Source organism: Corylus avellana, chromosome 1 (genome assembly GCF_965113065.1).
Source record: "Corylus avellana chromosome 1, dhCorAvel1.hap1.2, whole genome shotgun sequence".
Classification (NCBI taxonomy): domain Eukaryota; kingdom Viridiplantae; phylum Streptophyta; class Magnoliopsida; order Fagales; family Betulaceae; genus Corylus; species Corylus avellana.
In genome coordinates this window covers 16,983,419-17,055,507 of record NC_142490.1, presented here as the reverse complement: position 1 = coordinate 17,055,507, position 72,089 = coordinate 16,983,419, and the positions used below count along the sequence as shown (strand labels likewise).

Sequence of the window (72,089 nt, the reverse complement as noted above, 5' to 3'; positions counted from 1 at the left end):
GAGCCAGCTTTTGAGGTTAAGAGAGGCTCAAGACTACCAACATTGGTATCAGAGCCCAGGTTCAACCAGGGAGAGATTTTTGGGATTATCCCACATCAGTTGTGGAAGGGGCTAGTGGTCAATTTATAAGTATAAGGTAAAGCCTCACCTCTTGAACTAGCTTTTGAGGTTAAGGCCCAAGACCACCAACAAATACTCTCAATGTTCCAGATTATTTCAACAAGGCTTTGGGTAGATATACATAAGTTTATTTTGATAGGAACCAAGTCTAATTTATAGGCTAAAACTAATATTTTGCTAGTATGATATGATCAACCCTCAATTATTTGTAATGCTAACTGGTTTTTCGTGATGAATGCATGCATGTGTAACTTTCCAATTTGCAGTTTTAGAAAAACGAAAATAGTAATGTATTTATGTGGCATGGCCATCATTGTTAATTAATGTGACTTTACCTGTTGCTTTTCCACTTTTGTTCCTTATTTTCGGAATCATGAGTACACTTCTTGATTTTGGATACTAGGGTTGGGTCTCAATGTTACTTCCAGAAAGTTTTGGCAGTAGATAAACAGTTAAGAGCGTTGCGTAAGAGCGGATAAGTATAATTAGAAATTCAACATCTCCACCTTTGGGAGATAACTTGAAAGTTAAGCTAATTGATGGGCTAATGTCTTCATCAAATCTTTTCTACCAATCCCTTTGAATCTATTCAGAAATTAGACATGGTTTGGTAATAAAGAAATATTAAATTTATATAATTATTTTACCAATATTCTTAATAATAAATGGCATTGAAACTTTTATAGGATTCGCTTACTGAATTGAAGACTTTAGTTCATATTGTTGATGCCCTTTTTTTCCTCCAATAGTCTTTGATTGGTGTAATCTTCATGTTCTTCGGGGTGTCTTTTGCTGTCGATCTTCAGGCTCCTACAACATAAAAAAAAGCTTCAAAGGGATCTCTAGGCCGGATGCCGAGACTCTTCGATGCCTAAGTTAGTAGTGGAGTCTGAAGGCAGCATGAGCTACCAATACTGAGAATAAAAATTGATCCTTTACACCGAATGTGTTGAACTCCCTTTTATAGGCTTTTAGGGAGCAGCTGCCTTGGTGGCATCATGGGGAGAGGATACGTATGTTGATGATGTGGTGAACTGGTGATGACTGTTGATTGAGTCTTGGTGAAACTGTTGACTTGGTTTTTAATGGGCTTATGCCTTGGACCGGGTTAGGGCTCTGTTGGGCTTGACCATGGCTGATCCATAACCCAACAATAATATTTAACAGTAAATTAGACTTCGTGATTCTTTTTCAAATTCCCGTATTAATTATTTTAATCCGAGCACAATCCTATCTATCGTTGGATGCTAATATAAACGAAAGTTGTAATAAAATGCAATCAACCAAATTAAGGCACAACATCTTGTACTTTTATCTTTTATTTTTCTTTTCCAAATCATATACTACAGAATAAACAATTTGCTTGGCAACTTTACAGCCACAATAATTTTAACAATAAATGTAATAAAAGTATAAAAAATAAAATAAAATAACAACTGCATTGTCCATAGCTCATTTGATTATGTGTATCATGTATGATCATCAACAGCAAAATCAATAAATTTGGGAGATAACTTGAAAGTTCAGGGAAATAAAGTAGAAGGAAGAAAAGAAGTTAATTGAGGGAAAGTCTGGCTTGTAGAAAATAACAATCTTTCTGTTTATATATAAAAGATTTTTTAAGTGAAGTTTTACTTAGTTTATTTCGAGTTGCTCACCTTAGGCCATACACGAGAGGGCATCTAGCCTATGGCCATTGCATTTAATAATGTATTCTATAAAGTAAAGATTATAATGGTGAAGAGGCTGATTGCCTAATTTTAATGGTGAAAAGGTTGATTATGTTGATTTCCTTGGTGTTGAAGATATTTTAAATTCTCCTAATGAAGATTATGATGAGTTTTATGTGGATGAGGAAAATTATATGTTCACAAAGGAAACAATGGCTGACACATTCTAGAGTATTTTCATGTCATGTGGAAGAGAGAAGGAACAAGAGAAGTACGGCAAATTCGAGATATTGCCAAGTAGTGTGGGGGGCTCTCACAACAACCATCAAGGAATTTCAATGATGAGAAGTGTCACGCTTATTGTGGGGTGGTATTTTGTCTTGATCTTGAGGAATGGCGAGTAGAATGAGTTAACTAGGCATCCGAAGAACCGTGGAAAGAACTGGCCGAATTTGAGGACGAATTCTCTCCAACCAGGGGAGAATAATGCAGATTGGATAACAGTCGTAGCGTCTGGTACTGCGATTGAGAGCACGCTGTGACTGCAATCGAGCGCTAGGTCTGCGATCGATCGCCCTTGTGCCTACAATCGAGCACACACGGGACATTATGTTATCTTTTTTGTTTTTAATTACTTAAACCGACTTTATTTCATTGTTTTAGTAGGATTAAGATTTTGGGAGTCTTTATTTCATTAATTTATTAGGTTTAGAGTTTTGGGTGTATTTATGTCATATTTTATTAGATTTAGGGTTTTGGATTATAAATATATGCTTATAGCCTCTACATAAAGTAGTTGTTTATTCTTGATTTTGATGAATAAGAATACTCAGAGTTAAGTTTCTTTTGTGTTTTTTCCTTAAACGTTAGATAGTATCTATTGTTTTAAGAAGATTTCTTTGATTACTTGATAGCCTTAAGATCTAGAAATATATATCTGCTGCTTATTGATGTTCTTTGCTGCAGCCTACTAAGTCACACCGCATCAGTTTCTCTTATTAAACAAAAACTCGAATGTGTAATTATGGTAGAATTTCGGGAAGACAACATTCAGACGCCAATCGTCAATGTTTTTTCAACATTATTTATATGTTTCACTTGTTGAATTGAAGACTTTAGTTCATTGGGTGAGTTCTCATTATATTTAACAGTTAAGACTATGTGATTATTTTTCGAATTTTCTTATTAATTATTTTAATATTAGAACAATTAATGTAGGACGATATTTACCTATATTTTTTGTGTATATATATATATATATATATATATATATATATATGATAAATAATATTGGAGAAGAGCCATTTGATCAAAATTTTACTCGTTCTCAAACAATAAAAATCTAACATGAGACAATCTGTAAGCGAGACTCACTCGGCCATGACTGAAACTTGTGTTAAAAGAGACTTTCAATTTACTAAGGTAAATACAATGCCAAATACATATATCACATAAACCAAAGGAAAAGTCCTAATGGAAATAACCAAATGAAAAATTCAAAGTCCTGATTTGCTTTATTCTTTCCCTGGGCTTCCTCACTCAAATCCCTTGATCACCTCTGACAATATTTTCTATTCATCAATTTCCCAATTAGCATCTTCCACTAGAAAATTTTACGTTTGTGTGACCGGAAAAGAAATCTAGACCAGTATGTTGAGTGAATTGTATCAACATAAAGTCGAAAATGTGCTAAAACAAAAAGAATTATTGGGATAGAAGCCAAAGAAGTAATAAGAATCGGAGCCCATTTTGCTTCACTGTAATATACCAAAAAGAAGGTTGCACTGAAGGCTATTACCATGCCTGCTATAGCGATGAAGAGTGCAGCAAGTCCAAACAGTAACCTTAGAGGTATTGACTTGAAAAAATCCTTCTCTCCGTAACGTGACGTGAGAATTGACAAGAATATTAAGATCGAAGTTGAAGAGAAGACCAATGCTATGCCATTTGATATGAAGAATACCTTAAACGAAATACTATTCAAAAGAAGAGGTTTCCCTGTTATTTGATGGTTGCCACCGGGTACAGTGAAGGCTGCAGTGAAAACCACAGTAGCAATCAATGTTGCCACAACCATGCAGTAGTTTGCTGTTTGCTTCATCCACTTTTCACCTTTTTCATATAACACTTTATGTTCCCTTATAAATATATCGTTAGGTGTTTCATGCTCGGAATTCTTCATGTAAACATATGAAGGCGGCACAATCTTTGCTATTTTCTACAATAACAAGGTGTAAATGAACAACCAAAAATACAAAATATATATATTGAATAATTTATATTAACACTTACCTTAAACCACAACAACTCCTGTTGCATTTGAAGAGCTGATGTTGATATGGTATTTAATCGATCTGAATTAGCACCCAATTTTCCAGCAAAGTGCAGCATGTTATCACCTTTAAAGGTGATATAGGTTGTAAAATTTTCCTTCATGCTACCTATATTATCTATTAAATTGAATACACTCTCTTGTCGATATAAAGTAGCAACATGAAATAAACTCCCGTATTCTTCATCTACTTGCCATAAGAGATCGGGATAAGAGCGTACGATTATCATTATAAATTCAACATTTCCTACTTTTGCAGCTTCAACAAGTAAAGTCATATAATCATGAACCAGTTTTGATGAAAAACGTTCCCTTGGCACTTCATTAACCATGTTCCAAAGCCGTTCAACTAACTGATGGGCTAGTGTCCCCATCAAATCATTGGTATACATCCCTTTGTGCCCTAAGATTAGGAAAATAATGTATTTCAAAGATCGTTTGGTAAAAATAAATATTGAATCTATACATTATTTTAACAAGATTGATCCATAACAAGAGATGCTATTGAAAGTTTTATAAAAAATTTTTTTTAAAAAAAAAAAAGAAAAAAAAAAAAAAGCACAAAGAACGTAACGCATTAAATGCAGCGTAAGGTGTATTTTTTTTTTCCTGAGCCAGTAAGTTGTATATAGTGAAAATCATCATACTTTCATTAAATTGAGACTTTAATCTCTTTTGAAATATGTACTATGTTAGGAAAGAAAAGACAATTAATCACTAGTGTTTCAAGATGAAGTAAGATTTTGGTTCTATAGGGAGATATCAATAGATATATTGACTTGATTATTATATTGGCTAAACATGCAGTTCTATAGCTCAATAGTGATCAGTTTTGTCACTTACCTCAGCCTCTTCATTTTTGAAAATACCATATTGATTAATTCGAATCTGAGTAACAAATATATTGAAAGTTTATGTAACACTCAACACAAAATTTTTCGAGTTCTTCTAATGGATAATTATGTGGGCTCAAGATATCAATTTTTCTATCAATATGTTTCTTCTCATGGGTATCCTCCTATATAGGGCTGTTAAATCAATAGAGCTACTCATTAACATGTTTGGACTCGACTTGAGTTCGACTTAATTATTAAAAAGGTCATTCGTGAACATGAAACTAGTCTTAATTATTAACAATAAATACTAGTATAAACTCAGCTCGACTTAGTTAACATTCATTGTAACGCCCAAGAAAAATTAGATGGAAAAACTGTCCGTTCTAAATTTGGCTAAGTCTGAAAAATGACTTTTTCAATTATTGGTATTTTCATGATAATTTTTACCTTTATTGCTCCTCATACACTAGATAATCAATTGTGATTTTATGGGATTTTATGAAAGGGTTTACATTGGTGAAAATCGATGGACCTTTTGTCATGAGCTGCCGAAAATCATATTTTGCACTAAAACTGGATTTTTAAATTTTGATCTAGTGGGAGTTCGATTTTGTACATACTTAAATGTTTATAGTGGAAATAAGGGCTGTGGAATAGTCACTGAAACAAAGTTGCGGAGTGGTGTTCGGACATGGAGTTAATGTGTCAGGACAGCTTTGCAGACACGCAAGGCAAGGAATTTTTGCTGTCAGGACATCCCACTAACGTGTCCAGTCACGGCTCGGGTATAAATGGCTGAATCGTGATTTCAGCTCATTTTCTTCCCCTTTCTTCCTCTTCCACACGAATTTCTCTGTTCTCTCTCCTAGGTTTTGTACCCAAAGCTTAGGTATTGATTATTTGAGGTCTCCAAAGACAAATCCAACCCCGGGAACGTGTTTCATGAGGTTAGATCGTTGTTTTCACCGATTGATTTGAGGTGAATCCATAAACCCTTAGCTTTCTTGGTTTGAATTGGATTTTTTGGGGTTTTGCTCAATCTCTCGAATTTCTTTGGGGTTCTTGTGTTTAGAAGACTTCTAAACATTCTTTGAGCGTTGGGTTGGAGTTTTGTGGCTTGGAACTTTGAAATTCATCAAAGATCAAGGTAAGACCCAAAACCCTAGTTTTGTCCAAGTGCTTATTTAAGTATTTTTGAAGTGGCTAACCCTCTAGATTCTCTATGGGTTAGTATTATAAACGAAAATGTGGTCAAATGGAAACCCTAGAATTCTATGGGTTCCCTTGTTGTGAGAGATGCTTGTGGGATTCAAGTATCTTGGTGAAGTTGAGTTATTAGAGCCTATAATAGAGTTTAACTATGTGTTTATCATGTAAATACATAGATATTTGCAAGTGGGTCAAGGTTGTTAAGAAAACCCAAGTGGATCAAGGTAAGTATTTTATTTACTGGGCAAAAAGATAATATTTTTAAAAGTAAAAAAGATGTTTTGGATGAATGATTGATGTAAGGTGTTTTGTGAATACTATGACTATTTAATGATGTTTCATGAGATGTTTTGGATGAGTGATTAATGTAAGGTATTTTGTAAATACTATGACTATTTAATGATGTTTCATGAGATGTTTTGGATGAATGATTGATGTAAGGCTTTTTGTGACACTATTTATAACTCTATTGTTGTTTGTTGTTGCAAACAAATATATATATATATATATATAGGGGAGATTGACCAAAAAAATAGCATTTCTCTTAATAAAAATCAGATAAAAAATGCATGATCGTATCTTTTCCGAATTTCTCATAGACTAGGGAGTAGATATCATGCAATGTTATATTTAAAGAAGAATGGGTTGGAGACAAACTAACAGGAATTTAAGAGCCTTTTCCATAATGATAGCTGACTTTGGCGGCCAATGACAAAAGGTTTTCTGGCCAACTCTGCCAAAGCTCTTCGCCTAAATTCAGTGCCAGCATCGGCATTTGCTAAGTTCGGATCCTTTATCAGAATTTGCAATGCAATACCTGTGCATCAAAAAAAAAAAAATTCTCTGATCATTGTAAAAATGTTGGTTCGAAAATCCATAAAAATATTGCAATAGAAGTGGTAACTTGTCTAACTGTATAAAAATCCATCCGAAAGATAATAGCATGCTAATAAATTGATTGTCTCAAACACACAATTAGTAAAACATAGGACATACCGTAAAAACCAGCGGTAATAGTATAATGAAGGAGATTAATGCGGTCAACGGTAGTCAAGTCCTCAAAAGAAGTCACAGAGAATGAGAATAGATAATTGACCATGTGTTTGTGTCCTAGATGAGCTGCAACGTGAAGCGGTTTCATTCCTTGGCTATTATTCATCAATGGAAGTTGTTTGTTTTTTTCCACCATCTTCTTAGCGATTCTTACATCTCCCGTTTGAGCAGCAACGTGAAGGGCTGTAGCTCCATTTATGTTTCTTAATTGCAAATCATCTGGATTCATCTGTTTCAACAGTTCTTCTACAAAAGAGGTGCCTTTTACAGCTACTGCACTGTGCAGTGCTGTATCACGCTGTTTCGTTATTGGAACTCGAACACAGCCTGGGTATTGTCTAAGAAAAGCGTTAGCAGCCGACCAATCACCCTTTAAGGCAGCTTGAAGTAGGGGACCACACTGGGCACGGTATTCATCTAATGTTCTTTCTCCTGGAAAACAAAAAACAAACTTATTAATTATAACTTGTAGTGAAAAATCATGTTTATCTCATGAGTAGCTTGCGTGTCTACTATTAAATCACCATTTCCTAAAAGCTTTAAGTATCTGCTGTTTATCTCATGACCTTACGTATCTGCTGTTAAATCACAATTTCCTAAAAGCTTAAGCTTTTTAGGACTTTTAGCTCTGATATCATACTCTAATACCATTGACCCATAAGGGTTCGATCTCAGGACCTTTAGCTCTGATACCATGTTAAATCACCATTGACCCGTAAGCTTAAGCTGATAGGAATATGATACAACCCGACTTGGTCGGTTACAGCAAAGAACAACAATAAAGCAGCGGATATGTAATTCCAAATCTTAAGTCTATTAATGATATAAAAATTCTTCTTGAAAAACTAGATACTCTCTAGATTTTGAAGGAAAAGAAGAATAAACTCAACTTTGAGTATTCTCATTAATCAAAACTGATTTATAAAATAACAACTCCGCCTCTTACATATTAGGTAAGAGGCGGAGTTGGAGCAAAAGTAAACCTAAACCTATTATGGAAAAGTTCTAGAATAATAAAGGGAAAATTACAATTAAATAAAATCCTAATTTAAATAACGTAAATAATAAAATATATACGATTGTTGGATTGCTCGCATAAAATCTTCATTAAAATCCCAAATAGAGCTACCAAGTCTTTCCTTATTGGATTCTTGCCTTTATTTTCGTCCAGCTTTTTAATCGTCTCTTTTTAGCCCGTTTTGACCTAGAAAAGATCGGAATTAGCCAAATCCTGTGAGACAGGATTTTGTAGATCTTTGAATTATCTTTCCAACTCTATCAAGATCGCTCCAATCTGATGTACAAAACACGAGTTATGATTTTTCTAATAAAGCTGGTCACAGCCCTCTCCGAACGGGATTTCCAGAAACTCCAAGATCACAGCCCATGTCTGGGCACGTGGAAATCCTGTCTGGACACCAATTCCAGAAACCTCATTTAGGTCCTGGATCTACATCATTCTCTCTAGGTTGGAGAGAATTCGTCCTCAAATTCGGCCAGTTCTTCCCATGCTCCTCTGGATGTCTAGTCTCCTCATTCCATTCTCCTCTTCTCAAAATCACAACAAGGCCACACCCCATAAGAAACGTGATGACTCTAATCATCAGCAGACTGCGATAATGATGTTGAAGGCCCTGCACCTCACCTTGCCGTGTAGACTTGCCATGCTTTTCTCGTGCCTTGTCTTTCCCATATGCCATGAAAATCTTCAAATAACTAGCAATGACCCCATCACTTTTTGATAGAACATTCCCCTTCGCCATATAGATCTCATCACAAATTTGGTTAGAAGAATTTGACAAAATAGCATCTACTTCGATGAAATCAACATAATTAATTGGCGCAGCATTCAAATCAAAGGACAAACCTTTTAGATAGTTTTTTATGACAATTTTTATCTAAAAGATTTACCTCTTCCAAGGGTTCCTCTTCTTTATGGAAAAGGTAAATCTTTTAGATAGTTTCTTATGACAATTTTTATCTAAAAGATTTACCTCTTCCAAGGGTTCCTCTTCTTCATGAAAAATTGCATGCACTCTGGAAGTTTTATCTCTTCCACTTGTTGTCTCAATCTGTCATGCTCTTTAGAACTCTTGTTGTAGTGCGGATGATTAGGAAGGTCAGAACCCGACACCAAATCAAGTTGAGATTGAATGCCTCGCAATGGGGGCATCTCTTTTGATAATTTTGTTGAGAACACGTCGACAACTTCATCCAACACCTCCTTTACCCGTTTCGGTACCACCCCCTTAATGATACTTCTAGTACCCATCAACTTTGGCTTTGCTACAAAGGATTGATCGTCCCCTTGTAAAGTTTTGGGCTCCTCCTCTTGGTTACGTAGCAACGTCAATCTGATTTTACTGACCATGAAGCTGTACGTGTGCTTAGTTTCATCATGGATAGCACCTTTATCATCTTGCCACGGCTTGCCCAATAACAGGTGTCATGTAGCCATGTCGACCACGCTACACCACACATGATCCACATATTTAGCTCCAATAGAAAAAGATACTTGGCAATGTTTAGATACCCTTACTCGTTTCCTTTCGTAAGCCACTCCAATTGATAACGAGTAGGATGCTTCTTGGTCTCGAGCCCTAGCTTCCGAACCGCTTGCTCCTAGACTACATTCATACCACTCCTTGGAATGATGACAAGCTTGGTCCCCTTCCCTCCCATGGTGCATGTAGTTTGAAATTGTTGGCAAGTACCACAAATGTATTGGGACACTGATTTATGCTTGACCTCTGCCGCCTCCTTAGACGCCTCCATTTTGTAGGACTTTTCTATTTTCTTTGTCATAGCTATAGGCTCTTGTCTCTAATTCTGTGATTTTCAACCCATTGTATAATTATGGGGCAAGAAAGCGACTCGCATATATTTCAATAGTTTCTCCGAACTATTGATCTTCAATTTGCCTTACCGCACCTTAGTTTGCTTCAGTTGTTGCCACCGCGCAACAACTCTTCCTCGGAATGTTCGTGCCACCAAAGAGACTCATCGTTCATTGAGCACCTCGTTGAATTCAATAACGTTTTTAACAGCCAACATCCAATCTAGAAATTCTTCGGGTTGTAGATCTCGTAGAATTCCGGAATATTGAGTTTGAACCCATTCACCCACCTAATAGCATGAGCTTGTGCATGGTGTTGATGTCCGTGCATTCGGCGCTCAGTTAAAGGGTTCTCGGATCCATTCCCATGTTGACCACACCAATCAGATATTTGGGTAGTAAGGTCTTCAATTTGATCTCTCGTAGCCCTAAGTCGATCCTCCGTGTGTTGCTAACGTTCAACGATAGATTTGCCTTCCGCCTCTGCAAATCACGGTCTTGGTTGGCGACACCAACTGTTCGGCCCACCACTAATGTGCCACAAGCGAATTGCCGGTTGCTCCCTATGTGTTGTCTCCGTGTGCATGTGCACCTCTTTCATGTTTGCACAACGGTCACTTCTCCCCATTCATGGAAAGTAATTGAGCTCTGATACCAACTCATGCAGCCCGACTTAGTGGGTTGCAGCAAAGAATAACAATAAAGTAACGGATATGTAATTTCAGATCTTGAGTCTATCAATGACCTAAGAATTCTTATTCAAAAACTAGATACTCTTTAGATTTTGAAGGAAAAGAGGAATAAACTCAACTTTGAGTATTCTGATTAATCAAAATTGATTGATAAAATAACGACTCTGCCTCTTACGTATTAGGTATGCTGTATTAATAACAATAAGCAAACTTGGAGCAAAAGTAAACCTAAACCTATTATGGAAAAGTTAGAGAATAATAAAGGGAAAATTACAATTAAATAAAATCCTAATTTAAATAACATAAACAATAAAATATATATGATTGCTGGATTGCTGGCATAAAACCTTCATTAAAATCCCCAATAGACCTATCAAGTCTTATTGGATTCTTGCCTTTATTTTCGTCCAACTTTTTAATCGCCCATAAGCAGCCCGTTTTGACCTAGTAAACATTGAAAGTAGCCAAATTTTGTGAGACATGATTTTGTAGATCTTTGAATTGTCTTTCCAACGCCATCAAGATCGCTCCAATCCGATGTCCAAAACTGGAGTTATGATTTTTCTAATAAAGCTGGTCGCAGCTCTCTCCGGACGGGATTTCCCGAAACTCCAAGATCACAGCCCATGTCTGGACACGTGAAAATCCTATCCGGACACCAATTTCAGAAACCACATTTTAGATCCTAGATCTACATCATTCTCCCTAGGTTGGAGAGAATTCGTCCTCAAATTTGGCCGATTCTTCCTATGGTCCTCCAGATGTCTAGTCAGCTCATTCCATTCTCCTCTTCTCAAAATCACAACAAGGCCACACCCCATAAGAAATGTGATTGCTCTAATCATCAACAGACTGCGACGATGATGTTGAAGGCCCTGCACCTCACCTTGCCATGTAGACTTGCCATGCTTTTCTCGTGCCTTGTCTTTCCCATATGCCATGAAAATCTTCAAATAACTAGGAACGACCCCGTCACTTTTTGATAGAACATTCCCCTTCACCATATAGATCTCATCACAAATTTGGTTAGAAGAATTTGACAAAATAGCGTCTACTTCGATGAAATCAACATAATTAATGGGTGCTACATTCAAAATAAAGGCTTTATCCCCGGTGCTCTTATCTAGCACATGGTATGTAGAATTGTCATAAAAAATTGCAAAACTATCTGAAAGATTTACCTCTTCCAAGGGTTCCTATTCTTCATGAAAATTTGCAATGCACTCTGAAAGATGTATCTCTTCCACTTGTTGTCTCAATCCATCATGCACTTTAGAACTCTTGTTGTGATGCGGATGATTAGGAAGGTCAGACCCCGACACCAAATCAAGTTGAGATTGAATGCCTCGCAATGGGGGCATCTCTTTTGATAATTTTCTTGAGAACACGTCGACAACTTCATCCAACACCTCCTTTTCCCGTTCCGGTACCACCCCCTTAATGATGCTTTCAGTACCCGTCAACTTTGGCTTTTCTACAAAGGATTGACCGTCCCCTTGTGAAGGTTTTGGCTCCGCCTCTTGGTTAGGTAGCAACGTCAATCTGATTTTACCAACCATGAAGTTGTACGTGTTCTTTGCTTCATCATGGATAGCAGCTTTATCATCTTGCCACGGATTGGCCAATAACATGTGTCATGTAGCCATGTCGACAACCTTACACCACACATGATCCACATATTTAGCTCCAATAGAAAAAGACACTTGGCAATGTTTAGATACCCTTACCTCGTTTCCTTTCGTGAGCCACTCCAATTGATAGGAAGTAGGATGCTTCTTGGTCTCGAGCCCTAGCTTTCGAACTGCTTGCTCCGAGACTACATTCATACCACTCCTTGGATCGATGACATGCTTGGCCCCCTTGCCTCCCATGGTGCATGTAGTTTGAAATTGTCAGCAAGTACCTCAAATGTATCAGGACACTAATTGATGCTTGACCTCCGCCACCTCCCTAGATGCCTCCTTTTTGTAGGACTTTTCTATTTTCTTTGTCACAGCTATAGGCCCTTGACTCAAATTCTATGATTTTCGGCCCATGGTATAGCTATGGGGCAAGAAAGCGATTCGCATATATTTCAATAGTTTCTCCCAACTATTGATCTTTAATTTGCCTTGCCGCACCCTAGTTTGCTTTAGTTGTTGCGACCACGCAACAACTCTTCCCCAGAATGTGCGTGCCACCAAAGAAACTTGTCGTTCATCGGGCGTCCCGTTGAATTCAAGAACCTCTTCAACAGCCAACACCCAATCCAGAAATTCTTTGGGTTGTAGATCCCCGTAAAATTCTGGAATATTGAGTTCGAACCCGTTCACCCACCTATTGGCATGTGCTTGCGCATGGTGGTGACGTTTGTGCGTTCGGCGCTTAGCTAAAGGGTTCTCAGATCCATTCCCATGTTGACCACACCAGTCGGATAGTTGGGTAGTGAGGTCTTTAATTTGATCCCTTATAGCCCTAAGTCGATCCTCCGTGTGTTGCCAACGTTCAGCGATAGATTTGCCTTCCGCCTCCGTAAATCACGGTCTTGGTTGGCGATGACAACCATTCGGCTCACCACTCATGTGTCGCAAGCGAATTGTCGGTTCGTCCCTACGTGTTGTCTCTGTGCACACGTGCACCTTGTTCATGTCTACACAACGATCACTCCTCCCCATTTATGGAAAGTAATTGAGCTCTGATACCAACTGATGCTGGCCGACTTGGTGGGTTGCAACAAAGAACAACAATAAAGTAGCGGATATGTAATTCTAGATCTTGAGTCTATCAATGATCTAAGAATTCTTCTTGAAAAACTAGATACTCTTTAGATTTTGAAGGCAAAAATGAATAAACTCAACTCTGAGTATTTTCATTAATCAAAACTGATTTATAAAATAACAACTCCGCCTCTTACATATTAGGTCTGTTGTATTTATAACAATAAACAAACTTGGAGCAAAAGTAAACCTAAACCTATTATGGAAAAGTTATAGAATAATAAAGGAAAAATTACAATTAAATAAAATCCTAATTTAAATTACGTAAATAACAAAATATATATGATTGCTGGATTGCTGGCATAAAATCTTCATTAAAATCCCCAATAGAGCTATCAAGTCTTATTGGATTCTTGCATTTATTTTCGTCTAGCTTTTTATTCGTCCATTTGCAGCCCGTTTTGATCTAGAAAACATCGGAATTAGCCAAATCTTGTAAGACATGATTTTGTAAATCTTTAAATTATCTTTCCAACGCCATTAATATCGCTCCAATCCGATGTCCGAAACTGGAGTTATTATTTTTCTAATAAAGCTGGTCCAAGCCCTCTCCGGACGGGATTTCCCGAAACTCCAAGATCGCAGCCCATGTCCGGACACGTGAAAATCCTGTCCGGACACCAATTCCATAAACCTCATTTTAGGTCCTGGTTCTATATTAGAATATGTAAATTTAATCATTTAATCAAATACTTTAACACTACCTCTTATGTGTGGGCTCAAACTCCCTTTTAATAGTGGATGCCTAACACGTGGAATATTTAATTGAAATGATGGGTGAATTGACGGAGTTAAGATTCGAACTCAAAATCTTTAGCTCTCATACAATATTAAATCACCACTTGTCCTAAAAGCTTAAACTAATAGAAATAAATTAATTTAACATCATATTACTTTAACATATGCGGCAAGTGTTCTTTTTCCTCTGTGTGTGCATGAGTGTTTGTAATTGTTATTTTGTTTTAATAGTGTTATTATTATTTTGGATTCTTTCCTCGCCTATAGAAGGAGTTTAACAGACCATTTTGGTCCATTTCAAAAGTAGTTTTTGCAACGTTAGAAAAAAATGGTCCATTTTGGTCCATTTCTAATTCCTTATTAATTAGAAAAAATAAAAATAAAAAGAGTTTTCGCAAGGTGGCCTTAATTATTTTTACTAGTGATATTCGAAAACTCTCTCAGTAGAGAGAAAGAGAGATTGATCACTTACTTGAGCTTGGTTCTTCTGACACTATCTGCTCCAGTTCTCCTTGTGGTGTCCTTGCTGCGCTCCAGTAATTAGCCCAATCTGGTAGAAGGGAGCTTAAAAAAGACCAAATTTTAACGAAAACAAGCCATAAAGGCTGAAGGCTAGCATCTCCTACATTAGCTACTTGTCTGGGATTTGTTAAACTATCAGATTCCAAGTTTGATACATGTGGTTGCTGTTGAGTAGAAGATGCTCCCTGATCCAAGTGTGTAGGACTTGACGGAAAGGAAGAGGATCTTTGTTGATTGATAGCACCTTCTTCCATTTTTCTTTTCTTGTTTCTTTAGAAATAAAATGAGATAGAAAATAAATAAATTAATGCATAATCAATCTCATAATATCAATATATATATAGAGTTCCTAATTAGGTGAGTAGAGTGACAACTTAAAAAGTAGGTATATCTATGTGAACATCAACAAATTCCCTATTGATAGAATAGGTGAGTGAATACGAGCATGGTAATCAAATTATAGAAATTTGATTACAAATCAACTTTTAAATTTATGGGTAGTTTGTAGGTGTTAGACACCTACATCCACTAATTAAGCTTGGTTTGTGATCATAAACCTTTCTTCTAAAAGATTTGCAAAGTAGTAAATTTCCATCAATTACAGAAATTCTAAACTATAAATGAATTATAATTTGCAGAAAAGGAAAAAAGGGAATTAAGGGGGGCGAGGGTATGACGTATATATGTTTATTTTTTAACTAAAAAGAATAATGATAATGAGAAAGATAAGAACGCCAATGGCTTGACGATAACAAGTGTTTTGTGCCGAAGATTAGATGTGCTTAACAAATAACAATACTTACTATTAGACTCCTAGCCCTTGTTGAGCTTCAGAGCCTGTTGGGCATTGGGCAATCAGGGGAAAGGAAATCCGGAGTTTTGATTGTCAACCTTGCAGGGAACTTTGGCTACAAAGTACACCATATTTATACAACAATTTTCACCATAGTAATCAATGTTAAATCACACCCAAAAGTAGATAGAAAGAGTTGAACCTCTGGAGCTCAAAACATGATTTAGAGGGCTGTTAGGCATCCCAACACTTTTTCTCAAATTTTCATTCTTAAATGATCTGGACCCCACATTCATTTAAGAAAAAAAAAACAATATAAATTTATTTGTTTATTGAATGGACCAGATCATTTGGGAAAAAGAATTTAGGACAAAGTATTGGGATGTCTAGTATTATTCAAATATTTAATTAAAATGAGAAGTGAATAGAAGAGACAGATTCGAACTTAGGACCTCTACTCTCATATCATAGCAAATTACCACCCATGATAAATCACCATTTATCCTAAAACCCTAAGCTGATAGGAAATAATAAATTCAATACGTGAATTGAAATATTTAATTGAAATAGGAGATGGATGACGGAATCAAGGTTCGAACTCTAGACCTTTAGTTCTGATATTATGTTAAATCACTACTTGTATCAAAAAATTAAACTGATAAGAATCGATGAATTTAATGATTTAATATATTTTCTAACAATAAACACAAACACATAAAACAAGGTTCAAACGCTCTGGGAAAAAAAAAAAATCATATCTATCTTTAAGCCTAAGGACTACATAATTGACCTCAAAACTTTACAAGTCAGTCAAGTAAATATATATTTTTGAACATTGTTTCCTTCTCCAAAGAAATGTTTTTAAATTAATTAAAAATAGTTTCATCTAATAATAATTAGCAAGTGATGCATGCTTCCGTGGAAGCATGAGTTCAGTACTTATCACGTGGCATTTGAAATTTTTGTTCGCTAATATTTTTATTGTGTGAATGCATGTGCTCATGCACTAATATTCAATATCAAATTGCAAATTGATTTGGTGCCGAGGTCCAACCTTCTCAACCGTCACACTACTGCATGAGCCCTAAAAAGCTTGAAGTGTTGAGGCGACAAATGGAGGAGTTGTTGGCTAATTGTATACATGATTTCAAATTATTTAAAATTTTCAAATGTCATGTAAACATTGATTTTTTATACACTATATATTTGAGCATTCATGGTAACCTCGCCGGCTATTTTGTTGAGCCAAACCATGAAAAACTCAAAAATACCTTCTCCAATAGGCAATTTACTCACCAAAAAGAATAAAAAAGCAATAAAACTTCTCTCCTCCCTTTTTTATTTCTCTTCACGTACGAATACTTGATATTTCGTTCATTTCTCTCACGTTGGTTGAGGTGAATGAAGATCAGAGAGGAAATAGTCCTACTTATATTGAAAGCATATTATTATTATTATTTTGAAAATTAAGACCTTTAGGAAAATATATTTTAAAAAATATGACCGTTTGGGTAAGACAAATAATCAAAATAATTTTTAAAAACATGACCCTTAGAATAAGAAAAATGTGAAAAAAAAAAAAAAATTAGGGGTGACTTTACTAACCCCTGAAATGTCACGTCTTTTGCGAACATCTCGCCAAATTTTAAAAAATCTTACTTTGGTGAATCGATCTTTTGATTTTTTCCAATTACCCCCTTTGTAATTTGGTGAGAATACTATGAATTCTCTTAGATATACTAACTTTAAAACCCGGCCATAAAAAATGTCTTTTAAAAATTGTAAATAATATAAGATTATATTTCTTGTTAAGATTTAAATTATAGTTATGAAACAAATAGTATATATTTTCATATGAAATAGACGGGACATTTGTGCGTGTCAAGACTTCAAAAGATTCATGAAGGTATCTACCAAACGGAGCGTCGAAATTTTGATGCAACATTGTAGTAGAACACAGTTCTCTAACTATCATTCAACGTCGGAGCCAATAAAATTATGACATGTATCTTATTTTAGTCAATGTCACTAACAGAATATGTTATATAACTGATCTGTCGATGAAATTTGACCGTAAGGAGTAAAATGTTTTTTTGGCATACCTTAAGAACCTTTGAGTTCATTCTGGTCGATACCACTGAAAACTAATTGCAAATTAAGTAAACCACAATTTTGTATCTTTCCCTAAAAACAAATGGACAAAACAATATTGTTTGGTACGTAGTTGACTACCTATAGAACGTGTTTGGTTGTTGTTTTTGAAAGTTGGTTTTCTTTCTCAAAAAAAAAAACACGTTTCTATAATAATTAAATAAATCTACAAAGAAATTTCTTCCGACAATATCAATGAGCAAGCTATGCGTTCGTAGGAGCTGAAAGTGACCATGAATATCTTCTCTTTTTAATCAGTGGCAAATTTCATAATTTTAAAAGAGTGGTCATTTCCTAATTTCTTTATTGCCAGACTTTTTCTATTTAAAATAGACGACAGTTGGATGAGGTTGAAATTTTCCTCTAAAACCAATTTTAGGAATTACACCTTACGTTGTATCAGAACTAATTTGAATATAAAACGACTGGCAAAGTCGTCGAAATTTGTCTCTTGTACTAATTTCTCTCTTTAAAAGGTCAAGTTGGTTAATTAGGTGAAACACACTTGTCTCACTTTTCTCACTTTCTTCTTTAATATTAATAACTTTAAATGTCAGTCAACTAAATAAATATATCTTTTGAACTTTCCTTCTGAAAAGTATGTTTTAAAAATAATTAGGAATTACGAGTAGCAGATCGCAGCTGGCATTTTTGTTTTACTAATATTTTGTATTGTAGTGCGCACTAATATTATAAGATTAACTTAACCTTAAAATTAAAATAATGCCGGGAAATTACGGTTTTTTAAGAATCCACATGCACCAAAGTTGATATCTTGCATATATATATATATAACCTAGGAAAAAGTCTATGTACCTCTCAAACTACCATTCAATTGAAAATGTCTCTTCAAACTTTTAATTGTGACAATGTCTCTCTAATCTACCAAAAACTGTCAATCTTTTCCAGTGATGAAACTACTCTTAATAAAATAAAAACAAAAAATACTAAAACTTCTAAAAAAAATTAACAATTTTCATTTAAGAAAATAAAAATTTTCGTTTTCTAAAACAAATATTTTTTTTAAAAAAATGTTTCGTTTAAATAGAAATTTCCATTTAAAAAAAAAAAATCGTTTTTAAAAAAAAAATTAAAAATTTTCGTTTAATTTTTTTTTTTTTTTTTTTTAAAAAAAATCTTTCTTTTTCAATTAAATTTTTTTGTTTTGTTTTTTAAAATCATTTTTTATTTATGTTTTGAATTTATAAGGGTATTTTTGTCTTATTAAGAAATACATATGGTCATTTTTATCTTTTTGTTAGACTTAGGAGGACATTGACAATGTTTTGATAGTTTAAGAGGGACATTATCACAATTGAAAGTTTGAAAAAACATTATCAATTGGGTAATAGTTTGAAGGAGCATGTAGACTTTACCCAATAAACTAAGTGATTAATGAAACCTCGTGATTCTTAGCAATGTGGCATCGATATATGGTCTACCGGCTACTAGTGTACGTTGTGCTTGAAGTTATAGGATATGTTTGGCAAACAGATATATCCAGTATCCTTGTTTTGTCTTGTTTTAACTGAAAAAGAAAAAAGAAAATAAAAAGTTGTTGTGAATTTTTTATTAATACTTTGATAATTACAATCGATGTTTTCTTTTTACTATTTTTTTTCAGCACACTTCTTTTAATTTTAAACTACGTACACACAAATTTATTTGATTGTTGTGCTGTAAAATGATCAAAAACTCTTTTCAAACAGCAAAGAGATAATTATACCTTGAATGGATTTATTTGATCAGTTAAATGTTGAATTAAAGATTTCGAAAGCAAAAAAAAAAACAAATTTATTTGATTGTTGTGTAGAAAATGAACAGAAAGGCATAATTAAGGACTATATAATGGATTTGTTTTTTTCAAACGCTCTGGGAAAAAAAAATATTCATATCTATCTTTAAGCCTAATTAAGGACTATAAAATTGACCTTAAAACTTTACAAGTCAGTCAAGTAAATATATATTTTGAACATTGTTTCCTTCTCCAAATAAATGTTTTTAAATTAATTAAAAATAGTTTCATCTGATAATAATTAGCAAGTGATGCATGCTTCCGTGGAAGCATGAGTTCAGTACTTATCACGTTGCATTTGAAATTTTTTGTTCACTAATATTTTCGTAGGTTTGCATGCCTGTGTTTTCAAAAATTGATTCATAACTTAGCTTAAGAAAATCATCAGTGTTTTGTCTTGTTTTGACAGAGAAAATCAGAAAGAAAGAATCAAATTTAATTAAATAAAAAATTGAGCTTTTAAAGTCAATGCATGATCTCTAGAATCTGTTTGTTTATGGAGCTTTATCTATACATGTGAAGAAGATTATAATAATATTTCAACAACCCAGATGTATATGATATATATAAAGATCGATATGATGTGAAGGGCAGTAATATATATATATATATATATATATATATATATATATATATATATATATATATAAATTTCAGGTATATTGGTAATTAAGTAATATATGTTATAAATTACTTAATATTTATGTGTGTGTATTAGTTAACAAACTAACTAGGTAATTCATAACTAACATATTATCTGGTTAACTAATATATACTAAGTAAATAAGCAATTTAGTGAATATAATTAACTATAGGTTACTCAATATTTCTATATATGTTATTTATATTATTATATATGGAAATGTTAAGTGTTTTTCTAATGTTCTCCTACTATCATCCCAACTGTGATATGACTTTTAAAATCACCGTTCAATTTGAGATTATCATTGTTGACTTTTAATCTATTGGTGATTTTAAAAGCCACATCACAATTGGGAGAATATCAAAAGAACACCTAGCATTTCCCTATTATATATGCGTGTGTTATATATTAGTATTAACATACTAACTAGTAGAGCATCCCAACAGAATAGCCAAACTAGATTCTTTTTTCTTCTTCAAGTATAACTATATCCTATATTTATAACTAGCTTCCTCACATTATAAATATACTATAGTTTCTATTATATAGTTATATATAATAATATTGTTAATTTGCTACATATAGACTATAGTTATATGCTATATTGTATAATATGTCTTATATAGTTACGCATTATATATTTATACTATAGATAAAAGTGTAAAGGTTGTTTTAAAATTCGGACTTGAACTTTGATTGAATCATACATTAAATAATTTGATAGCTTAGTTCGAGCTTGAGTTAAGCCGGACTCGGTTCAAATAGCATTCTCAACGAATTCAAGCTCGAGTTCGAGTTCACTCGAGATTTAAACGAGTTGAGCTTGAACACACATTTCATAACTCGGCTCGAATAAGCATCTTCGTAAACGAGTCAGTCTTAAAATCTTAAAGCTTGACTCAATTCGACTTGATTATAGCCCTAGATATATGTGAGCTTCTGACTTTCAATATATATTGATCACAATGCAAAAGTCCGCATGTGCATTTTAGTTTAAAACTTCATTCTATTTAAAAAGCATGAAGTTTATTACATTTTGTTGGGTTTTGAATTGCCAAATTCAGTGACAAAATACATTTATCTGCAATCCCGTCAGCAGTGCATACATACGAGGTGTTGTGCCAAGAGAAGACCTAGAAGATGTGGTTAAGCTTAACCAATCATAATAGAAGACCTATATGATATGGTTAAGTTTAATCAAATCGGAATTCTTTAATTAGAGTTAAAATAGGATTTGATTAAATTTCGTATCTTGCACATGTATCAGTATTCAGATCATAACTTTCGGCTCAAGAATCGGATTGAGGTGAAACCAGCGGCATTAGAAAGCTAACACAAAATTCTACAAATCTTTGTGAAATAAGATTTTCAAAATTCGAAAGTTAGCTATGCCAAAATCGTCTCGCAAGATAAGGAAGAAAATTTGGATGAATCCTATTCCAACTAGAACTAGTTTTTCTTCCCATTTCAACTAGTACTAGGTTTTCTTGTAGTCTATATATAGAGAGCTGTTATGCACGAAATTGTAAGGAATTCCACATAAGAATTCCATGTGCTAAGAGAGCGTTTAAGATATTGAGCGTTAGGGTTAGTCTCTCTTAGAGTTAAAGGTTGTGTCTTCACCACAGATCATATACAACCGAAGTCTACCGGAGTTCCGGTAAAGGAGATCAAGTAGAAGGATTGTGCCAGATGTTCTGGAAAGGGCTACTGCGGTAGAAGTCAAGTGGGTCGCTTGTCTTATATAGGAAGTGTCAATTGCAAAGGTTTTGTAAGTGTGAACTTCTTGTAATCCTTATTCTTTTATAGTTGATTGATTTCCTGGGTTTGGCTGCCCCGGAGAGGTTTTACATTTTAGAGAGTTCTCTAAATGGTTTCCTCTTCGTAACCAAATTTCTGTGTTTTTGGTTGTATATTTCATATCAGTATTTGGTTGATCTTTTAACTGCTAAGTTAGATCTACTTTCTGGATATTTTCTGTAAAAATCCTAAACGTGTGAGTAGGTGTTAATTGGAGTCGTAATTTAGAATTTTCAATTGGTATCAGAGCAGGTTCACTTTGTTTGGATTAAATTCCTGAGTGAGATCCTTGACTCCTTTGCTATGAATACTCCTCAATCCCTTAGCATGGATTCTGATGAGGAGATTGACCTTCAGATGGCATATAACAAGCTCTTTAAGAAATTTGTTAAATTAACTCATCATCATCAAATTTCCCTTAAAAAGCTTAATGATGTTGAGCATGAGAAAGAGTCTTTGGTTATTAAATTGTCTAAATCACATGCCTTAGTTGACTCTTTGAAATCTGAAAATACTATGCTTATTGATAAATTGGGTGCCTCTACTTCACATGCTTCTAATTCTGAAAGAAAAACTTTGTTTGTTAAGCATGTGAAAGTTGAAGAAGTCAAAGCCAATATAGCTTGCTTGGATAAGGGCAAAACTTCTTGTATGAATACTTGTGTAAAGCCCGAATTCAAGGCTCTTTCAAGGAAACAAACTCATGCAAAGTTTGTTCCTACATGCCACCATTGTGGGATTATTGGTCATATTAGACCAAATTGTTCTAAGTTGAAATCCCAAAGACCTTGGAATAAAAAGGCTGCTCCTAAGAAAGAAAAAGGTGGTGTAGAGTCATGTTTGTCTAGATCTAAGTATATGTATATCCCTCCTCATATGAGACAAGCTTCTCCGAAATTTGTCCATACCTGCCATCATTGTGGCAAAGTTGGTCATATTCGACCTAACTGTTTTAAGTTGAGACCTCGTGAGCATAAGAGTGAGAATTTATATTCTAGGAAAGGTTTTGAGGGGCTATGCATAATGATGAAGGGAGTGTTATCTAGGTTAGATGAGTTTGACAAGAGTCATAAATCTGTACCTAGGGTTAAGAAGGTTTGGGTTAGGAAGGTCGATACCATTCACCCTTTGAGGGGGAGTGGTGGTGAACTCACCTAAAGTAAGGTGGTCCATAACATGCTTAGGATTGGTTGTCTTGCATATTTCTTCGTATCCTAGAGCATGTAGCATTCATTGCATTGCATTTATTTATTTATTTTTGTTTGTTTGTTTTTTTTTTTTTTTTTTTTTAATTTCAGTTTTGCATATATATGCATTGCATTAATTTTGTGCATTTTATTTAAAAAAAAAAAAAATCAAAAAGACAAAAATATAGTTTTTAGGTTGTCTCCTTATTTTTGTCATATGCACCATGATAGTCCATAAATTTCTCATGTATACTTCATGGATCCAATTCCTTATATCTCAAAATGTGCTTACTATACATGGGATGAATATTTATTAATGGACTGATTTTTTTTGCCTAAGCTTATGCTTCTATGGTACATTTTACCTATGCTTGAACTCTTGTGCACATTTAAGCTTAAATTGAGTATGAATTTGGCCTTAAGGGTGAGTTATGTTAGGCAACCATATGAAGAAGATTGACTAGTTATGTCTATCAAATTGACCAAATGCTAGTTGAACCTAGGACCTAAAAATTCCAGCATTCCTTTAATTTGGTTTAAGCACTAAATGATTAAAGACACATTCTCAAAGAAAAAAAATAGTGAAACAAGAAAACATATGAACATATTCCAAAAGGAATCTATGTCACTATGTCTTATTTGTGCTCAACTTGTCCCTATAGAAATAGTCGTGACCATATTCATTGTGGAAAGAGACGGTCACTACCGGACAATGTTTGAGTATGTGCTATTACTACATGGGAAGTGTATTGGATGAGGGTGACACGGCCCTAGCAAGGTTTGACTTTTGTTTAGATATACATGTCAATCTTCCCATGAGGTAATTTAAGTTTTTGCTTGCTAGCCTATCCCATTACCGTATAAGTTCTTAAACTTACTTGATGGTTAGCTTTCACACACAACACACAAGCATGGGTCGAGTGGAACATGTTGCTTTGCTTGTGTTGAAAAAACTTTTGTTTCATATTTTTTTATTCTCATGTATATTTTGGACATTTTGAGATATTACCAGATAATCATTGCTTAATACATGAGTCTTTTATGTTTTATCATGTGAGTGTATTTGACATAACAAGTCTTATATTGAGGGGGAGAAAAAAAAAAAAAAAAAATTCTGACTTTTTTCTTCATTTTTTTTATGTCATTCACTGAGGGGGAGAATTTTTTTTTATCATGCTCTTGCATTTCACTCATTATGCATTCATAGTTTTGATTTTGTTTATGTTTCTCTGACTTTCCTTGGGCTTATTGGTGTTTTACTGCCCTTTGTCCATTCATGACAAAAAGGGGGAGAGAAAATTTTAGAGAGTGCAGACTGGGAATAGCAGACTGGGAATAGATAGAACACCATAGATGATTTTGATTTTGATATACTTGTTGCATCTATGAAAGATATTTGTTTTGTGTTTTAACAGATTTGGTGAGCTATTCATGATTATATTCTATTCAAATCTGTTATATTATTGGTACATTGGGTATTTTTATTCTACATACGTTTAATATGTTTTGTGAGTGTTTCAGGAAACAGGAGTTATCTATTCAGATGTATCTTGTAATTTTTGTCACAGAATTGTCAAAGGGGGAGTTTGTTGGGTTTTGAATTGCCAAATTCAGTGACAAAATACATTTATCTGCAATCCCGTCAGCAGTGCATACATACGAGGTGTTGTGTCAAGAGAAGACCTAGAAGATGTGGTTAAGCTTAACCAATCATAATAGAAGACCTATATGATATGGTTAAGTTTAATCAAATCGGAATTCTTTAATTAGAGTTAAAATAGGATTTGATTAAATTTCGTATCTTGCACATGTATCAGTATTCAGATCATAACTTTCGGCTCAAGAATCGGATTGAGGTGAAACCAGCGGCATTAGAAAGCTAACACAAAATTCTACAAATCTTTGTGAAATAAGATTTTCAAAATTCGAAAGTTAGCTATGCCAAAATCGTCTCGCAAGATAAGGAAGAAAATTTGGATGAATCCTATTCCAACTAGAACTAGTTTTTCTTCCCATTTCAACTAGTACTAGGTTTTCTTGTAGTCTATATATAGAGAGCTGTTATGCACGAAATTGTAAGGAATTCCACATAAGAATTCCATGTGCTAAGAGAGCGTTTAAGATATTGAGCGTTAGGGTTAGTCTCTCTTAGAGTTAAAGGTTGTGTCTTCACCACAGATCATATACAACCGAAGTCTACCGGAGTTCCGGTAAAGGAGATCAAGTAGAAGGATTGTGCCAGATGTTCTGGAAAGGGCTACTGCGGTAGAAGTCAAGTGGGTCGCTTGTCTTATATAGGAAGTGTCAATTGCAAAGGTTTTGTAAGTGTGAACTTCTTGTAATCCTTATTCTTTTATAGTTGATTGATTTCCTGGGTTTGGCTGCCCCGGAGAGGTTTTACATTTTAGAGAGTTCTCTAAATGGTTTCCTCTTCGTAACCAAATTTCTGTGTTTTTGGTTGTATATTTCATATCAGTATTTGGTTGATCTTTTAACTGCTAAGTTAGATCTACTTTCTGGATATTTTCTGTAAAAATCCTAAACGTGTGAGTAGGTGTTAATTGGAGTCGTAATTTAGAATTTTCACATTTGTTTATGCTATTTAAAATCAACGATTTTTTATATTGCTAAAGAATCCACATGCAATTAATGGGGGTAAAGTCCAAAAGTTCACATCTTGGAAATTAGGAAATGAACATCTTGATATATGTTTTATGAATTGAGATATTTCCATGTTGAAGATTTAGACAGAGAAAGAAATGATTCCGATTGTAGTTTATTAGGATGTGATTGTTTATCATGATTTGAGAGCCATGTTTAGCAGGAGTATAACACTCTACTGACTAAGCTTGGTTTTTAATGAACTTTTCTTCTAGCAGATTTGCAAAGTAGTATATTTCTATCAATTACCACCGTTACAGAAATTCCAAACCATGAATTATTATAGATTGCAGAAAGAAAATGGGGATCAGAAAAGAATAATGACAATGAGAAAGAGAGAGAAAAATGGTAAGGGCATGAAGAAAATAAGTATTATTATGCCAAAGATTAGAGGTGCTTGACAGTACTTACTATTAGAACTCCAGCCTCTATTTATGAGCTTTAGAGCCTGTTGAGGAATCAGATGAAAGGAAGTTTTGATACTCAACCTTGTAGGGCTTGGCTTCCAACATATTTGTTAGTTTTATTTTTGATTGGCTGGATTCGTGTGAACAAAATACTTGTGGCGAACATTTTCAGCTTAAGTGTGCAATGTGCAATCTAGTAAATAATTGAATCTGAAGAATCACAGAGAGCTTCGTTTGAAGCCTCAGCTGCATTGCGTCCAGACGAGAAGATTGAAGCTGAATTCCAGAGAGCTACGTCTGCAACTTCGTCTGCAGCTGTCTACAACTTCACGGCAGCCGTCTGGACGAGAAGACTGAAGTGACTTCTCGAGAGCTTTGTCTGTAACTTTGTCTGCAGCCGTCTGGACAAGACTCGTCACACTATTCCAGAGAGCTTTGTCTGAAGTCTCGTCTGCAAGCCGTCCAGACGCGCCGTACTAAAGAACTAACTAGGGTTTAGTGTTTTTAACCGAGTTCCGTCCGGAAGAGCCTGTACCTCATCTGGACGCCCCATGTAACTTTAGTCTATTTTGAATAGAGTTTGTGTCGCATTAGGCTAGGGGTATTTAGCCTTTTTATATAGAACTATACAAATATGTATAGATACGAATTCTAGATCTGGAGTTCGGAAATTTGTGCTAAGGGAGTCTTTGTTATAGAGTGTTTAATTCTCTCTCTTAGAGGAAGGGATGATTGATCATCCAAGGTGCTAGAAACAATTGAAGTCAACCAGAGTTACGGCGAAGGGAGATCACATAGAAGGAACAATTCAGAGGTTCTAAGAAAACTACTGCAATAGCGGATGAGTGGGTTGCTTGTCTAGTACACAGGAGTGTCAAGTATAAAGGTTTTGAAAGTCTTCGGCATTGTGTAATTTCTCATTATTCTACTGTGAAGTGATTTTCTTGGTTCGGCTGTCCCGGATAGGTTTTACATTTTAGGGAGTTATCTAAATGGTTTTCTCTTCATAAACAAATCTTTGTGTTCATGATTAATTGTTTTTACATTCCGCATATATTTGTTGAAGACTTTGTTAATTCCCAATTGGGCGTGTTTTGGAGTCTTATTAGCTTTTCAATATCTTTATAACAATGCTCACTATTAACTGATTATAATATATGTATCTTTTTAACATTAATGGGGGTCTTTGTTAAACAACACAACACTCTCACACACTATTCACTTCATTTTTTTTTTCAAAAAAATTAAATCAAAATATTTTTACTTTTATATTATATTATTCACTTTTTATATTATATCATTTATTTTTTACTACTATTCAAATAAAAAAAATCACTACAAAACAATTTTTTTTTTTACTTTTGATCAATATCACTTTTCACTTTTCTATACCAATTATTATTTTCTTTTTAAATTTTTTTAATTGTGAATAGCGCAGTGTAATATCATGTTTGCCAAACGGCACCAATGTTTCCTTCTCAAAGAGATGTTTCTAAAAATAATTAAAAAATATTACGTGTAGCACGTGGCATTTGACATTTTTGTTTACTAATATTGTGTGAATGCATGTAGTACGTACGTCCACTAGTATTATAATATTCTTAACAATAAAATTAAAATAATGTCCGTACGTGTATGGTTTCTAGCTAGTATGAAAGTGATTATAAAGTTTTCGCATGCATATGGTTTAAATATATGCAATGAGAACAATATTTCAACCACCCAAAAGTATATGATATATAATTTTGTCCTTGTATCGTTTCTATTATTAACTGATTATAGAGGTGTCACATCTGGATTACTCATAAGCAATGATAACGATTATTTTTCAAAGCATTAGGACATACCCTCTTTTCTTGACCGTGTATTTATCACAGAGAAAAAGATCTATATATTGAGGATGATTGAGAGAGAGAGATTATCGTTGAAAAAACGAGTGGGCACAAATAATTGTGGAAAAAAATAAAAAATAAAAAAATAAGAAGTGAGCAGCTGCGTGCAAAGCCAATGGAAATAATTGCTTTTGGCAATATGAACCGTGACGGGAGAAGAAAAATGCCATAAAGAGGGGACCCGTTTTCATCTCACCATGTCGGTGAAAGACAATATTCGGATGCTAAGCTCACGTCCCCTAACGAATATATATAATACAATTAATTCAAAAAGTCTTTTTTTATGTTTTTTTTTTTTTTGTCATTTTAAGAATAATTTGACTTTTAAAATTTTCATTTCATCAAAATTTAATAATAATTAATTACAAAGCCATGATAATTTTAAAATGTATATCATTCTTGAAGTGACACAAGAAAGACACAAAAGATTGATGAATATTTTTATGTTTTTAACATTGTGTCGATTCACTATTTTTATGTCTTTAATAATAATATTGAGAAAACTTAATAACCTAATGATAAATGGAAAATCAATTACAAACATACATTAAAAAAAAAAAAAAAAAAAAAAAATCTAACTTGAAACAGTCCATGGGGAAGACTCACCCTTGAGTGAAACGTATGTTAACAAAGAGGTATGATATATATGGTGCATGATTGAATCACACTTGACAAGTGAAAGCACATACTGAATTAAAGCTTGACTAAAATCAACCAGGCACTGGATTTACGAAGGAAAATACAATGCCAATATATGTATTATGTATACATATATCACATGAACCAAAGGAAAAGTCTTTTATGGAAATAATCAAATCATGAGCATCAATTATTCAGAGTCTTGATTTATACATTTAGGGAGTAAAAATTCCAAGTCCTTGGGTGTCATCAATTTCAACACTTCTTTCACAAAATTGGTTCTTTTTGCAGCTGCTGCATTGTGAAGAATTGTCGTTTGCTCTATCGTTATAGGATGATTAACGTAGTCAGGGTATTTCCCAAGAAAAGCCGGCCTTAGCATCCCGCCAATTACCTTTCTTGGCAACTTGAAGGAGAGGAGCGCAGAAGGAACGACATTCGTCTAACCTTCTCCATCCTGGATTTTTTTTTTTTTTTTTTATTTAAAAAAAAACTTATTAATTACAACATTTGCTGATAAATCATGCCATTGATGCTAATTATCTTTTAAAAATCTAATATGCTCAAACCTACACCTAGAAAGTGGTTGAATAGGTGTTCAGCAACAATATGTGGAAGTTAAAGATACTAAGCATGCAACAATTTACCAAATATATATAAAAGTTGTAAATCAAAGAGACATAAATATTTGGTTACGAAGAGGAAACTTTTTAGAGAACTCTTTAAAAGTAAAACCTCTCTGGGCAGCTAAACCCAGGAAATCACTCACAATAGAATTACGAGAAATTACACAATGTCAACACTTACAAAACATTTGCAACTGACAACCCGTATACTAGACAAGCGACCCACTTGTTCGCTACCTCAGTAGTTCTCCCAGAACCTTTGGAATGTTTCTTCTATGTGATCTCCTTTACCAGGACTTCGAAAGACTTCGGTTGTTTTGGATTTGTGGATGAAGACATGAACTCTAACTCTAAGGAAAAGACTTAAAGCTATGAATCTCAAAAGCTCTCTTAGCAAAGTCGTATTCACTCTTGGAATATGTAAAAACAAATGTGCATAACAGTCCCAACACATAGGCTACAATTAAAATAAATCAGCTATGTCCGGACACAGTTAAGTGCATGTCCGGACAGGGCTAGGATTACGTCTTTGTAAACCCTACAAGTCCGGACATGACATCAAGATGTCTGGACATCTACTGAAAAATGAGCTCTCTGAAATTCATGCTCGGACACGGCTTCAGTCTGTCCGGACATGGGTCGCAAAATATATGCCTCTGAAATTCGTGTCTGGACATGGCTTCTAGTTGTCCGGACACGGCTGAATTCTTTATGCTACAAACTCATTTTCAACTGATTACAATGGAAATTAAGGCTGAAAAGGCGGGCAGTTATTTAACCGTCCGCTAACCACTATAACCGCTAACCGCTTTTATTATATATAATAAAATTATTTTATATTTATACGTATCACATGATCAATTGCTCATTAAATCACAAATTGTTTTTTAGAGAATTAAATCACAATTTAAGTACTAATGTATTATTACTGTAATTTATATGAATATATCACTTGATCAATTGATCATTAAATATATGACTATATAATAACAAATTATACATACATAATATGCCATAAGTGTTCAAACTCATTTTTCAAAGGCTAGTACTAGAGAACCCCAAGGATTCAAACAATTCCATATATATATATATATATATATATATATATATATATATATATATATATATGATTCAAACAATTCCATATATATATTGAAAGGAATAAGCTCAGCCTCATTGATTGATAAACTAGCATAAAGCTCAAATAACACAAAGCAAAACTTGTGAAGTAACCATAGCCGAAGTTACGAGGTTACAAGCGTCAAAGATGACGTATTACATTCCAGACTCAAACAAAATCCGCTAACCTATGACTAATTTTCAAATTAAACAGCATATCTGCGACAAACAAACTCAAACCAATGCATAGGTAGCTCTTATTCATTGGTACTGAGGGTAGAGAACCACAAGCCAAAACTCATCATTCTCAACCCGAAAGCCAGGATAACGTTTACATCCACAACTCAAAGATCTGGACCAAAGCCACAAACTTGAAAGGCATCAAGTCGGCAGATCGAGAGAGAGGATCGAGCATTATTACAAGCAAAAACAAAAACGATTATAGGGAAACAAAACAATACAAAACAAAAAAAAAAAAAAAAAAGGGAAAGCCAAACAAAATTACAGGGAAATAAAAAACATAAAATGCACACCAAGAAGATGACAGTAGTAGGAAAGAAGAGCTGATCGCGCGCTTGCCGGAAACCGAAACAGAAGGGGCATTGGAAGCTCATCGCAGTGGGGGCGCGAGAAAAGGCCTAGCAGAGGACGGTTGGGGGCGGAACACGCGGAGGAGATCAGCGGCGCACTCAAATGGAGGGGGAAGTTTGAGTGAAACCCCAAGAGTATCACCCACAAAGTGTATCTAAACAAGCAGAAAAAACAACGAAAGCAAATACAGAAAGAAACAAAAACAATTAGGGACCAAATGAGGGGGAAGAGGCGGAGAGGAAGGGAAACGAAAAAAATCGCCCAAAGAACTAGGAGTATCAGGTAAATAGGCTAGCTCACTAAGCGAAAGGGGGGGAGGGGAAGGGGGGAGGCAGAAGAGGGAGAGGGGAGGAGGGCTGAAGGGGGAGAACCTTTGTTCTCCCCCTCCGATGGCTGCTAGAGATGAAACCATAGCAGAGAGGGGAGGGGGGTTAGAGAGAGAGAACTCTTGATGTGAGACATTTTTCTCACATGCAACAACTCCATATATATAAAGCATAAACTAAGTAACATATTACAATAGTCAATATATAAGTAACAATAATTAATTGATTATATTATATACATATTGAATAATATAAATGTATAAGATCAATACTTAATCATATGATCTAATGACAATTCAAATACTTAATCATATTATTCATGTACAATGACAATATGATTCATATAATATCAAATTAAGTAATTGGCATTGGATTCAACAATGTGTTACTTATAATCACAATTGAAGTATTAATGTATTATCATTAGAATTTACATGATTGTATCACATGATCAATTGATCATTAAATCATATGATTATATAATAACAAATTATACATATATAATATGACAAAAGTATACAAATTAATACTAATACAATAATTAAGTACCTAGTGACTTACTTCCAATATATGTTATAAGTCCACGTTATAAACTATAATTATACATATATGCTTATTGAATAATACAAATGTATAAGATCAATACTTAATCATATGATTCAATGATAATTCAAATATTTAATCATAGTATTTGTTTCAATGTTTGATATAAGTCCATATATGTTATAAATTATAGGGACTTAGTTACACATGCACCAATTTTGCATTTATCCCTAAATTATAAGTATACATATATAATAAGTTTTTTATTCCATTTTTTAAACAATGGTTTTAAACTTAATATAATTATTACTACTATTATTATTATTAATCATATTTTCTCTGCCATGGCCGAATGGGTAGTAGATGAAGGAGAAGAAAAGTTTTGGTCTTTCCCTAAATTAAAATTTTTGTATGTTATATATATATATATATATATATATATATATATATTGCCTACGCTTGTGCTTTATATTTCTTTTTGTCACTACAAAAAACATACCAATTAGTAATGTGTCAATTTGTGACACGTTACTAAATATTTTAGTAACGTGTGAAATGCAACAGGTTACCAATTGGCAACGTGTCAGTTAAACACGTTATCAATTGGTAACGTGTCACACTAACACGTTAAAAAATATATTTTTTAATCATTTTAGTATTCTCTGTTAAGATTTAATAAAAAATCTTAACAGACTAGTAATAGAATACAGTAGGTAAAGGGAAATTTTTCAACCGTGGGCAAGTCAGTAAATAAAAAACACAGTTCACAATTTAGAGTTCACAGGCGGAAAAGGGCTCGCCTAAACAAAAACCGCAAAGTAAAATGAAATGCCAAAACCCTTCAAATTTCAAATGGGAACCCAAAAACCCTTCAATAAAAAACACAGTTCACGGTGGAACTTCCGGTGGTTTACGTAATTAAAAGATAGCATAGAAAGTTTTTAAAATATATAAAAAGACAAAGTAGCTCATAAAATAGTCAGCTTTGCATGAGGTGTAGAATGTGGTGCGCATTGTGATTCTAGCCATGAGGTTGTGACCGTGAGGTAGGCCTTATCGCTTTAGTATGATAATTGACTTGATAATTTAACAAATGTAGTTAAATTGATTGGTTACCAATAATTTTGCTTAGGTTATTAACATTATATTAATTTGTGTAATTTTATTAAAAACAAAATAAAACACACTAATGGGTCAAATCTAATTTAAGAGAATGAATAATGGGTCAAATCTAATTTTAATAACATGCATGTGATCCATTAAATTTTTTTATTCTCATCCACCGACCAATGGTGGAAGAGAGTAGTGTATTTTCCTTGAATGGTATAAAAGTTACTTGAATGGTTGAGGCTAGTGTATTTTCATTCCACATCTATTCTTTTTTTTTTTTATTATTATTACTACTTTTGTTTAGGGTCCCCATAACAAATGTAGCTAAATTAATTAGTGGGCAATAATTTCGCTGTGGTTATTCCAAAACTAACCTCGACTTACTTAATGTACGTAGTAACGCTATGGACAAGAGTTGGATGACAAAGTCTAGGGGTACGAAGGAATACAGAGACGGGTGTAGATCATTTGTAGACTTCGCAGTTAGGAATTGTAGAACTCCAGAAGGACTTATTGTGTGCCCCTGTAAGACGTGTCGAAACAACAGGAAACACTTGCCAGGGTTGGTATACGAGCACTTGATAGGGGGGAAAGGAATGTGGCCACAATACCAATAATGGATTTATCACGGCGAGAGGCCTGTAAGAGTTCTAGTTGAAGGCGCTCATTTGAACCGTTCGACAGCAGATGCGGGTGACAGTGGAGAACAGGGTGGAAATATGCACAGCCTGTTGTGTGATTTATTTGGCATGCACGAAGTGAGGGAAGACAATTGTGAGCGTCAAGTCGAGATGCAGGGTGAGGAAGAACACATGGTGCATGATGAAGCTGATGAATGTGACATACGAAAGTACGAGTACTTACTTAAAAAGGCAGACAAACCGCTTCATGAGAAGACTAAATATAGCAAACTGAGTGCTACTATACATTTTTATAACTTGAAGTGTGTGGGTGGAGTTAGTAATATGATATTCTCGGCATTCCTAGATTTCATCAATCAGTTGCTTCCTGTAGATGATAGGGCTTTGCCATGTAATACATATGAGGGGAAAAGGTTTCTATGGGACATGGGACTCAGGTATGAGAAGATACTGGCTTGTCATAATAACTGTATGTTGTTCTGGAAGGGCAATAAGGATTTAGATTTATGTGTTAAGTGTGGAGAATCTAAATGGAAGGATGAAATTCATTTAAACGAGGATGGCCAGCCCATAACGTCGAGTAAGCAACGCGCAGTGAAGGTGTTGTGGTGGATTCCAATCATACCACAGCTACTGAGGCTGTTTATGTCACAGCATACCGCGCCCCATATGAGATGGCATGCAGACGGTCGCACAAAAGATGGTGTATTGAGGCATTCGGCCGACAGTGAAGCATGAAAGTCGTTTGATAATTTATATTCAAATTTTTCAGCAGACATCAGGAATGTAAGGCTTGGCCTCACCTCAAATGGGTTTAATCCTTTTGGGAACATGAGCACATCCACAGTACTTGGCTTGTAATGCTAGTACCATACAACCTGCCTCCTTGGATGTGCATGAAACAAACTTCTTTTATATTATCCTTGATTATTTCAGGTCCAAGTTCACCTGGAATGGATATAGATGTTTACCTGGAACCTTTAATTGAAGAATTACATGAACTATGGAATGTAGGGGTACGAACATTTGATGTCTCCCTGAAAAAGAATTTTATGCTCAGAGCGTAGTTGATGTGGACAATTAATGACTTCCCCGCATACGGATACTTGTCCGGGTGGCCTACTGGGGGTGGAAAGGTATGCCCTTGCTGTATGTATGCAACAAAGTCTAGACGGTTAAAACACGAAAATAAATTTTGCTTTATGGGCATAGGTGATAATACTTGCCCATGGGTCATCTGTGGAGGTGGAACAAAAGAATTTTTGATAGTAACCAAGAACTAGAATGTGCGCCCGATGTGCCAAGTGGAGATGAAATCCTGAAACAAGTAGAAGAGATGGTATTTGGTGATGAGAGCGCCGGTAAGTCAAAGCCCACTAATAAATCAAAGAGGAAGAGGACTCCTAATGATAATGTAGTGTGGAAGAAGAAACGTATTTTCTTTAAGTTGTCGTACTGGAAAGATAATTTATTACGATACAATCTTGATGTTATGCACATAGAGAAAAATGTGACGGACAACATAACAGGCACACTACTGGGCATCAAAGGAAAAACGAAGGACAACCTCGAAGCACGTAAAGGCTTGCAAGAAATGAGTTTGAGACCTACACTTCATCCGTTTACGAAAGATGGGATAATCTATATGCCCCCAGCTTGCCACACAATGTCCAATGAAGATAAAACTAGTTTCCTGAAAGTTCTTCGAAATGTAAAGGTGCCCGACGGATATGCCTTGAACATTTCTAGGTATGTACAAGTTAAAGACCGATCAATTTCGGGATTGAAGAGCTATGACAGTCACATACTAATGCAACAGCTTCTCCCTATTGCATTGCGTGCCACATCACTGTCATATAAAGTGGTTAGACCTCTTGTTGAAATGTTTGCAATCTTCAGAGGCATTTTTTCGACCGCATTGACTGCAGAGGATATGAACCGTATTGAAGATGACGTCTGTATCACTTTGTGCAAGATGGAGCAGGTATTACCACCCGGGTTTTTCACGAGCATGGTTCATCTTTTCGTGCATCTTGTCCGTGAATGCCGCCACGGTGAACCTATACAGTATAGATGGATGTATCCGGGAGAGAGGTAAAGTTAATTCGACGCAAACTTCTACACTTTTTCGCCATTCATTTATTTAAAAACAAAAACTAAATGCAATGATTGACTGATTTGATATGTAGGAGCTTTAAGGGTTTCAAATCTAATGTACGAAATAAAGCAACTCCTGAGGGTTGCATTGCGGAGGGCTATATTGCAAGTGAGTTGGTGCGTTTTGCTCTCATTATTTAGATAACGTACCGACATTTCACAATAAGCCGCAAAGAAACCCGGATGGGTCTAAAGGGGCGGGGACACGAGTTGATCTCGACAAATGCACATTGCTTAGATCTACCACTATATTATGTTTAACTCAGACGAGTTTCTCCAATTACGGATGTGAGTCAGTTTAATAGCATGGAATGTTCATTTATCTTACACCTTTAGCTGTGTATTATAATTTCCTTATTTAATTTGAAATTGTAGGATGCACATGGATAACCTTTTGTAACGTGCCAAAATTGGCACATTACGAAATAGTAACGTGCAATATTAACACGTTACGAAAAGTATTAGTAACGTACCAATATTGATACATTACTATTTAATAACGTATCAATATTGACACGTTATTAAACTGGATTTAGCAACACCCAATTTCTTAACACACCTGACACGTTACTACACACACGTTACTAACATTTAGTAACGTGTCAACCCTATTGACACGTTACTAACATTCAGTAACGTGTCAACCCTATTGACACGTTACTAAACTACTGTAACTAATTCCACAATTTTTTGTAGTGTGTCCACACTTGTCTTAATTGATTTTGTAACTATCCTCTCTTCAGGATTCTTCTTGTTTGTTCCACATCGAAAACAAACCAACTTATTCCACCTTCATTCCTCTATATAAAGCAAGCAGCCCATGCCCCTTACTATAAACCAACCTCACTATAACCAAGGAAGCTCGGCTAAGACCAAGCCTGGCATGCCATAGGTGCACAAGCCGGCTTGAAGTAGCGGGTTCAATGTAAATTTAATTTTCTGGCCGGCTAAAATGGTCCCCAAAAAAGCTCAATTTTTAAAATTGGCCCGAAAGGCTCAACTTATAAAAAAAAGCGGTTAGCAATGCCAGTTATTTATTTAATAACCGCTAACTGGTGGTTAAGCGGTTTAGGGTTTAGCAGTTAGCAGAGGTGGTTAGTAAACTTTAGTAAGGTTTGTTAATTTTACTAACTACCTAGGTGGTTAGCGGTTTTAGCCAATAATAGCTAACCGCAACTGCCTTTTCATCTCTAATGGAAACACCGAGCCAATCTAAAACTAACAAACTTGAAATTTTCTCTTTTTCATCTTCTTGTGTGTATGCATGCGTGTTTGTAATTCTTGTTTTGTTTATTTTTTTTATTATTAAATTTTGGGTTCCTTCTTGGCCTACAAAAGCTGCTAATTAAGAGAAACATTTTGGTCCATTTCGAAATGGAAAGGATAACATGGAAAAAAACAAATTCATGACACTTTTTCCAAACAAGATATTCAGAAACTGTCACATCTTTATAGAGAAAAAAGACTATATATATCAAATCACACAATCTCAACAAATCTAGTAGTGCATACATGGTCTGTTTGTTAAAGGATTTTGGGATTTTAGTAGTTTTATACTGTAGCAAAACTTGATTGATGCATTAGGTATTTCTTGCTAAATAAAAGATGCTCCCTGATCCAAGTGTGTAGGAAATGATGGAAAGGAAGAGGATATTTGTTGATTGATAGATTGTCTAGAAGAAGCCCTTTGAGGATGACTCGTTGATGGAAATGTCTCACTCCTTGCTAGTGTCATCTTTGCCATTTGTGTTCTTTATGAAGCCTGTTGATAGCACATTCTTCCTTTTTTTTTTTTTCTTTTGTTGTTTCTTTAGAAATATAATGAGATAGAAAATTAATTAATTAATACATAATCAATCTGATTGTTTTTTAAAAAAAAAAAAAAAAAAAAAAAAAACTCAAAAGAATAATGATAATGAGAAAGAGATATTTGCTAAGGGCATGATGATAACAAGTAGTATTATGCAGAAGATTAGAGGTGCTGGACAATACTTACTATTTGAATTTTGGCCCTTATTGAGCTTCAAAACCTGTTGACGAATCAGAGGAAAGGGAGTTTCAGTTACCTTGCAGAGGCCTTTGGCTACAAAGTTGTCATGCCTATTGCATTTGACAATTTCTGTTTACTAATATATTATAGTGTGAATGCATAACTGATGCAGCCTCATTTGGTAGGTTGAAGCGAAGAACAACAATAAAGTACCCGATAGGTAATTCTAGATCTTCAGTCTATCAATGATCTGAGAAACTAGATACTCTCTAGGTTTTGTAGGAAAAAGAAGAATAAACTCAACTATGAGTAATTCTCATTAATAAAAATCAAAAATCAACATAAACTCCCCTTTCTTTGGAGGCTATAAGCATATATTTATAGCCCAAAACTCAAAACCTAATAAAATATGACATAAATACCCCCCAAACCCTAAAGCTAATAAAATAATGAAATAAAGACTCCCAAAACCCTAACCCTAATAAAATAACAACAAAAAGGCAGCTAGAAAATAAAACAAACTGACGGCACCCGTCCAGACAGGACATATGGCTGTCCGGACGGCCACAACACTTAAACGACAAAAACATGAAATAACATATAGGTTTGGAATACACTCCGATCCACATTATTCTCTTCAGGTTGGAGAGAATTCATCTTTGAATTCGTCCGGTTCTTCCCACAGTCCTTCGGTTGTCTGGTCAACTCATTCCATCGTTATATTCTCAAAATCACAACAAGGCCACACCTCATAATAAACATGATGGCCCACACCTCACCTTGCCGAGTAGACTTGCCAAGCTTTGCTCGTACCTTGCCCTTCCCAAATGCCATGAAAATCACCAAAGAACTCACACAGACCCTTTCACTCTTTGATAGAAAAGTCATCTCTGCCCTATAGATCTCATCACAACTTTGATTAAAAGTTTTTGACAAGATAGCATCTATTCCAAGGAAATCAACTTCCAAACCAAAGATTTCTCTTTCAGGACTTTCATCAAACACTTGGTGTATAGAACTCACCTCTTCGTCTAGATAGATGTCATAGATTGGTGGAGAGGCCCAATCTACTGAGCAATCTTCTTCAATAAATTCGTCTTCCTCCACCACAACTGATTGACTCCTAATCTCCGTCGCCTCTCTAGGCACCTTCTTCGCCATCTTCCTAGGTACTTCTTTTTGTAAATTTTTTTTTTCTTTTTTGTGTCACCAAGAACTCTTTGGGTTGCAAGCAACCTTGGAATTCTAGTACATCGAGTTTGAACCTACTCACCCGCCAATTGACATGAGCTTGCGCAAGGTGCTGACATTCGTGCGTTCGGCACTCTGCAAACAGGTTTCTAGATCTACTTCCTTTGTGACCACATAGGTTGGATATTCCAGTAGTGAGGTCTTCAATTTGATCCCTCATAGTCATGAATTGATCCTCCACATGTTGCCAACATTCAACGATAGATTTTCCTTCCGCCTCTGCAAATCGCGGTATTGGTTGGCGATGACAATTGTTCAGCCCTCCATCCATGTGCCGCAAACGAAACACCGGTTGCTCCTGACGTGCTGTCTCAGTGTGCACATGCACCTCACTCATGTCTGCCAGATGGTCGCTCCTCCCCATTCATGGAAAGTAACTTGAGTTCTGATACCAACTGATGCAGCCTGACTTGGTAGGTTGTAGCGAAGAACAACAATAAAGCAGCGGATAGGTAATTCTAGATCTTAAGTCTATCAATAATCTGAGAATTCTTCTTGAAAAGCTAAATACTCTCTAGGTTTTGAAGGAAAAAGAGGAATAAACTTAACTGTGAGTAATTCTCACTAATAAAAATCAATAATCAACATAAACTCCCCTTTCTCTAAAGGCTATAAGCATATATTTATAGCACAAAACCCGAAACCTAATAAAATAATGCAATAAAGACTCTCCAAACCCTAACCCTAATAAAATAATAACATAAAGTCGATTAGGAAATAAAACAAACTGACGGGGCCCGTCCGGACGGGACGTATGGCCGTCCGGACGACCACGACACTTAAACGACAAAAACATGAATAACATATGGGTTCCGAATATACTCTGATCTACATCAATTACATGCACTAATATCTTAAGATTAACTAATTAGACATAATTGTTTACAAAAAAAAAAAAAAAAACACACTAATTAGACATAAAACTCAAATAAAGTCATAAAGCTAGTTGTAAGTGTTAATGTATTTGTACTGCATTTTTAGTTTGGGCTTTGTTGTTGGGGTGCCCACCCCTATGTGGTTATTTGATGTCATGTAACCCGCTTTCCCTTATTTGAATAGAAAAAAAAAAAAAAAGTGTTTCAGAGCGTTTTAAAAATCCACATTCAATCGGGCGAATTCCAAAAGTTCAGATCTGGCAAATTTGGAAATACCAGCCTCTTCTCGGTTGTTATGGGGACACACAAATTTTTGGGTGGGTTTTGTTTGAAACTGAGGTGTATCAAAGAATCAAGTGGCCACGGTATGGATTTTTTATTTTTTATTTTTTTTAATTTGTAAGGGTTCTTGATAATATTTTTCGTGGGTTTTCTTTTTTTGGTTAGTTTGCTTTTGTGTGCTTCTGTTTTGGAACATGTGCTTAGCAGAGATTTGGTGTGGTTCTTCTATTGATTCCAATAAAAAAAATTGATTTTTTTTATTGTTGTATTTATTTTTGTATGGATTAATAAAAACGAGAACTCTAAAGATAAGAACTCTAAATATAATAATATTAAAACAAATATTATTTAAATAATATTTAAATATTAAAAAAAAAATAAGGCCCCATTTAAAAATTTTGCCTATGGCCCTAGAAAACATTGAGCAAAGTGTTTGACAAGGTATGGACGACTAGACAATCCCAAAAAATATGGGATTGTCAATTACATAAGTATTGGACAAGTATACTGACTTCCTGAGAGAATTGCATTGAGTGAAGATCTCCTTCAATATTTTCCTTTTTTGCACAACCGTGGTCTGCACATTTTTCCTATTCTATTGCTGCAGCGCCATATATATGTGGCTGGACTGAATATTGCACAATCTCCTCTTGCTACTTTTGAGTGTTATTCTTGGATCATGAGTAACTGAATTTATGCCAACAAATTTGCCAACTGCACATGGTTCTATATGGACTGTATCATCTTCCTTAACAATTTGTTCACAATTAGCATTTGATAGTGGGTTCTTAATTTGAAAATCTATTAATTAACTATTATATTGCAAGCGTCAAAATGTCAATGCTTTTTTTTTTTTTTTTTTACTGTTTTGTGTAGAAAATTTTAAAAATAATGATATTATATAGCCTAATGAGAAATGAGAAAAACTACAAACGCCAAAAAAAAGCTAATAAGAGAATCCGTAAGAATGGGCACGACTATACGAGTGAATCAGCTGCTAAATCGAAGTCTTACAATTTGACTACAATTGTGGATTTAGTAGTCAAATTACTAAATGGCAATTTGACTTCAATCAAAGCAATTGTGGATTCACAATCAAGAAAAAGACAATGCGAAAATGTATAAACCCCAGGATCGTAAGTCTTGATGGAAATAGTTAAAGACGAACCATCAAATCCAAATTAAGTCTTCGTTTGCTCAATTCTTTCCTTGGCTTTCCTTGTTCAACATCCCATGAACCTTCGACAATTTTCCTTCCTTTCGATTGACTTGTATTTCATATTTTATGCTCATTAATTCCCCAAACAACATCTTCTGCTAGAAAAGTTTACGTTTATTTGGCCGAAAAAGAAATCTAGACTTGTATGTTGAGAGGAATGTATCGACCCAAAGTGTATGATGTAGCACAACAAAGGAAGTAAGTGGAATAGTAACCGAAGTGATTACAACAACCGGAACCCATGCCCTTGCGTTACTATACACCAAAAAACAAGTAGCACTGAAGGCTACCATCATGCCCGCCATGGAGATGAAGAGTGTGGCAAGTCCAAACACCAACTTTGAGGGTAATGACTTGAAGAAATCCTCTTCTGTGTAACGTGACGTGAGAATTGACAAAAAAATTACTATTGAAGTCGAAGAGGAACATAGTGCTATTGCATCTGATATGAAGAATATCATAAGCCAGTTACTTCTCAATAAAATAGGAGTGCCTGTTTCTTGATTGTTGCCACCTGGTACAGTAAAGGCTGCAGCAAAAATCACAGTAGCAATCAATGTCGCCACGAGCATGCAATAGTTTGATGTGTCCTTCATCCACTTTTCGCCATCTTTCTGCAAACCTGTATGTCTCTTTATAAATATCTCCTTAGGTGTTTCACCCGCAAAATTCTTCATGTTCACATATGACAGTGGCACAATCTTTTCTATCTCCTATAGTTAGAACACGTATAAATTGACACGAAATTATTGAACCATTATATATGCAACTGGAAAAAAAATATTAAATAACGTTATCACTCACCTTAAACCATAACAACTCACGTTGCATTTGAAGAGCTGCTCCTGATACGATATTTAGTCGATCTAAAGGAGCCAATTGTCCAGCTAAATGTAGCATGTTCTCGTTCGTTTCGAAAGTTTTACATGATGCGAGGTAATTCTTGTTACTACCTAGCTCATATATTAGATTGAACACACTCTCTTGCCTATATAAAATAGCAATGTGAAATAAACTCATGTTATTTTCGTTTACTTGCCATATTAGGTCAGGATAAGAGCGTAGAAGTATAATTAGATATTCAACATTTCCAACTTTTGTAGCTTCTAAAATTAAATTCATAACCATGTTTGATGAGAACTTGTTGCCAGGAACTCCAACCATTAACCAAAGGCGTTCTACCAATTGATGGGCTAATGTCTTCATCAAACCCTTGTTAGAGATCTCTTTGAACCCTGTCGTTTAGAAAAGAATCTATTGAGAAATCAGAGATGGTTTGATAATAAGGAAATAGTAAATCGATATAATTATTTTACCAATATCCATAATAAGAAATGATATTGAAGTTCTATAAAATAAAAAATGCAGAGAGATAACTAAAGCATGAAATTCGACTATTTGTGTCCTAATTATTGACTTCTTAATTATAACCCTACTTTAAGTAAAAATAAATGCTAGCTTTTGCCACCAGATAAAAAAAAAGAAAAAGAAAAAAACACTGCTCTTATGTTCTTGTGTGTATAAAAGAAACCTTACAATAGATTGAGATATTTCTAATAGAAAATAACTTTTCTCATAGAATTTTCAATAGTTTAGAAGTAGATATCATGTAAAGATTTGATGAAATCAAATAAGAGCATTTTCCCATGCCATGGTAATTTGAGTGAAATTGTCATCAAGGTGTAAAATAATGTAATAAAAGAACTACTTAGGAAATGTCGAATATATCTCTGCAATTAAGGAAGTTTGGGTTGTAGGCAAACAAACAGGAATTTAAGCGACTTTTCCAGAATGATAGTTGACTTTCTCTGCAAATTGCAAAAGGTTTCCTAGCCAACATTTCCAAAGCTTTCCACCCACATGCATTGTCTGCAGTTGATATTTCTGGATCCATTGCTAGAATCTTCAACGCTATATCTGTCCATAAAAATGGCACATTAATTTGATCATTGTCAAAAAGGTTGGTTAAGAAATGCTTAATTATAACATCAAACAAAAGTCATAGTCATGAGGTGTAGCGTGGCTTACCATACATATCATTGTAAATAGTATCAAGAAGGAGCCGAATGCGATCATTAGCAGTCAAATGTTCAAAAGGAGTCATAGAGAATAAATATGAGACCATATTTGTATTTCCTTGACAAGCTGCAATGTGGAGTGGTATGTTTTCCTCGTAATCATGGATCAATAGGGGTTTACTGTTGACTTTTACCAGCTGCTCAGCAATTTCGACAATTCCTGATTGAGCAGCATAGTGAAGCGCCGTAGCTCCTTTTATGTTTCTTATTTCCATGTCCTTTTGAGTCATCCATTTCAACAATTCTTTGGTAAAAGTTGTGCGTTGTGCAACCACTGCATTGTTGAGTGCTGTCCCTTGCTGCTTTGTTATGGGAGCTCGAGCGCAGTCTGGGTATTTCTCAAGAAAAGCCTTAGCAGCCGGCCAATCACCTTTTACGGCGGCGTGAAGGAGGGGACCACCCAAGGTTCGGTATTCCTCTAATGTTCTTTCCCCTGGAATAAAATCATGCCACTTGGATTCATGCGCTTTGTTTGAAATTGTTGGAAGAACTAATTTAATTGTTTGAAATTGTTGTTTTGTTTCATTATTGTTATTATTATTTTTTCTCCCTATGATATTAAATGATCATGTCTATGTGAGTGCATATGAAGAGAGAGAAAGAGAGATGGAGCACTTACTCCTATTACTAGTGCTTGGCTCCTCTGACACTATCTGCTCCAGTTCTTCTAGAGGGTTGTTGAAAGCACCTTCTTCCATTTTTTTTTCTTGTTTCTTTGGAAATAAAATGAGAAAGAAAATAAATTAATTAATACATAATCAATCTGATAATATGAATATGTTTAGAATTCCTAATTAGGTGAGTAGATCGATGATCATGAAGCAAATGGGTGATTGATTAATTATATCAGAGAGAAATTTTCAACAACAAAAACATGTAAATTTATACGGAAAATTGACACATGAACATCTTGATTTATGTTTTATTGATTGAGAGATTTGCAGGAGAATCACACTCCACTAATTAAGCTTGGTTTTTAATGAACTTTTCTTCTAGCAGATTTGCAAAGCAGTATATTTTTATCAATTTTACAGAAATTCCAAACTATGAATTATTATAGATTGCAGAAAGAAAAGGGAGGAAGGGGGGGGGGGGGGGGGGGGGGATTGGAGAGATCAGAAAAGAATAATGACAATGAGAAAGAGAGAAAAATGGTAAGGGCATGAAGAAAACAAGTATTATTATGCCAAAGATTAGAGAGATGCTTAATTGACAGTACTTACTATTAGAATTCCAGCCCCAGGCCTATTGATGAGCTTCAGAGCCTGTTGAGGAATCAGATGAAAGAGAGTTTTGATGGTCAACCTTGCTGGGTTTGGCTTCGACCATATTTATATAACAATCCTCACTATTATATATAATTGACCTAAAACCTTAAAAGTCAGTCCTGTATTTTTTGAAGATTGTTTCCTTCTCAAAGAGATGTTTTTAAAAATAATTAAAAATTACTGTTATTGTGTGAACGCATACTATGGTTTCTAGCCTTCTAGGTAGTATGAAAGTGACTATAGAAGTCTCCACATGCATATGGTTTAAATATGTATATGCAATGAGAAGAATATTTCAACCACCCAAAATTATATGATATATAATTTTTCCTTGTATGGTTTCTATTATTCTGGATTACTCATAGGCAATTATAACGATGATTTTTCAAAGCATTAGGACATACCCTCCATTTTTGACTCTGTGTATGGATCACAGAGAAAAGGATCTATATACTGAGGATGATTGAGAGGGAGAGATTATTGTGGACATAACGAGTGGGCAGAAATAATTGAGGAAATAAATGTGTTTTCATTTAGTGTGAAATGAATCAAAGCCCAGCTAGCGTTGAAAGAAGGAGCCAGCAGCTTGAGGCCTAGTACTCCAATTATTAAGAGAAGAAAACAAACTAATAAGAGAAGAAAAGAAAACAACAAAGAAGGAAAAAAGACAACTCTTTGTTGAAGCCCGAATTTAGACCAGCTGCGTGCAAATCCAAAGGAAATAATTGCTTTTGGCAATATGAAACAAGTCAGCAAGTGGAAGATAGCTGCCCGTGAATACCGGAGAGAGAAGAAGAAAGTAACAAAAGTCAACAAAAGACGAGAGAAGAATAATGCGATAAAGAGGGGGGACCCGATTTCATCTCACCATGTCGGTGAAAGACAAGATTCCGATGCTAAGCTAACATCCTGAGAACCAATTTATCATTTGATGGAAATTTAATAATAATTAATTATAAAGTTATTGTTAATTTTAAAAGTTACATTATTCTTAAATTGTGAGGCCAAATAGAACTAATATTGTTTTGACAGCGTATTATATCAGCAGAAATAAAAAATTGTACATAAAAAAGGTAAAATAGAAAACAAAAAAATAAATAAATAACAAATAGGGAAGAAAAAATCTCTAAATGTCGAAAATAAGCAAACAGAGAAATCACTCTGAAAGACTTAAATTTAATTGATAGAATAAACTGAATTCTAAAAATAACAAAGATTATATGACTTTATATAGGCTAAGCACCTCCTAATTTAACAAGAAAAAGGAAAACTAAACCTAATTGGAAAATGAAGACCTAATCCTAATAGAAAAGGGAAAACAAAACCCTAATTGGAAAAGGAAAAACGCAATCCTTATTAAAAATGGAAAACTAAAACACACATACATAATTAAAATAACAATTTTCTCAAATTTCTTCTGCATCAAAGTGACATAAGAAGGACACAAGGGATTCATTCATATTTTTATGTCTTTAATATCATGTCAATTCACTATTTGCGTTAGATTTTTTTTTTTTTCATTCTTTTTTCTTAAATTGAGAAAATTTAATAACCTAATGATAAATGGAAAAACAATTTAAAGGAAAGGAAGAAAAAAAAAAAAAAAAAAAAAAAAAAAAAAGAGGTAACTTGAGACAGTCCATGAGCAGGGAGACTCACCCTTGAGTGAAACGTATGTGAACAAAGAGGTATATATATATAGTGCATGATTGAATCACACTTGACAAGTGAAAGCACATACTAAATTAAAGCTTGACTAAAATCAACAAGGTCTCGATTTACGAAGGAAAATACAATGCCAAATATATGTATACATATATCACATAAACCAAAGGAAAAGTCTTTTATGGAAATAATCAAACGAGCATCAATTCAGAGTCTTGATCTGCTTTCTTCTTTGCCATGCTTTCCTTGCTCGAAATCTCTTGATCACCTGGACAACTTTTGTTCTTTTTTGTTTGACTTCCATTAGAAAAGTCTATGTTTATGTAAATATGCCCGAAAAAGAAATCTAGCCCAATATGTTGAGTTTATTGTATCAACCAAAGTCGAAAATGTGCTTGAACAAAAAGAATTATTGGGATAGTAGCCAAAGCAGTTATAACCATGGAAGCCCAAGCTGTTTTAGTGTAATATACCAAAAAGCAGGTTGCACTAAAAGCATACCATGCCTGCTATAGAGATGAAGAGTGCAGCAAGCCCACCCAGCAACCTTACAGGTATTGTCTTGAGACAATCCTCCTCGATATAACGTGATGTGAGAATTGACAAGAAAACAAATATCGAAGTTGAAGAGAAAATCAATGCTATTGTATCTGATATGAAGAATACCGCAAACCAATTACTATTCAAAATAAGAGGTTTCCTGTGTCAGGTATCCGTTTGTCAGGTTTCTTTGTTTTTTGATTGTTGGGACCTAGTGTAGTGAAAGTTGCAGCAAAAACCACAATAGCAATCAATGTTGCCATAAGCATGCAGTATTTTGTTGTTTCTTTCCTCTAATGTTCACCTTTTTTATGCAATTCTTGGTGTTTCTTTTTAAATATATCCCTAGGTGTTTCATTCTTTGAATTCTTCATGTTCCCGTATGAAGGCGACATAGTGTTTTCTATCTCCTATAGTAACCAAGCTATAACAAAACAGCGAAAATACAAAAAATAAAAAATAAAAAATTGTCGAATAATTTTAAAACTCACCTAAAACCAAAACATCTCTTGTTGAATTTGAAGGGCTTCTGTTGGTATAGTATTTAATTGATCTAAAGGAGCCAATTTTCTAGCAATGTGCAGTATGTTATCTCCTTTGGCAATGTCCAGTATGTTGCTATCACATTTGGTGACATAGGTTGTAATATTTTGGAAGTAGGACAAGTGGCAGCATGATGGCCCTAGGATATTTCCTAGAACTGAAGAGGAGCCGGATCCCCCTCAATGAAGGTATAACTTGGCTTTATAGCCGAACCCTAGCTTTCAATTATTTAATTTTTAATAATTATAAAATGAATTATAAATAATTACAAGTATATTAACTATAAGCCATGAATATTCGTACAAATTTTAAAAAGAGCCTTACTTGCCTTGAGTTGTAAGGTTCTAAATTGTTAGAGAGTTATTAGTTATCAAGAATTCAAACGTACATCCAAGTAAAGATAATGATATCATTAGTTGTTATAAACTATTTGTAATCTCTATATTATCTCATGTAATAGTTCTATATATATATACAAAGACTTAACCATAAAAGTATCCCAAATTTTTCTCTCAAAAGTTAGTTCTCAAATGATGTGTCACCATCTCATTAGATTTATTATTTTGGGAAGTGTGTCACCAACTCATGAGATAATGATACATAATTTAGGAACAACTTTTAAAAAAGAAGTCTTAGAATGTCTAACATTTTCCTAACCATAATTAATGGTAAAGCATATAACCCAAATACTAGAGTTATAATCTTGTCACATAAGTGAAGGCCCAAAGCTGCTATACCCTAAACGAAGGTCTAGGTTGGTCCGAGCTGTCACTCTATCAATGAAGGTTGGACGGCTTGATAGTTAGGCGCAAGCTTTTAAGTTAAAATGCAAGTATATTAACTACAAAGTACGAATAATCATAACATTTGGTCAAAAAATACAGCAAAAAGCACCTTTTTTTTTTTTTTTTTTCGTTTGATTTTCTTTTTTTCCTAAACCCACTTGTTTGTTACGAATGATGAACTCCTTCCGCAATGAATTAGGTGAACTGAATAGGATCTGGTTAGATATATTTGAGGGACAGTTTTTTCCTCAAAAAAAGTGAAAACATAAAATATTATTTAAATATAAACTCTTGATAATCTAGTTCAGAATACCTCAAATTTAGAAAAGAATACATCCTGGGTCTCTCCCCAAGTCTCTTGAGGTTCCCTTTTTTCTTTTATTTTTCTTTTGACTTGCCTCCCCGGCGAAGCATTCCCAATCGCTGCCAGACACAAAGAAGAATCTCTTGCGCCACTCTTTTCAACTCGTCTGATCCTTCGGAATCGTCACAAACCGCCCTACGCCTCCACTGCTATGAAAGCTCCACACCTCACCCGAACAATCATGAGGGTGATGTATCGATAAAAACTCTCTTCTCCAAATATTTTCGGCCATATAATCCCCGCGGCAAATAGAATGCGGTAGCTAGTAGGAGTCACTTGGATAGGAGCCAGGTTCAGCACTTTGAGGACCTCGCGAATAAACGAAGGAAAAGGAAGCCGAAGGCCAACGCGGAATTGGTCCTCTGTCAGAATGATCTCCTCTGTGCAAGAACGACAAATCCTCTCCTCCCAGTTGGGCACTCTGAAGACCACACTATCAGGTACACCGCACTCGTGGTGTAACTCCGCCAAACTAGCGGCAGAGGAGCGGGAGACCTCACTACGATGCTAGCTTCACCTCCAGCTTTTCTCTTTCCGGCCATTTTCAAAACGAGAAAGATACGGAGAAAGAACAAACATAGTAGGGAACCAGGCAAAACAGTTTCTTATCCAAAAAAAAAAAAAAAAAAGGACGGAAGACATATATACCCAACTTTGTGATCCGCTTACTACGCCTACCCTTCGGCTGCCCACTACGCATAAACCCTCGCTCCACGAGGCCAAGCACTAAATATGTTGTTAGTCAATAGTCATTAAACATGAAGTAATTAATATGGTGCAACTAAAAGATGTGTTACCTGTCCCTAAGAGGTAGCTCAATCGGCTGGGACCACACTTAATGAAGTGGAGGTCACAAGTTCGAATCCCCCTCCCCCCTCTTGTGCGGACATGTCAAAAAAAAAAAAAAAAAGATGTGTTACCTACAAAATAATTATAAAATGTATTCTTTGTTCATTGTTAAATATAATAATTTTAGTATTGTTTTGCTAAATTTTTGTTATGGAGATTACACTTTGCATTTTGTTGATTATTTATTATGATGTTTCCATTATATTTATTTGAATGTCAATCAAAGAAGTTGCCTTTTAATTTTAGTATATTTTTCATCTACGCTTTAGCCTCCTATTTTAATATATTTTTCATTTTTACTTTGGCCCATATCGATATAAATTCTTGGTTCCCTCCCTGCGTATATATTTCTTCTACTATCTTAACCTTAGGGCATTGACTTCTCCTCCACCAAAAATCTCTAACGTGAGCGTCGGAGCACCGGAACCCCTCCGGTGACTCTCTAACCTACTTTCCTCTTACTTTGTCTTGTATGGAGATTAGGCTTGAGGTTAATGCTATTGGGCCACCGTTTCTGGCACTAACATAAACCAACTGTTAATGTGCTTCTGAAATTAATTACTGTTGTGGTGTGACTTGATTTCTCAAGTCAATTTGGTGGGGCCATGCACTATCCCTTTTTCTCTTGGTTTGGTTTTACATGATTTGCCGACTTAGAGTTCCTATTACATATTGGTGTTGGACTCCTAATACAAGTGGGATTCAGTGTTGTCCTACTCCTCAAGTTTGGCTTCTCTGCAAACGACTTATTAAGCTTATAAAAGGAGTTGAGGGACAGTGCGACTTTCGCGAGATAAAAGGGGGAGAAAAATTAAAAGTCACATATCTCATTAGAGTTTTTTCACTTTGTTGTGCCTTATAGCACTTAGAGATGAAAAGAGATTTCTTTGTCAATTTTTTCCCCCCTTTTGTATTTTTCTCTTTTATGTGAGAGTGAAATTTGGGTATTAGGGCTTTGAGTTTTGAGTGATTTTCTCTCCGTTATTTTTGTACTCCATCTTTTGATAGTAAATTTTCTCCAGGTTGTCTCCGTTAGTAGATATAGGCTTGTTAAGCTGAACCACTTAAATTTTAGTGTCGTGTATAGTTTATCTATTTTCTATTCTGCTCTTTTCTACTTTTTTAGGATGCTGTTATTTAATTTCGTGCACAACAATTACTATTATTCTCAGAAGTAATAGGATCTAAGGACATGTCCCAAAATCTATTTTTCCTTTTTCATCTTTTTCTTTGGCTTTGCCAAGAAACTTGCTGGCAATTTCCTTGTACAGAGAACTCAGAGGAAGAAATTTTTAATTGCGTTAAGAAAAAGAAAGATGAACACGTACAGGAGTCACATAAAAAGTAGGAAAAAAGCGCCGAGGTGACTGGCATTCAAAGTCAAAGGTAATCTATATATGGAACGAAATTTCTCATCACCCCTCCCTAACTAGAAGTTAATTTATATACTAGCTGTTCCTCACAATTCTTTTATTGAAAGCATTGAATGTAATGCTAAAGTGAGTCCATTATTGTCCGTAGATCATTAAACGTGTGAAAAGAAGAAGAAAATATACGACATTGTCTCACAAAGATCAACCTTCTTTTTTCTTTTTTCTTTTTGGAGCCTCACAAACATAAATTATTCTAACTTTTTGTCTTCTTTTTGGTCCGCTTCTATGTTGCGAATTGCGTTGCAATGATAGGTAATCTAAGTTATTAACAATAATACTAATAATAACACTCTCTCTTAAAATTAACAATAACTAATTAATTGTGAAACCATAAACAATAACAATAACTAATTAATTGTTAAACCATGAACAATAACAATAATTAATTAATTGTTAAAATTAACAATAACAACCCACGTGGCCATGTTGATTAGAAAATAAAAATAAAAATAAAAACCCCACCTTAGGCCACCCACCTTTCACTTGTTTAGTTGTTTTGTCTTGTAATTTGAAAAATAATGCACGGCCACATGCTCACAGTCACAGCAAATGCAAGGGAAAGAAACAAAAACTTGACAAAAAAAAAAATTTAAACTTGCAAAATTGAAAAGTGAAAACAATAAAAAGTTGCAGACTTGCAGTCTGCCACTCTCAGTAGTACTCTTGTCTCTTTACCGTGCTAGGCTGCTAGCCATTTCCCAATTAAGTTGAGCAAAGCAAAGCAAGTTAAGCAACCAAACGACCAGGGAACAATTGAAGAAGAGTAATTGAAGTTAGAGTTTCAACATTCAAGAACTTACTGAATCTGCTGCTTCTGCTGGAGCCTGGAGATAAAACAAATTTCTGAGAGGCTGCTGGAAATTAATTCTGATGGTGGCTGTTGTGGTGGGAAATTAGGAACCGGCTGAACTCTGAAGGTTGGGTCAATTTTCAAGTTTGTTTTTCTATTCGGCTGAACTCTGCAGGTTGGCTTATATCTGTTTTTATTAATTGTGCTGTGTTGCGGACCTGTGGTAGCAGATTAGGGTAGCTGGGATAAAGGGCTTTGAATGGGTTAGGGCCAAAATAGATAAATGGGAAGGGCCAAAAAATTTAGGAATAGGCCAAAAGTTTTATTGGATAGGGCCAAAAAATTTAGGAGTAGGGCCCAAATTTTAATTGGAAACGCCCAGAAATTTTTTTTTTTTGTTTTTTGTGAAGGGCCAATTGACTAAAAATAAAATTTTACCTTATTATTATTATTATTATTATTATTTTTGTACATATAAAATTTTTTTCCTGAAAATTTTGGAGAGTGCCCATGCCTATACCGGCTCTCCCCTACGTCCGTTACTGAATCTCTCGCTTGGAAACATGCACAGACAAGTCCATCTAAGTTATAACATATCTCTGTTTAAAAAGAAAAATGTTATAACATATCTATACAGCATATAAAAATGTCATGAATGTTTTTTATCTCTTACTTATTAAGTGAAATTAAGTTTTATAAGTAATTTTATGGAAGATCTAAAATGACTAATCATTATTGGGTGACAGTACAAATGTGAATAGAACTTTTTCGCTAGTCGCAGTACCACACAAGTTGTCTTCATGAAGACTTCTTGACAAAATTTTCTCATAATAGCCTCCAATATGTTGGACGGTGGATCCAAAATTTTTAGTGGTAGTAGCTTTCACGGGCCATGCCTTGCCACCCTTAATGTTTACTATGACGTGTTTAATTCACAGCTTCCATAATTTTATTTTGGTTCGTTTTCTTATCCATTTGCTCCTTTCAACTTTTGAGGCTTTGCTTTTAGCTTTTGTGTTATTTCTTCGTGTTTTTGGAATCATTGACAATTTATTTTGGGTTAAAGCTCATTACTCCTTTTGTGGTTTAACAACAAAAAAAAACCTAATACACTATATAATTAAGATTGAATCAAGCTTTTTGGACTACTTCTACTTTTTTTTCTTTTTCTGTTTTGAGAATAAATATTTAAACATAAGAATATTCAATAACCTAATTAAAAAAAAAAAAAAAAAAAAAAAAAACTAATTAGATTTCAAAGTAGGGTGGGTACGTGTAGTATGAGTGGATCACTTGATAAATCAAAGTCTATAATAAATGGATCACTTGATAAATCACACCATCAAAAAAAAAAAAATTCATAAAAATCACACTATATATATAAGTCTTGATGGAAATAGTTATGACCACCATCAACGAAATTGAGTTAACGCCTAGGCGTTAACTCAATTTCTTTCCTTGGGCTTCTTTCTTCAACATTCCTGGGACCTCCGACATTTTCCCTTTCAGGCGTAAACTCAATTTCTTTCCTTGGGCTTCTTTCTTCAACATTCCTGGAACCTCCGACATTTTCCCTTTCATTTCGTTTGGCTTGAATTTCATTTTTTGTATTAATCCATTCAGGATTTGGCATCTTCCGCGAGAAAAATCTACTACGTTTAGATGGCCGGCGGAAAAGAAATCTGGACTTGTATGATGAGACGATTAAATCAACAAATAGCTCTTTACAATTTAGCAGAGAAAAAAAAGTAATTGGGATAGCTGCCGAAGCGCTTAAAACAACTGGAGTCCATGATGTTCCACGACTATACATCAAAATACAAGCTGCGCTGAAGGCTACTATCATGCCCATAATGGATATGAATAGTGTGGCTAGTGCAAGCAACAACTTTGAAGGAACTGAACCGTAGAAATCCTCTTCTCTGAAATGTGACACGAACATTGACAAGAACAGTAGTATTGAAGCCGAAGAGGAGAATAGTGCAATTGCATCTGATATGAAGAATATCTTAAACCAAGTATTTCTCAAAAAAATAGGAGTGCCTTGTTCTTGATTGTTGCCACCTGGTACAGAGAAGATTGCAGCAAAAACGACAGAGGCAATTAATGTTGCCACGACCATGCAATTGTTTGATGTGCTCTTCATCCACGTTTCAGCTTCTTTTTGCAAATCTTCATGTTTCTCTTTAAATAACTCCTTAGGTGTTAAGCCATTTTTATTCTTCATGTTCATGTATGACAGCGGGACAATCGCTTCTATTTCCTACAGATCAAGTATACATTGACAAGTAACAATTGAACAAATATTATTTATGCAACCAGAAGAAAAAAATAATAATAATATTATTGCTCACCTTAAACCACAACAATTCTCGTTGCATTCTAAATCCTCCTAATACAATATTGACTCGATCAAGAGGAGCCAAATTTCCTGCTAAGTGCAGTATGTTGTCCTTGTTTGTCAAAGTAATAAGGGATGCAAGGCTATACGTGATAGTATCTGTCTCATACATTAGATTGACCACACTTTCTTGTCGATATTTAATAGCAATGTGAAATAAACTCATTTTATCTTCGTCCAATTGCCATAAAAGGTCAGGATAAGAGTGTGTAATTATCTTTAGAAATTCAACATTTCCAACTTTTGCAGCTTCAAAAAGTAAAGTAATATGAGAGTGAACCAAGTATGATGAGGACTGTTCGTCTGGAATTGCAACTTCTTTCCAAAGGGCTTCAACTAATTGATGGGCTAATGTCTTCATCAAAGCTTTGTTACAAGTCCCTTTGAACCCTATAGTTGAGAAAAGAATCTATTAAGAAATCAGAGATGGTTTAGTAATAAAAAAATATTAAATCTATATAGTCATTCCATTATAACAAATTATGTTGAAAACATTATGAAATAAAAATGCAAAGATAACTAATGCATTAAATGCGGCTACTTGTGTCCTAATTATTGGCTTCTTAACATATGTTTTGTTCTTTATGCAATGTTTGTAAAAATAAAAATAAAAAATAAAAAATGTTTGTAAATAATTCGTGTAAAATTGTCATCATGTTGTGATATTTTAATGTAATAAAAGAACTACTCGGAAAATGTATATATATATATATAAAGAAGTTTGGGTTTGAGGCAAACAAACAAGAATTTAAGTATCTTTTCCATGATGATAGTTGACTTTCGCTGCCAATTGCCAAAGGTTTGCTGGCCAACATTTTCAAAGCTCTCCACGCAAATTCAATGTCGCCACTTGCTATTTTCTTATACCTTCTCAAAATTTCCAATGCTATATCTGTTCATAAAAACGGTAGATTAGTTTGACCATATTGCATTTTAGCATTAATTGCAATGTGGTCGCCAATATTGCAAGAGAAGTGGTAAGTACTCCATCCAAGTTGTGTAATTGTCTCACACTCATCAAACAAAGTTATAGTAAGATATAGTGCTTACCATACATATCATTGTAACTAGTACACTCAAGGAGCTCAATGTGTTTATCAGGAGTCAACTGCTCAAGAGGAGTCTGAGAGAATAGATACGAGACCATGTCTGTATGTCCTACATATGCTGCAACGTTCAATGGTATGTCTCCATTGCTATCAGAGATCAATAGCAGTGTTTGATTCCTTGTCACCAGCAGCTCAGCAATTCTGACGATTCCTGATTGAGCAGCTAAGTGAAGGGCCGTAAATCCATTAATGGTCGTTAATGCCATGTCCTCCGAAGTCATGACATTCGACAATTTTTCTACGAAAGTGGTCTGTTTTGCAATCACCGCAACGTGAAGTGCGGTCGCTCTCTCTTTTGTTATGGGAACTCCAACACAGTGTGGGTTCTTGTCAAGAAATTCCTTAGCAGTCGGCCAATCACCTTTGATGGCAGCTCGAAGGAGGGGACCACACAGGTCACGGTATTCATCTAGCGTTCTTTCCCCTGGAATTTTGTTTTTTCACAAAAAAAAAAAATAATAATAATAAAAAAAAAAATAAAGTATTAATAAAAACTTTTGGTGAAAAATCATGACACTTGGATGCATGCTAAGATGTTGGAAGAATTAATTTATCTTATGACTTATGTATATGCAGCAAGTGAAATTTTGTCTTCTTCTTCTTTCTTTTTCTTTTGCATGTGACCATGTGTCTGGAATTGTTGTTTGGTTAAACTTTAATTAACGCATCTAACTTTCATTAGATTTGCAATTATTTTTCTAAAGTTTAAAAACTATCAATTTAGCGTATCAAACTTTTAATTTTTTATAATGTCCCCCTCAAATTAGTGTTGGGGTTAAATCAGAGTGAAATGACTCTTATATCCCTGTAAAATTTATAATATTACAACCACAATCAAGCCTAGGTGGTTAGACTAGTGTTTCTCAATTTTTACTTTACAAAATATAGGGGTAATTTGGTAATTTTCACGTAATCAGTTAGAATTTAAGAAAAAGTGTTAATGAAAATAAGACATTGAAAGTTTATGAAATTTGAAAAGGTAATTGTAAATGTGATGAAAGTTAAAGGGAGATGGTGAATTTTTCACTAATTCTTTTGCTTCATTATTTGTTATTATTGTTTTGGCCTAAGATAAATCAACATTGGTGCATCCAGATATATGCAGAAGGCTCACTAGGGCCTGGCTTCTCTTCATGGGTCTCCACCATTTTTCCCTTTGATGTCCCAGCACTTGGCTTCTCTAATGACGAAAGTTCTTCTGCGTCCGAGTGATCACTAGCATCTCCGGCATCTGGTCGTTGGTAAGAAGTCGACCCCTCATCAAACTGTGTAGGAAACGATGTAACGGAGGATGATCCTTCTTCATGGATTTCACCTTTGCCAACAACCGTATACTTTGTCAGAAGAATACGACGTTGTAAGAAATGAAAGAATAGAGGAGAATCTTTGTTTATCGTTACCTTGTCCAGAAGAATTCCTTGCCATTCCCACCTTCGCCTCTTCTCTTCCATTCGGAGGAATGTCGATAGTATATTCTTCCATTTTTCTTTTCTGGTTTTATAACAATAAATCTGATAAAAAAAAAAATTGACAAATTAACATTTTCCGATAAGTTATGGTATTGAGATATCTACAAGTTCAAGATTTTACAGAGAGAGAGAGAGAGAGAGAGAGAGAGAGAGAGAGAGAGAGAGAGAGAGAGCTAGGAAAGATTCTTAAGTAAATGCATTTTGTAATTTTTTTAATTTTTCTTGCTCATTTCAACTTTTCTTCCTCAAATTTTGGGACATAACTATAAATTTAACTTTAGAGGTATGATGCTAATTGGTTAGTGTTAGAAAAATGAAACAATATGCTGATAAAAAAGTAAGAAAAAAAGGGATCTATAAGAGTCGCATTCTTGTAGCTCTGATAATAATTGGGTCATGCTCAAACATGCAGTTGCGGGAAAATGTCAGACCACGTAAAAACCGGCCACACAAAGATTAGAAACATAAATAAATTTGAACTTTGGACAAGAAGGACACCCATCCAAGTTCCTTACCAGCTAATTAACAAAAGAAACCAAATCAGCAGTGAGAGGTTGTTTTAAAGAAAGAGTCAAAGTAAAGAAAGAGTCACTCATCTAGCCTGTTTACATCTGAGGAGGTTGTAGTCTATATAAGCAGAAGGAAGTTCAAGTTCATGCATTTATAGGAACTCTCTGCTTTGCATACACACCCACTGCCCGGTCCACTTTCGTTTGAAGTTCTCTCTGAAGGGCTAAAAAAACAAGATTTTGATCATAGGATCGAGGGACCACATACTTTGAAAAGAAAAATATACTTTTTATTTTTATATATAAAAAAATCATTGTTACTTTTGGTTTGTTATTTATTTATTTAATGAATCATCATAATTAAGTTGAGTTTTGCTCTTTGGCTTTTGCGATAGTGCATTTTTCTTTTTTGTCTTATATTAAGATGTTCATCATTTTGTGACAAGTTAAAGAACCAAGTGAATTATGAAAAGGGTGATCAAAAGATAAGGATGACTGAAGGAGGGGTTATATTCCGCGACCAAGTACTGGACGTGCTATTAATGGATCGTGAAAAGAATTGTGAAAGGAATTTTAGATGGAGTGAAAAGAATTGGAGGGATCGAGATGGACAACTAAAGTTTAGCTAATAAGCAGTACTACATATTCTGTTTTTAATAAATATTAATGTTTTCAAACTTGGGGGAATGTCAGTTTCAAGTATGATCAGCAAACGTTTGAATTTTATAACATTTTCATAGCTAGGCTCAATTAAATCAAAATTCAATAGTTATAGCATTTATAACTTATTAATCACTAAAATGATGACTTATCGTTTTTAAGCCGTCACAAAGCTTGCTTTGTTTGATAAAGGTTGTCAGCAACAACTTGAGTGTCGTCGTTGATATTTTCTTATTAGCGACAAATTATTGTATTGTCGCTAATAATGTTAGTGGTTGTCACTAATATTGTTAGTAGAGGTGTGAGTTCCGAAATGCAATGATTTCACCTTCTAGCTCATTTTAACGTAAGAGGTTTATCATTAAAAAATAAAAATAAAAAAATCCTTGCATAATGCATATGTATGAGACTGTTAATTAAACTTAGTTCGCTGAGCTTTTATTTTCTTAGCTCTCTTTTGCATATCCTGTGTTGAAAGTTGTCCATTTTGTCTAAATATTTTATATTTTCTAAATTATGTTTATTAATATCTTTTTTAATAAGTTATTTCTTTTTATATTAGAATATTTTTATTCTCCATTATTATATTTCATTGTAAGGTTTATTCTCTTCCTTAATTAGTTTAGGTCTACTTTAGGTTATTTGGTCACTACTTAGAGCATCTCCAGCAGAGTAGCTAAATGGCTCATAATAGGTATATTTAGCTATTATAAGCACTTTTTCGTTTCCAATAGATTAGCTCCGGAATAGGTAAACTACATATTTAGCTACAGTGAATAGCTACTTATTGCTATTCATTGTAGCACAATGTTCAAATTTTTTAATATTTTTTTCTCTCTTCTCTCTCCCTCAATTTTTTAATATGTTCAAATTTTTTAATATTGAGGAATCAGATGAAAGGGAGTTTTGATGGTCAACCTTGCAGGGTTTGGCTTCGACCATATTTATATAACAATGCTCACTATTATATATAATTGATCTAAAACCTTAAAAGTCAGTCCTGTATCTTTTGAAGATTGTTTCCTTCTCAAAGAGATGTTTTTAAAAATAATAAAAAATTACTGTTATTGTGTGAACGTACTCATGTTATGGTTTCTAGGTAGTATGAAAGTGACTATAGAAGTCTTCACATGCATATGGTTTAAATATATATGGATATGCAATGAGAAGAATATTTCAACCACCCAAAAGTATATGATATATAATTTCGTTTTCTATTATTAACTGATTATAGAGGTATCACATCCGGATTACTCATAGGCAATGATAACGATTATTTTTCAAAGCATTAGGACATACCCTCCATTCTTGACTGTGTATGAATCACAGAGAAAAGGATCTATATATTGAGGATGGTTGAGAGAGAGAGATTATTGTGGACAAAACGAGTGGGCAGAAATAATTGAGGAAATAAATGTGTTTTCATTAGTGTGAAATGAATCAAAGCCCAGCTAGCGTTGAAAGAAGGAGCCAGCAGCTTGAGGCCTACTCCAATTATTAACATAAGAAAATAAAACAAAAAAGAAGGAAAAAAGACAACTTTTTGTTGAAGCCCGAATTTAGACCAGCTGCGTGCAAAGCCAAAGGAAATAATTGCTTTTGGGAATATGAAAAAAGTTAGCAAGTAAAAGCTAGCAGCCCGTGAATACAGAAGAGAGAAGAAGAAAAGTAACAAAAGTCAACAAAAGACGAGAGAAGAAAAATGCGATAAATAGGGGATCCGATTTCAACTCACCATGTCGGTGAAAGACAATATTCACATGCTAAGCTCACATCCTTTAGAACCAAGTTATCATTCGATCAAAATTTAATAATAATTAATCATAAAGTCAACGATAATTTTAAAATCTTGTACGTAGGTACAATAATGCATGCAAACAGTTGAGAAATGCACAAGGGGGTAAAGGGTAATCAAACCTGTCAAAAAATATGGGTAAATTGTAAAGAAAATGTTGGAACTTAATTAGGATCGTCTATATTAAATTATCATTTATTTTAAAAAAATTTAAATGATAAAAAATAATAATAAAATTATGGTACTTTTGTACATAGAATGGCTATTATTCTTGTAGAAAAAAACATACAAATTTTATTAGGAATGGAAGAATGTTGAATAATATAGCCTTAGTGTTAGAGTATATATGATAAGGCTCTAACACATGAAATAGCTACTCCTATTGCTTATGAGGGAATGACTTTCTTATATTGAAGAATAACTATTTCAAGGCTATTTAATTTCATTTTTTTTTTTCATTTTGAATAAAAATTATTCATATAAGAAAAATTATTGAAATATAATTAAATGTTCTTAATTAAGCTAATTTAATGACCTGTTCACTCTTAAAAAATTGGTAAAAAAAATTATGCTTTAAAAAACTAATTTACTCTTTAAAAAAAAATAAATTCACGCCACATGTCGCAATTTTAGACGGGTTATATATATTCATATTGAATATGAAACGGCTGGCAAAGTCGAAGTTTGTCACTTGTCCCAATTTCTCTTTTTAAAAGGTAAAGTTGGTTAATTATATTAGGTGAAACCCACTTGTCTCACTTTATTTTTTTTTCTTTTTGTAGTGATAATCATAACACCAACATGAGTGAACAGTTACTTACGCTGGTGTATTTTATAATATTATTTTTTTAATATTACTGTTCAATTTTTTTTTTAATAATATTATAATACACCAGCGTAAGTGACCGTTCACTCACGCTAGTATTATGATTATCACTACTCACGCTAGTATTATGATTATCACTACTCTTTTTTTCTTTTTTTTTTAATTACTTTTATCAACTTTAAAGTCAGTCAATTAAATATATCTTTTGAACTTTTGTTTCCTTCTCAAAAGAAATGTTTTAAAAATAGTATGCTTTCATTTCAAATAGACACGACGTTTGAGCATGTGAGCATGTGAGGACTTGGCGAGTTTTGCTTTTTCGCTTTTGCGATGAATCATCATAATTAAGACGTTTTATAGACGTTTGAGCATGTGAGCATGTGTATTTTTCTTTATTTGTTTTATATTAAGACGTTCATCATTTTGTGACAAGTTAAAGAAGCAAGTGAATTTTGAAAAGAGTGATCAAAGATAAGGATGCCTGAACGAGGGGTTATATTCCGCGACCAAAGTGGGCGTGCTAATCATGGATCGTGAAAAGAATTGTGAAAGGAATAAGTGGATGGCCCGCTTCTCGCAAAGGAGACGTTTTTGAAAACAACTTCAGATTTACACTTTAGTTGATTTGATTTGATTGCCTTTGCTTTGGCCGATTGTAGGGTTGGTTGGTTTCCTGCAGGACTTTGTAAGCACTTGGATCCAAACGCTGAAGATTTGATTATGAAACACCTTCGCACTTCAATGGCAGATTCCAGGAAATTAGACAATTTACTTTTAGTTTCAGATGCGCGCAGCCCATTTGGTTTGATTGTTCGTTTGTGAAGTGATAGGAACCCACCATAAATTCAACAGAAATAGGTAGATAAATGATAGATAATGAACTCTACTTAACGGTTGGAGACAAACCACATGGGCGCAGCCCATGTGGTTTGATTGTTCAAACAACAAGGAAGGATCGATCCTATGATAGTAATTATTTGGAATAATTCAACTTCCCCACATTTCAATTATTTGGAATCATTTTCTTACTTAATTACCACCATATATTTTAAAGTTTCGTTGTCAATTTGTCCCATCAATTATGTTGGATAAAAACAATATATATATATATATATATATATATATATATATATATATATATAATGACTAAATTGGTTATTTATGTGAAAAATTGGTCTGGAATATTAAAAAAACAAATGATTCTCAAATATTACAGAGGGTATTATCCAAGTGACAATTAATTGGAAAGAGTCGAGTATTGTTTTTTAAAGTCTAAAGTATTTATGTTACAATTTAATAAAATTTAATTATTATTTAAAACATGTAAATATACATAAGTTGTGTAATTTATAATTTATGAAAAAGTCCATATACCCCACTCATACTATCATTTAATTAATAATGTTGCCCTCCAAACTTTTAACTTGACGGTCTCTTTCAAACTATCAAAATATTGTCAATGTTCTCTCAAGGCAAGCAAAAAGACAAAAATGACCCTATATATTTTTCGATAAGACAAAAAATATCTTATAAATTTCAAAAATGAAAAAATATATATATATTTTTTCACTTTTTTAAAGAATGTAAATTTATTTTTTAAAAATAAAAACGAAAAAAGGAAATTTTTTTATTTTTTAAATGAAAATTATTAATTTTTATAAAACGGAAATTTGCACTAAAAACACGAAATTTATAAAACAAAAGTTTTTTTTTTTTCAAACGAAATTTTTTAAATTTTTATGAAAAACAAAATTTTATTTGGGTTTCAACTTTGAAGATAAAATTGTACGTATATGAAGATTATGAGTCAATAATTCAAAGAGTCATTGAGAATATATTTTACTTGTGGTTGTCATAATGAAAGCATTGATGACTTTTCATGCACATGTCCAATTTCTTGACTGACCAAAAATAAATCCAAGAAAATAAAGGAGATATATGTAACATTTGCTATAAATCCAACAAAAGTTTGAAAGTTTGTAATCTGAATCCAAAGAATCCAGCATTTGCAAATTGCCTCTTAAATTCCACATGATGTCAATAATTTCCAAGTGACAATTATCCTAAGTTTATCATGTCAAAGAATCCACCATTTGCAAATTGCCTCTTAAATTCAACATGATGTCAATAATTTCCAAGTGACAATTATCCTAAGTTTATCATGTCAAAGAATCCACCATTTGCAAATTGCCTCTTAAATTCCACATGATGTCAATAATTTCCAAGTGACAATTATCCTAAGTTTATCATGTAGCTAAGTTTTTATTTACCGACTAACAATAAATCCAATAAATCCAAGTCCTCTTCATGCAAATTGCTTCTTAAATTCCACATGGATCACATGATGTCAATTTTTTTTTTTTTTTTGCAATGGAATTTCTGGATATCCACTCTCTTCATTCATTCACAATAAATATAATCCAAAAGAAAATCCACTTTGGGAAATAAAGAAGATGTAATTGCCGGCTACTTTGGGATTGAAAGTTTATCTCAATGCAAAGACTTCACACTTGAAGTTATTTACACGCAAATTGCATGTACGTTTCACATAAAATGACAGAATTTTCGTTCAAATTGCAATTAATTGTACGAATTTTCGTTCAAACAACAAGTAAGGATCAATCCTATGATAGCAATTATTTGGAATAATTCAACTTCCCCACATTTCAATTATTTGGAATCATTTTCTTACTTAATTACCACCATATATTTTAAAGTTTCGTTGTCAATTTGTCCCATCAATTATGTTGGATAAAAACAATATATATATATAATGACTAAATTGGTTATTTATATGAAAAATTGGTCTGGAATATTAAAAAAACAAATGATTCTCAAATATTACAGAGAGTATATATAATGACTAAATTGGTTATTTATGTGAAAAATTGGTCTGGAATATTAAAAAAACAAATGATTCTCAAATATTACAGAGGGTATTATCAGAGTGACAATTAATTGGAAAGAGTCGAGTATTGTTTTTTAAAGTCTAAAGTATTTATGTTACAATTTAATAAAATTTAATTATTATTTAAAACATGAAAATATACATAAGTTGTGTAATTTATAATTTATGAAAAAGTCCATATACCCCCCTCATACTATCATTTAATTAATAATGTTGCCCTCCAAGCTTTTAACTTGACCGTCTCTTTCAAATTATCAAAATACCTATGAATATCAAACTGGTCAGTCCGTCCATACAGGGAAAAGAGTCTTCGAACCAGCAATCACGATCCATTTTAGGTTCTATTGAATCATTATCTGATCTTGCTTGCTCTTCTTTTGTTACCTGGAGGAGACGTATTGAACCGTCTCGCTCTTGGACCTTGGACAATTCGGAATATGATCAACGAACCCTGATAAAAGCTCGAGGATGAGTTGTTTTGAGCTTTCTTTACTAGACGTCCCGCAGAATATGATAGAATGACTTGTCTTGGAATAGGCGTTGACTTAGTTGAGTAGAGTATGATTGGATCCCTTCCGATCGGTCCAGCACGGATTGATTGGTAGCATATTTTCAAAATAGGATCCCCTTCCCGTAGACTAACCGGAAGACAACCGGTCTAGCTATGAGGGAAACTAATGGACCGGGAATTCCGAGGACCTTTAGTACTGAAACTCTTATTAAGCTGACTAAGAACTTTTGAACTAATAGACCGGGAATTCCGAGGACCTTTAGTACTAACAAAAAAAAAAAGAAAAAAAAAATCCAAACGATGGCCAATTTTTTTTTTTTTTTTAAATCAATTTTATAAGAAAAAAATTAAAAAAATTTCGATTTTTTTTTTTATTTATAAAAATTGAAAATTTTCGTTTTTTTTTTTTAATTTTTATTTTTTAATTTTATTTAAATAAAAATTTACGTTTAAAAAAATAAAATTTTCGTTTAATAAAATGAAATTTTTTGTTTTTTAAAACTAAATAAAAAAATTAGTTTTTTTTTTTAAGAATAAAAATTTCCGTTTAAAAAAAAATAAAAAAATTTTGTTTAAAATTTTTTTTTTTTTTTAATATTATCTTTCAATTAAAATTTTTTGTTTTTTAAAAAATCAATTTTTTTTTTGACTTTATAGGGGTATTTTTGTCTTATTGAGAAATCTATAGGGGCATTTTTGTCCTATGGCTAGTCTTGGGGGGGACATTGTCACAATTGAAAGTTTAGGGGGGACATTGTCAATTGAGTGGTAGTTTGAGGGGGGTATGTGGACTTTACCCAAAAATAAATGAGGGGGAAGAATAAAAAGATGAAAAAAGTGGAGGGAAAATAAGAAGAGGAAAAAATTTCAAAATTTCGGTCTTTTTTTTTTTTTTTTTTCTTTTTCTGACGTGCAAGTATTTAGCACGTCAGAAAATTCTGACGTGCTATTTTTTAGCACGTCAGAAAATGCTGACGTGGCAAAAAATATGCACTGTTTGCCACGTCAGAAAATACCAATTTTTTTGTAGTGACCCCCCTTGTCAGTTGCGGCTTGGTCCTTCACCGGATTCTTTTAGCGGATTGTCTCTGTTCTCCAGTATTTCTTCAGCCGTCACTTTAAGCCTTTCTTGTCTTTCTTGTGAGTGAATCTTGGCACAATGTGGTTTGGCCATTCACAGGATTTTTAACGATTAGTTTCCTTTCTCTGGCCTCATTGTCAATTTCGGCTTGACACTTCACCGGATTCTTTTAGCAGCATGTCTTCGTTCTTTGGTGTTTCTCCAGCCATCACTTTCAGCCTTTCTCGCCGGCATTGCCTTTATCCAACCATCGACTTTAGATGCCTTTAAGCTTGAGTTTGAAGGGGATGTTGAAATATTTTATATTTTCTAAATTAGGTTTATTAATATTTTTCTTAACAAGTTATTTTTCTTTATGTTAGAATATTTTTATTCTCCGTTATTATATTTCTTTGTAAGGTTTATTTGCTCTCTTAATTAGTTTAAGTCTACTTTAGGGTTTCTTAGTCACTACTCATTGTCTCTCTATAAATAGAGAGTTATGTAATATTGTTTAATATATTGAAGATACAAAATGTAGCCCATACGTCTCTCTCCGCGTCCGCTCTCTTTTCTTTCTCTTTCTTATTTTATTATTTTATATTTTAATTTATATTTCAACACATTCAATGAGGTTTTTTATGCAACAACCAGCAAGAGGCCGTGGCTTGGCCACCCCTTGGTTTTTTCTTTCTCTAATTTTTTTTTTTTTTTTTTTTAAGCTTTTGTCTTAGTTTTTTTTTTTTTTAGAATTTTATGAAGTATATTTTCGTTATTTGAGAAACATTGACAATTTTTGTTACTTTGAAAGAAATATTGTCCCAATTAAAAGTTTGACAAAACATTATCAATTGAATGATAATTTAAAAGGGTATATACACTTTTTTCAAAAAAAAAAAAAAAATTAATCGTTGATTGACACTATCACGTGAGTAGGATAGGATAGTAAGGGATTAAAAATTTAATTTTTATCATTACTCTTAAAATTATCCTCTCAAAAGGTCACTCACGATTTAAGGTCTTTAATTACCGGATGAAAAATAGGATCATTAATTCTTCTCAAATTATCACATATATATATAAACTCTCACCCTCTTAAAAGTACATTAATATTGCGACATGTGACATGAACTACAACAACTAATGTTATATTTATCCCTAAAATAAACGTTCAACAACTTTTCTTCCAACATTACGTAAGTGCTTCCGTGGGTGCTTCACATCACCTATCAAGTCATGCGTATATGAGTCTGTGGGTGGATCGCAATAGATCCAAGAATGAACAATCAAACGATAAATACTGGGCCGTCCATGTTGTCAAATGTTTGACGATGGATCCAAACATTTTAGCTGCAGTAGCTTTCAAGGGCCATGCGATGCCACCTTTAACTTTAATAATGTCTGAAAAGTAGGTACTACTTTCACATGTTTCACAGCTTCAATAATTCAAATTCTGAGGACGAGAAAGACTCAGCTCCTTCTTCCGATTCTTTTGCTTATCCATTTGCTCATTCCCTAACTTTGGCAACTTATTTGCTTTAATTAGCTTTTATAATATTTCTTATTATATTTGGAAACAATTTTATTTTGAGCTGCTAGCTATCGGTCCTAGTGTTTCCATTAAAGGTGGGTATCGACAAAATCGGTGGCGGTAAGAGATTGTTTGTCCATCGCTCCCCGGCTTAATTTAGTATTTTCACCAACTTTATCTAGTTAATCAAATCTAACCAATTCAACACTTTAGCCTGAATTACAGAATTAATTTTATATATATATATTTTTTGAAACCAAAGATATAAAAGCTTGCAGTCGATCTGGTATTAATGAAAGTTTAAGAAGATTATATATTTTGAGTAAACAAAAAGGCTAAGACACCAAAAACAAATTTTTATTGTGAAAGCAAATAAAATATAAGATCTCATATATATATATATGTCATCTGGTGTAAGGCAACCCCAAGGTTTGGTCTTGGCTCATCCAAAAATTTGTTTGGTAAAGTCTGGAGACTTTGAAAACTAAACAAGATGTCATTTGTCAAATTTAAAGCTATGTTGATTTTATGCGCCTAAAGACAAGGTTTATGAGCAGTAAGACTAGGCCGGTCATCACTAGCCGGCCATGATGAGGCCCACACATCAAACTGTGTTCTTCTCTGATTATGGAAACGATGTAGAAAATTTGGCCTAACTTTTGTTCTATCTTACAAGAACAGCTATGCCGATTTTTTTTTTTTTTTTTTTTTTGAGTAGTTAATTAATGTAATATGTTTTTAAATTCTAAATATTGTCTTTATATATTTTTAGAAAGTAATTGTTAGATCGGATATTTGACCATCTCATCTGAAAATCAATTGATGTCCAATAAGGAAAGCCAAATTCTTTTATGGCATTCAAAATCACACCCTACAAGGTATCTAAGAGCCATCCAAGTGAGCAGAACAGCGATATTGTTGAATCTCAACAGTAATAAATTATAAAAAAATAATATCGTACACTTAATTTTTGAACTTAATGAAATCACATATAAGAAAAATTATTGAAATATAATTAAATGCTCTTAATTAAGCTAATTTAATGACCGGTTCACTCTTAAAAAATTGATTAAAAAATTATGCTTTAAAAAACTAATTTACTCTTTAAAAAAAAAAATCACGCTACATGTCATAATTTTAGATGGGTTATATATATTCATATTGAATATGAAACCACGGGCAAAGTCGAAGTTTTTCCCTTGTCCCAATTTCTATTTTAAAAGGTAAAGTTGGTTAATTAGGTGAAACCCACTTGTCTCACTTTATTTATTTATTTTTTTTGTAGTAATAATCATAACACTAATGTGAGTGAACAGTCACTTACACTGATGTATTTTATAATATTATTTTTTAATATTACTGTTTAAATTTTTTTTAATAATATAATAATATTATAATACATATGAGTAAGTGACTGTTCACTAATCATTACTTTATTTATTTTTATTTATTATTAATTACTTTTATCAACTTTTAGAGTCAGTCAATTAAATATATCTTTTGAACTTTTGTTTCCTTCTCAAAAGAAATGTTTTAAAAATTGTATATGCTTTCATTTCAAATGGACACGACGTTTATGCATGCATGTGAGGACTTGAAAAGATTCATGAATGTATCTACCAAACGCAGCTACAGTAGACTGTTGGATGACATTGAAATCATGACGCATCTAATTTGACTGACCTCGTCAATATGAAACGGCCTACAAAGTCGTCGAAATTTGTCTCTTGTCCCAATTTCTCTTTTCAAAAGGTTAAGTTGAATAATCAGGTGAAACCCACGTGTCTCACTTTCTCTTTTTTTTTTTTTTTTTTTTTTGATAATTCATAGTTGCTTATATTGATCAAACATGAAGAGTACAATACTGGTAAAAAACATCCATTCAACAAGCCTCAATTTCTCCCTAGTGGCCTCGACAAACAACAAGTAGCGCCACCACAAAGGCTACACCCCCCATTGTCCCCACTAGTTTCTGTGAAGTCATGGCAGAATGGGTTTCACAGTATACATGATCGAACTTAAAAAACTAACATACACCGTTCCAAGCAAATAATATCTCTAAGACACTCAGGCTGTTCATTCATCCAAGAATGATCGGACCCAGTAGAAGCGGCGAGCCGGGCAAAAAGATGAGCTGCTCTATTCCCTTCAAGACCCACAAATGTAAACTGCCATTGAGAAATCCCTTGTAGTTCATGCCGAATATCGTCCACAATATGACCCAGAGGACTAAAGTCACGATTCACCGAGTTTATAGCCTCAACGACCCCTTTCGCATCTCCTTCGAAATGGACCCTTGCTAGACCCAGGTTGCTGCAAAGTTGGACAGCCAATAGTGCCCCTGTAATTTCTGCCCCCGCCGGAGTCAATAAACCTTGCCTGGAAATGCACTTCGCTGCCACCAAATGCCCCTGGCAGTCCCGAATGACTATCCCAAAGCCCATGGATTCCTGGGAACGATTACAACCTGCATCCCAATTGGCTTTGAGCCAACCCGTTGATGGAGCCTCCCAGTGGCTTTGCTGGTGGACCGAAACTGAAGGGACTTGTGTATTCAGCCCATTTGCCGTCTGGAACTCAGTGAGAGCACTGTGGGTCAGCTTCAAAAGCACTGATGGAGGGGTAAATGAGCCCCCATGCACTACGTCATTTCTCCGCATCCAAATTCTTCGAGCCAGCCCCACAAATTCCCGTACTTCCTCTGGAGAGCACTTACCAAAGACTCCCTCAACCACCTGAATGAAATGAGGTCCCAAGAAAGCACTCTTCTGGAGCTTTATATTGCCCATGCTCCAAACGTCCATAGCAGAGGGGCATTGCCAAAGAATGTGAAAAACCGATTCCTCCTCTTGCCCACAGATTGGACATAGAGGGTCTTGTATAGCCTCTTATATAAGTTGGCTCGTGTGGGAAGAATTTCATGACAAGCTCTCCATAAAAAGTTTTTCTCCGCATTTGGTACGTGCAATGCCCATAAGGCTTTCCAGACTGCCGACAATGAAGTCCCATAAGAACTGCCAGGTTCACGACATAGCAGTAATTCCTGTTGAATGTGATAGGCACTCCTTACAGAAAAAATTCCATTCTTGGTACCCCTCCAAATCTGAATATCATCTTGGTTGTTACAGCTTAGGGGAAGGGACTTGATCCTCTGGATGTCCTCACAGTGGAATAAAGTATCTAAAAGTTGGGGCTTCCACCATCTTGTGTCTTCATCAATCAATTGACTAACTGTGGCATCCTCACCTAACATAAGAGGGGGAGAAAGAATACAGCCACTTTGGGTTGTGGGGACCCATTTATCTTTCCAAATCCGGATTTGATTCCCATTCCCGACCCGCCATATCAAACCTTCCTTGAGTAAATCACAGGAACTTAGGATACTCCGCCAAGCATACGACGTGCGTTTTCCCAAAGTTGCTTCAAGAATATTGGAATCCGAAAAATATTTAGCCTTCATAATTTGACCCACCAGACTATCGGGTTGTCGCCAAAGCCTCCAACATTGCTTTGCCAACAAAGCTTTGTTAAAACTTTGAAAATCGCGGAAACCCATACCTCCCGAATTTTTTGAGCGGCCCATTTTTTCCCAACTCAGCCAGTGCACACATGACCCATTTGTTTGGTTGCCCCACCAAAATTTCTTGATAAGTGAATTGAGCTCCAGACAAAGCCCTTTAGGGAGCAAGAAGACACTCATACAGTAAGATGGGATCGCTTGGATTACTGCCTGGAGTAAAATTTCCTTACCCGCTTGGGAAAGAAATTTCAGCTTCCAATCTTGTAATCTCTTCCAAACTCTATCAATTATACCCCTGAAAGAAGCCGTGCGGGATTTTCCAACCATAGCAGGGAGACCCAGATAAGCATCAAAAAGCTGAGAGACAGGAATCCCTGAAAGTGCAAGAATCGCTTCTCTATCCACCACAGGAGTATTGGAACTAAAGTAGATGGATGTCTTATGATTGTTCAATCGTTGTCCCGAGGCCTTCTCATAAACTTTGAGTACATTCGACATGGAATTCCATTGCTCTATAGTGGCCCTGCAAAAGAGCAAGCTATCATCCGCAAAAAAGAGATGGCTTAACCGAGGACCCCTTCTAGAGGTGGGGACCCCCGTCAAGACCCCTTCTCCATTTGCTTGGTACAATAAAGCACTAAGTGCTTCTGCGCATAACAGAAACAAGTATGGGGAAATCGGATCACCCTGTCTTAATCCCCTCTCTGGGATAACTTGACCACAAGGAATACCATTAATCACAATTGCATAAGAAACAGTAGTCACACACATCATCATGAGATGAATCCATTTAGGAGCAAAACCCATACGTCTCATAATGGACTCAAGAAAGTTCCACTCTACCCGGTCAAACGCTTTACTCATATCTAGCTTCACTGCCATAAAGCCTTTTTTACCTTTCAAACGTGAGTGCATTGTATGCAAAGTTTCATACGCCGCCAACACGTTGTCAGTAATGAGTCTACCAGGGATAAAAACGCTCTGAGCCGGGGAAATTAAAAGATGGAGCACTTTTTTGAGCCTATTTGCCAACACTTTTGAGATCAGCTTGTAAAGCACATTACATAAACTAATAGGTCTGAATTCACTGACACTAGTAGGATTTTTCACCTTAGGAATTAAAGCAATATTGGTATTATTGAGTGAAGGAGGCATAATACCCGAGTTGAGAATACCCAAAATTGCTTGGCTAATATCTCTCCCACTATTCCCCAGTTTTTTTGGAAAAAACCAGCAGTAAATCCGTCCGGGCCTGGTGCCTTTAGAGGGGCCATTTGCTGGAGCGCCCTATGAACCTCCTCACCAACAAACGGTTTGAGCAATTCTTCATTCATCCCATCCGTTACCCGTTTAGTGAGCGGGTGTAGGCAAGCGTCTATATCACTTGCATGGTCCGAAGTGAACAAACCAGCAAAATATTTTATAAAAGCATTTGTTACCTCTTCCTTAGTCACACAGTCCCTATCATCTCCGTCTTTTATCTGCAGAATCTGATTAGATTTTCGCCGAAAATTTGCGCAGGCATGATAAAATTTCGTGTTGCGATCTCCATATAGCAACCAATCTGTTTTTGCACGTTGCTTCCATATCAGGTCTTGCTTATCCAGAAGGGCTTGCAGTTCGGCTTTGGAGTCTTTTAGTTGGTTTCCCACCGCTTCACTGTGTTTGTCTTGTAGAGAGAGTATTCGGTTTTGAAGGCTTTTGATATTACCATGCAAGTTCCCATGCAAACGGGCCTGCCATCTTTCTAAGCCCCCCTGACAGCGTTTCAAATTATCCCCAATACTCCCCCAATTCCGGTCTTGTGGCGTAATCCATGCATGCTGTATCTCATCGTCATAACCTTCATCAATTGCCCAGCCTGCCTCATGCTTGAAAGCTTTTTTTGATCGGCTATGCAACTGGGTTCCTGACAATACAAGTGTCAATGGGAAGTGATCCGAGCAAGTGGTTACCTCAACCCGGACTTCCGCCTCCGGGTATAAAGTGCGCCATTCGGGGTGTGCCACACCC

At 34.5% G+C, this 72,089-nt stretch overlaps 4 protein-coding genes and 1 long non-coding RNA gene across 5 annotated transcripts; all 5 read right to left on the bottom strand.

Annotated features, from left to right (window-relative positions):
• Window positions 1-3,316: 3,316 nt before the first annotated feature.
• LOC148588009 (uncharacterized) lies at window positions 3,317-4,525 on the bottom strand. The gene is made up of 2 exons (XM_088512279.1): window positions 4,083-4,525; window positions 3,317-4,008 (listed from the first exon to the last, which is right to left on the bottom strand). The coding sequence occupies exons 1-2, from the start codon at window positions 4,512-4,514 to the stop codon at window positions 3,394-3,396; spliced, it is 1,047 nt and encodes a 348-aa protein (XP_088368405.1). The 5' UTR covers window positions 4,515-4,525; the 3' UTR covers window positions 3,317-3,393.
• A 2,298-nt stretch (window positions 4,526-6,823) lies between these two features.
• On the bottom strand, window positions 6,824-8,983 carry LOC132169282 (uncharacterized). Its single transcript, XM_088513791.1, has 3 exons — window positions 8,866-8,983; window positions 7,164-7,652; window positions 6,824-6,984 (listed from the first exon to the last, which is right to left on the bottom strand). The coding sequence occupies exons 1-3, from the start codon at window positions 8,981-8,983 to the stop codon at window positions 6,824-6,826; spliced, it is 768 nt and encodes a 255-aa protein (XP_088369917.1).
• A 32,225-nt stretch (window positions 8,984-41,208) lies between these two features.
• LOC132171540 (uncharacterized) lies at window positions 41,209-44,884 on the bottom strand. The gene is made up of 6 exons (XM_088518709.1): window positions 44,764-44,884; window positions 44,160-44,253; window positions 43,491-43,973; window positions 43,230-43,379; window positions 42,267-42,697; window positions 41,209-42,175 (listed from the first exon to the last, which is right to left on the bottom strand). Exons 2-6 carry the CDS (start codon window positions 44,236-44,238, stop codon window positions 41,561-41,563), a joined length of 1,758 nt encoding a protein of 585 aa, XP_088374835.1. The 5' UTR covers window positions 44,239-44,253; window positions 44,764-44,884; the 3' UTR covers window positions 41,209-41,560.
• An 8,319-nt stretch (window positions 44,885-53,203) lies between these two features.
• On the bottom strand, window positions 53,204-55,718 carry LOC132169269 (uncharacterized; the record flags this gene model as incomplete). Its single annotated transcript, XM_088513787.1, has 4 exons — window positions 53,204-54,040; window positions 54,132-54,568; window positions 54,921-55,070; window positions 55,229-55,718. Coding segments are annotated over 4 exons (1,914 nt in total), but the record flags the coding sequence as incomplete, so codon positions are not given.
• A 684-nt stretch (window positions 55,719-56,402) lies between these two features.
• On the bottom strand, window positions 56,403-57,441 carry LOC148588008 (uncharacterized). Its single transcript, XR_015909754.1, has 3 exons — window positions 57,272-57,441; window positions 56,688-56,798; window positions 56,403-56,602 (listed from the first exon to the last, which is right to left on the bottom strand). It is a non-coding gene; the product is annotated as an uncharacterized LOC148588008 (long non-coding RNA).
• Between the last annotated feature and the right edge of the window lie 14,648 nt (window positions 57,442-72,089).

What these genes read in the sequence shown, in the direction of transcription:
- LOC148588009 (XM_088512279.1), bottom strand. Translation starts at nt 4,514, where the DNA reads ATGTATACCAATGATTTGATGGGGACACTAGCCCATCAGTTAGTTGAA. An exon ending in AGGAGTTGTTGTGGTTTAAG is followed by an intron (nt 4,009 to 4,082) that starts GTAAGTGTTAAT and finishes TTGTTATTGTAG; the next exon opens with AAAATAGCAAAGATTGTGCC.
- LOC132169282 (XM_088513791.1), bottom strand. Translation starts at nt 8,983, where the DNA reads ATGGCGAAGGGGAATGTTCTATCAAAAAGTGATGGGGTCATTGCTAGT. An exon ending in TGGCAAGTCTACACGGCAAG is followed by an intron (nt 7,653 to 8,865) that starts GTGAGGTGCAGG and finishes TTTGTTTTCCAG; the next exon opens with GAGAAAGAACATTAGATGAA. An exon ending in TATTACCGCTGGTTTTTACG is followed by an intron (nt 6,985 to 7,163) that starts GTATGTCCTATG and finishes TTTGATGCACAG; the next exon opens with GTATTGCATTGCAAATTCTG.
- LOC132171540 (XM_088518709.1), bottom strand. Translation starts at nt 44,238, where the DNA reads ATGGAAGAAGGTGCTTTCAACAACCCTCTAGAAGAACTGGAGCAGATA. An exon ending in TATTTACAATGATATGTATG is followed by an intron (nt 43,380 to 43,490) that starts GTAAGCCACGCT and finishes TTTTATGGACAG; the next exon opens with ATATAGCGTTGAAGATTCTA. An exon ending in GTGAGTTGTTATGGTTTAAG is followed by an intron (nt 42,176 to 42,266) that starts GTGAGTGATAAC and finishes TTCTAACTATAG; the next exon opens with GAGATAGAAAAGATTGTGCC.